The sequence below is a fragment of the Humulus lupulus genome, chromosome 5 (assembly GCF_963169125.1).
Source record: "Humulus lupulus chromosome 5, drHumLupu1.1, whole genome shotgun sequence".
NCBI lineage: Eukaryota > Viridiplantae > Streptophyta > Magnoliopsida > Rosales > Cannabaceae > Humulus > Humulus lupulus.
The window spans coordinates 98,800,664-98,872,752 of NC_084797.1; the positions used below are offsets into that span (position 1 = coordinate 98,800,664).

General features: G+C 40.6%; 3 protein-coding genes and 1 non-coding gene across 4 annotated transcripts; 2 read left to right on the forward strand and 2 right to left on the reverse strand.

Moving 5' to 3' along the window:
- Window positions 1-37,397: 37,397 nt before the first annotated feature.
- On the forward strand, window positions 37,398-38,888 carry LOC133779324 (uncharacterized). The gene has a single exon (XM_062219298.1). It carries the CDS (start codon window positions 37,398-37,400, stop codon window positions 38,886-38,888), a length of 1,491 nt encoding a protein of 496 aa, XP_062075282.1.
- A 976-nt stretch (window positions 38,889-39,864) lies between these two features.
- Window positions 39,865-39,973, reverse strand: LOC133780777 (small nucleolar RNA R71). The gene has a single exon (XR_009869596.1). It is a non-coding gene; the product is annotated as a small nucleolar RNA R71 (small nucleolar RNA).
- Window positions 39,974-46,663: 6,690 nt separating this feature from the next.
- Window positions 46,664-47,128, forward strand: LOC133779325 (uncharacterized). The gene is made up of 2 exons (XM_062219299.1): window positions 46,664-46,861; window positions 46,961-47,128. The coding sequence occupies exons 1-2, from the start codon at window positions 46,664-46,666 to the stop codon at window positions 47,126-47,128; spliced, it is 366 nt and encodes a 121-aa protein (XP_062075283.1).
- Window positions 47,129-56,575: 9,447 nt separating this feature from the next.
- LOC133777545 (uncharacterized) lies at window positions 56,576-61,006 on the reverse strand. Its single transcript, XM_062217205.1, has 4 exons — window positions 60,838-61,006; window positions 60,663-60,735; window positions 57,446-57,798; window positions 56,576-57,367 (listed from the first exon to the last, which is right to left on the reverse strand). Exons 3-4 carry the CDS (start codon window positions 57,482-57,484, stop codon window positions 56,939-56,941), a joined length of 468 nt encoding a protein of 155 aa, XP_062073189.1. The 5' UTR covers window positions 57,485-57,798; window positions 60,663-60,735; window positions 60,838-61,006; the 3' UTR covers window positions 56,576-56,938.
- Between the last annotated feature and the right edge of the window lie 11,083 nt (window positions 61,007-72,089).

The window sequence follows — 72,089 nt, forward strand, 5'->3', positions numbered from 1 at the left end:
AGGATCTAAATCTCTGTCCTCACTTTGGGCAACACCCTATTTGGTGACACAATCACTTGATTGGGCTTGTACTTCACTAGCCGTGTGCACCTCTTTCCCGGTGGCTTCCCTCGATCCACCTTTCTTCGCCTTAGATATCGAGGCATTGTAGCACTCCCTCGCTTCCCGCTGGTTTCCTAACATGCATCCTACCCCTGTGTCAATTGGGAATTTCATGGCAAGGTGCCAAACTGAGGTGACGGCTTGCAGGTCGACCAAAATTGGCCTCCCAATTACAGCGTTATACGCTGAAGGACAATCAACTACTATGAAAGTAGTGAGTAATGTCCTATTTGCAGGTGCAGTTCCTGTTGTAACTGAGAGCCTAATCTACCCTATCGAGGCGAGCCCTTCGCCAGAAAAACCATATATGGTTTGGTTTCACGGCTCCAGGTCCTTGACGGACAACTTCATCCTTTCCAGTGAGGACTTATACAAGATGTTGACTGAGCTTCCTGTGTCAACCAACACCCTTTTAACCATCATGTTGGAAATTTGGACGTCAACGACCAGCAGATCAAAGTGTGGGAATCGGATGTGTTGAGCATCATCTTCAGAGAAGGTTATCAACTCCTCCTCTGTTCGAGCATTCTTTGGTGAGTGATCTTCTACACTCATCATCTCGATGTCCTGGTCGTGGCGTGAGGTCCAAGCGTATCGCTCTCTTGCTTTCCCGCTATCCCCTGCAAGGTGTGGACCACCACAGATGTTGAGTAACATACCTACCACAAGAGCTGGTTGTAAAGGTGGCGAGCGTTGGGGTGCAGGCGCCTGCTCATTTCCACCTTGGGCCTCTCGCTGAGACCCTCCTGCGTCTCGTATGTATCTCCTTAGGTGTCCCTGCCTGATCAGGAACTCGATCTCATCCTTCAACTGGTTACACTCATTGGTGTCATGTCCGTAGTCGTTGTGAAAACGACAGAATTTTGTCGTATCTCTCTTGGAGATATCCTTCCTTATAGGCGCTGGTCGCTTATAAGGGACATTGGCATTGGTCGCCTGGTAGATCTTTGCCCTACTTTCGACAAGGGTCGTATAGTTGGTGAATCTTGGCTCATATCTATTGCCTTTAGGGCATTTATTTTTAGATGTGATGGCTCATTGCCCGTCCTTTTTCCACCATTTCTGCCATTTCCATTCCCGTTGCCTTTGTCGTTGCCATTGGGTTTATCTGACCCATTGGCGGCCTTGGCGAGATCTTCCTTTGGTCCCTTATCTTTCGTGGGTGACTTCCCCTCGTTGGCGATCGCATCTTCGAGCTTGATGTATCGATCAGCTCGATCCAAAAATTCCTAGGTACTCCTTACCCCATTCTTTCTCAGGCTGTTCCATAGGGGAGAATGACGTCTAACCCCAACAGTTAGGGCCATCATTTTTCCCTCGTCGCCCACTGTTTTGGCTCCAGCCACTGCTCGCATAAAGTGCTGGACATAGTCCTTTAAGGTCTCTCCCTCCTTTTTCTGTATCTCGACCAGCTGGTTGGCCTCTGTGGGGTGTATGCAACCCACGTAGAATTTTTCGTAAAATTCCTTTACGAACATTTCCCACGATACTATACTAGCAGGAGGGAACTTAAAGAACCACTCTTGGGCAGTGTCAGACAGAGTGGCAGGGAAGATCCGCAGCGAGCATCGTCCGACACCTTCTGAATATCCATTTCTACCTTAAACTTGTTCACATGAGATACCGGGTTCCCGTACCCATCAAAGTTCAGCAGTACTAACATTTTTCACTTGCTGGGGGTTTCTGCCACAACAATCCTCTGCACAAACATAGTGTCTCTCCTCTAGTCGTACTCTATGTTGGATGTCTGGCTCCCGACCAGCTGTTGTACTGCCTGGTTCAGAGCATCAATTTGAGCCTGAACTGCGTCTGGGATCGCTGGGGCGACTGGGCCGGAGGAGCGTACTCATCATGCCTCTCGCGTCTGTCATTGAGTATGTCCCTCAAGTCATCATCCCTACACCTTTGTTCGCTAACGCCCAGGCGATCAAAGATGTTATGTTGTCGGGGTTGCCCCCCAGCGTTATGGCTCACATGCCTATTTTATCTTGGTAGGGGATTTCTATCTCAACCTCTTTCCTTATGCCTTTGACCAGCATTCCCCCTGCTGGAATCGACCTCATTGTAGTCATGGCCATCCCTAAACTGTGGCCGACTATGGTGCAACCGGCTGGTCATGCAGTTTCCTCCTCTGGCTGGTATCTCCCAAGCGTCAAAGCGAGGCCTGCGCTGGTCGGTGGGTCCCCGTGCATTATTATGTCATGGGGGGGCCCTGACCGCAAAGCCTGACTCGTTATGCCTTTTGTTGGTAGAAGGACGTTGCCCCTTGCTCGATGGAATTGGCTCATCATCCCCTGGGCGTCTAGGGATGTGGGGAGACTTCCCGGCCCTATTCTGCCTCTGGCGCTGGGGATTGTTGTGACCAGCTTGAGAGGGTGGTTATTTCTCAGGATCCTAAATCGGGACATCATCCTGCGCAACAGGTGGCTGATTCGGCCTTTGAGGGCTTGCCGGCTGAAGCGGAGGACTTGGATTAGGGGCCCCTTGTGGTGGTGCACTTGGTGGCTAATCCGGTTGAGAGGTCGGCGTAGCATGTCCTTTGGCCAACTAAATGGCTGCTTCAAGAGCGGTCGTGGCATCTCTCTGTCGACGATCCATTTCTGCCTGCCGCTCATTCAGCTCTTGGCACGGACGCTCAATCTCCCTTTATTGTAGCGCCAAGGTCTCTATTGCATTCTCCTTATTGACCCTCAGATTGGCAAACTCATCCTGCAACACGCCCAGTGTTGCCCTCAGCATCTCAGAATCCATTTACTCCTCTTCAAAATCCAAGTGTGGTTCATTTTCAGCCACATTTGGAGGAGGTTGAGATGATGCAGTGCCAGCAGCCTGTCCAGCTCTCTTGGATGTCTTCGCCACTTGATTCTCTTCAAGCTTCTTGAGTTCAACTCTCAATGAAATCACCAAAATGTTGACCCTCGATTTGGCCAACGACACGGAGTCAAAATAATGACAAAGAATAAAAAGGAAATTAAGAAGTGAATCAAATGGGAGGAAAGTGACACAAGCGATTTATAGTGGTTCGGCCCCAACTGTGTGGTAATAACCTACATCCACTTAGTTTTCTTATTGATGTTGAATCCCAATGCTGTGATCAAAGAACTAGGGTTCTTGAGTTTCACAAGCCTTCGGAGAATTTCAACTTTCTTTGGATAATCACACTATGCTCTCTCTTTGAGTATTCAAGCTCCAGGTTCAAAATTCCCTTCCTTGAGCCCTCTCATTCATATTTATAGGCTCAAGGGGGTTATATGGGCCTACAGGCCCTAATTATCCTTAATATCATCGTATCAAGGCAATAAAGAGAAAATATAATAAATGTAGTCATTACAAGATTGCGTATCTTAAAGGAAATAAATTGAAGCATGCGACCAGACTGGTCGCATCTAAACACGAGATTTGATGAAGCAATAGGCATATGGTCGATAGGCGAACAACATCCTTTCACTTTAACGTTGCCACGTGTTAACCACATATAATAAATTCTTGCCACGTCATCAAGAGCCATTTTTGGGTAAACAAACGTTATACAAATAAACAGAAGTGTCGATTGCACTTAACTAACTGTATTGATTGTTGAGATTGGATTATGTGTTTGATTGAGCAGATTATTATTGCTAAGCTTATTGCTTATATCTTGTTGCTAATTGAATTTATCGATTTAATTTTACTATTTATATATTGTTGCTCAGGGGTGCTATGTGGTGCAGGTAAGGGAAAGGGAAAGCTGGACCAGCCATGAGTTAGAGAGCTACAGGGGCAGTGTGTACATATGCAGCCTACTCGACCGCCATGGCCAGGATAGTCTGGGAGGAACTAGGGTTGAACCTTGTTTTGCCACTTAGGACGACTAATTTGTATTCTATTTGTCTTTTATTAGTATGTAACCACTTTTTGGGATCCCGTGTATAAACTTAATATTTTAATTAAAAATAATGACTTTGTTGATCAAAAATTTTAATACCTAACCTTGATTTAGTCTTTAATTATACATTTAAGTCCAAATGACTAGCTTAGCGAGTTAAGCACTATTTTAAATACACAGTGTAACAGTCTTGGCAAACTAGGGCATTATAGCACTTTCGGGGATTCGGCTTCATTCCAAACCTGCGAAGCACCGAAAAAACCTCCGTGAGGTTCTTCACATGGTCGGGAGCTATTCTAGACTTTGCCAGCATGTCTTCTACATACACCTCCATATTCCGTCCCAATTGTTCTTTGAGCATATGGTTCACGAGCCTTTGGTAGGTGGCCCTAACATTCTTCGGTATGAAGGGAATCACCTTAAAATAGTAAATTCCTTTATCTGTTCAGAAGCTAGTATGCTTTTGATCGGTGACATGCATGCTCGTTATACCCCGAGTATGGGTCCATGAAGGACAAGAGCTCGTACTCAGTGGTGGCATCGACCATCTGATCGATCTTCAACAGTGAGAAATAGTCCCTAGGGTAGGCTTTGTTAAGGTTGGAGTATTCTATGCAGGTCCTCCAGGTACCATTTGGTTTAGGCATGAGGACCGGAATGGATACCCACTTGGGGTAATGGGCATTCCAACTGAATTCATTTGTAAGTAGCTTTTCCACCTCCACCTTTAGGGCCTCTGCTCTAGTCTGATCAAACTTCCTTTGCTTCTGCTGAATCGAAGTGATGTTGGGATCGACATTCAAGGCATGGAAAATGATGTCCGGGTCAATGTCGGTCATGTCGGAAGTGAGACCAGGCAAAGACATCCTGATTTTTCTAGAGAAAGGCCAGGAGCAAGTCTCAGACCTTCGCCTCTAGATTGTTCCCATTTTTTGTCCTTCTGTTAGGGATGGAAGCATCTAGAGCCACCTCCTCGACTCCCTCCATGGGCTGACCGCCATCTCTTCCTGAACCCGTGGGTCCAACTCATTGGCTTCCTCAACCAGCACTGCCTGCACTTCCGCATCCTTAGGATGAGATTGTGCGAGCCATCACCTCGACTACCATTATTGGTTGCCTGAGGAACACATTGTAGCATTGCCTCGCCTATTTTTGGTCTCCTCAGACTGTACCGATTTCCAACTCCCTAGGAAATTTAATGCATAGATGCCGAATGGAGGTGACAGTGCCGAAATCCACTAAGGTTAGACGTCCCAAAATGGCGTTATACACGGAGATTCAAACAACCACCACGAAAGTGCAATATTTGAAGGCCCGGTGAGGCTCTTCCCCCAGTGTCACGAGCAACATGATTTGGCACATTGGTATGAGACCTTCCCTAAAGAACCTATATAGAGTTGAGGTGCATGGGGACAAGTTGCTTGTGGTCAGCCCGATCTTCTCATAAGCTGACTTGAATAGGAGGTTCACTGAACTCCCGTTGTCTACAAGGATCTGAGCCACCATCTTATTGGACACCTAGCTCTCGATCACTAAAGGATCGTGGTGTAGAAAGTGAAATCTCCGAGCACCATGCTCAGAGAATGTGATGACTTTGTCCATCATCCGCGACATCTGGGCTGGCAATTGATCTAATGCCAATAGCTCATCATCATGGTTTAAGGCTCGCACGTACCTATTTTTTTAGCCTCTAGAGGTGCCCCCCAAGTGGGGTCCTCTCGAGATAGTCTCTACTCGGTCGTTCACTAGAGGAGGCCTGTTTGCTATCGACTATGGAGGAGTTGTGGGCACCAGGCTCGGAGATTGGGGAGCCCCACCCCGAGCATATTGGTGGAGGTGTCCCAATTTGATGAGGTTCTCAATGTCATCTTTGAGCTGGCGACACTCATTGGTGTGATGCCCTACATCGTTATGAAAGCAACAAAACTTGCTGGGAACTCGCCTCTCCCTGTCCCTCCAGATGGGTCGCGACTTTCGATAATGGACATGCTTCTTCGCAGCCACAAAGATGTTCTCCCGAGAGTCCACTAAGCCAGTGTACTCGGAGTACTGCGAGACATACTTCTTGCCAGGGGCAGTTCCCTGTCCAGTCTGCGTTGTTCCATCGCCTTTGGGCTTTCTGCCCTTGCCCTTGCCTCCATGTCTACTGCTACTGGGGTTTGAGTGGGTGCGGTGGACTAGGATGGAGCAACAACTGCAGCACTGGATGCAGGTTGATAAGCATTGTACCTAGTGGGCACTGCTCCATATCCCATCAGAGCCGCACTGAATCCAACGGTTGGCATGGCACTAAATTCAGCTGGCAGGACACTTGGACTGGACTGGGCTCCCAGTATACTAGGTTGGACAGGAGTGTAGGGTGGATATTGGGTCCCCAAAGCCATGGGGCCAGACCCCGTTGGAGCAGGAAAGGCGAATGGCCCTCCGAATGCTCCAATTTGGGCGTCTTCCTTGCTGGTATATTCTTGTGCTCAGTGGATGAAGTTGTCGAGTCGTCAGCACCCTCTCCGCTAGAGGTTATACCACAATTGGCACCCTACACGAATTTCGACCTGTAAGGCCATTAGCTATTGGCTATCATCGACCCTCTTGGTCCTCGCAGCTTCCTCCTTGAAGCGTTTGATGTAAGCTTTGAGGGTTTCGAAGGGTCTTTGCTTTATGTTGGCCAAAGCATTGACCTCAAAGCTCACCTTCTGAGCTGCTATGAATTGTCTCTGGAATGAAGATGATAGTTGGTGCCACTAATGAATGGATCCCGACCTGTGTTTCTTGAACCATTCATTTGTTGGTCCTATCAAGGTTATCGAGAACACATGACACTTGGAGTCTTCGGAGACGCGAGGCACTGACATCAACCTATTGAACTTTGAGAGATGGTTGGTGGGATCAGTGCTGCCATCAAAAGATGTGATGGTAGGCATCTTGAAGCCCTGTGGCAAGGAGGCTTCCACAATGTTGGGAGCACACGGCTCCCCATCCTCATCCTCCTAGTCGGAGTCATGGCCCTTTCGTCGGGCCATTCTCAACATGATCCTCTACAAGCTCTCTAACTCCGCGAAGAGCGGGTCATGGTCTTAGTTAGCACTTTGGGTCGAGTTATTTCTCTTTCTAGGAGTTAAGGTTGTCCCTAAGGTCTGATTGACCTTTCTTCGTAGGTCCACGCCCGTGGGCCATGCTACACCGACGAGCATTCAGGTCATTCCGTAGGTCAGTCTGACCTCGGAAGGCACCACCGTCCTCAGGGTATGCTACTTTTGTTTCCCCATCAGACTCAATATTCTCATTGTTAACCGAGATGGTAATGTCGCGCCCTCGATTAACGAAGGTGTTTCATTTGCTGGTTCCTTGGCCATGGCTCCTATGGTGATGGTGAGGTGCTGGAGGAACACCACCTCAAGGCCTCGCGCGATCCACATTGGGGCACTTGGGTGGAACACCTTGGGCTCCAAGGTCGCTGTTGGCCTGGCGGTTTCCTTTATCCCCACTAGCCGGCCTCGGGGTCTAATTGTCTTCGGGGGTCCAACAAGCCTTCTTTGGCTTGGGAGCAGGGTTATTGTCGACCTTACCTTTTCCACTATCTTGTGGCACATGTGAGGTTCCAACTCCAGCTAGGTGCACAGGGGCACGCCAGCTAGCGGATCTCACGCCACCTCAGCTGGGTGCTCGGGTGACACACCGGCTAGGTTGACAGGTGGCATTCTAGCTGGGTTCATAGGCAGCACACCAACTGGCAGCCTAGATGGTACTTTGCCATGGAGGTCCAGTCGCAGCCCTTGGGCTGCCAGAGTAGCCCTCATGGCGTTAACCATCTCTTGCAGGGCGGCGATGTTACACTATTGGGTGTCGATCTTCTGTTGCTGAGTGGCCACCATGTACTGAAGCGCCACCACTTATCGTGTCCCCTCCACATCCATAGGATGAGGATATTCCTCCTCATAATACTCATCATCACCTTCGTCATCCATGTTGTCGTATTCCATCGTCTCAGGGAGGTCTTGCAGTGGTAAATGATTGGTTTCTTCTCTGTCAACTATGTCGTGAGAGTGCATTTCTTCGAGTGGTCACCATGACTATGTGTTGGGAAAACTTATACAGAATCTTGTTTATTTTCATGTAAATCTTATATTAAACAATCTAATATAAGACAACCTAGAACATGTTTCTATAATTGAATTTAAACAGAGATAATGATAAGAACACTTACATTATACGCAGTGGAATGTATTAGGCATTCCTTCAATTTCTCTAACCTTTGAATCCTTTCTGTCGCAGGGTATCACCAAGAAACTGAATTGATCTTCAAATTTCTTCACAGCCAGCCAAAGTATCCTTAGAATCACCTAACTAGAGTGGGCAATTCTCAACACATGAGATAGATACAAAGAGAATTTAGAGGCTTAGAAAAGGACTTTTTGTTGTAGAGAGAATCTAAAACCTAGAGCATCAAGAATAGAACTTCATAAATCTTCTTTTCATCTATTTTTTCAACTATAACTTACCATTTCTTTTATAGGCTCAATTAGGTCATTTATTTAATGAAAATAAATAAAATAATAGGTAATATCAGTCATTAGGTTAAAATTATCACGGGCTTTAGGCCCGTGAAATTTCTCATCTAATTATAAGATCGTTGGACTTAAAATCAAGGCCCATATCATTTTCTATTGATTACTTAATTACATTTTTATTTAAATCCTTTATCAAATTAATTATTTATAGTTTGAACCTTGATTTAAACTTATTTATTAATTTAGACACTAATTTATCTTAATTAATAAATCTACCCTAAAATCTCTTTTCTTCTCTAAATTGCATAATTCTGTGAAACTATCCAAAATTGACCTGGTCAACTTTGATAATTCTAATTGATATTAAATCAATTAATTGAGACTATCTAAATGATTTTATCCAAGGTATAGTGGGGACCATGGGCCTATGAAATCAAGCTCCAATAAGTTATCATAAATTTAACAAATAAATTTACTAACTTATTAATTTCTCATGACTCCACTAAAAACTCAAAATTGCACTATTGAATTAATAGAACGCTCTAGAACCAATATAGATACGTTATTAATTATCCATTGTTACAACTATAATTGTCACTCAATCCTCTATAGACGGTCTACAGTGAGATGGGACTAAAAATATCATTTTACCCCTCATTGTATTTTATCCTTAAAATACTTAGTTCCTTGTAAATGATATTTCAATAAACTAATATTAATTACTGAAATGAGATCTCTATCATTTAGCACCTTGAACCAAACTAAAAGGAAACCATTGTTTTACTTCTTCATCAAAAGCTATAGATGTTCATATCTATGATTAACAGTCCCACTAAATTATACTACCAAGTTCCCAAGATGTAAGTATGGGCTAGTCCGTAGGGTAAGCTGGTGACGAACAAGTCAAAGAACTTAAATAATACAACCAGTTAGAATACTAACCACTTAAAATTGAGATTGAATTGACCTATAGTCAACTATATGATACGACTAGAATAGATAATAACGGTATGTTTACTTATCCTATCTACTATCAATATCAGTCTAGTTTGATGTAAAAAATACATTTGATCTAATCTACTTTGCTAATGTTCTGGAAAGAACATAACGCTACAATGTGTAAGTAGATTATATCATGTGTTGACTGTGATTTTATCCAACGACGTAAGAACGTCAACTACGACAAGCCTTCAAGAGAATTATAAACGACAACAGACAGTTTTTATCAATGAAAGTAAATAACACGAGATTTTATAATGGTTCAGCCCCGATGATCGGTAATAGCCTAATCCACTTAGAGATTTTATTACTGTATTCACACTCAAGATTAGATGAATAGCGTCAACTGAGTTTCTTCAGTGCAAAATATTCCAGAATACAAAAAGGGGTTCTCTCAGGGAAAAACACTTTCTCTCTCTAGAACACAGGTTAACTCTTAATTTTTCCAAAAGTCCTTTTCCGATCCTCCCAACTCTCTATTTATAGACCTGGGATTCTCAACTGATATCCCCTTTTGATTGGGATATTTCATTATTCACCTTATATTTATATTGCAAAATAAATGTTTAAAATACAACTGATCCCTAAATTCGAGTGAGGAGTGAGAGATTCCCGGATGCTTAGACCAATTCTCACTGAAGTAGTTTTGGGCAGTTTGACGTAGTCTCTCATGCATGTTGATTACTCTTCAAGCTTCTCGTGGGTCAAAGATGGCATGTGCATGGCTCTCCTCGGACCAAAGATCATGTAAGTTTAGCTCTCCTCGGACCAAGGTGGTCCGAGGCCACTTCCTTTGCTCCTTACCTCGAGCAAGTCCGAGGTATACTCCTTCATTGTGTCCGATCGGACACAATGGTTCTCTCCTTGGCTTAAGGTGGTTTGAACCACCCTCTTTGGCATCTCAACTCGGTCAAGCCCGAGCCCATTACCTTCAATCAAGGTCCGATCGGACCTTGAACTCTCTTCCTCAGACCAAGGTGGTCCGAGGTACCTCTTCACGCCATCTCCTCGAACCAAAACGGTCCAAAGGCTCCTCTCCCATGGGCATGTCCGATCGGACATGTTGCCCTTCTCCTCGGACCAAAATGGTTTGAGCCTCTCTATTTCAACCAAGGTCTGATCGGACCTTGCAATCTTCTCCTCGGACCATGGAGGTCCGAGCTTACCTTCCTCTTCTTTCTAACCTTGTTCAAACCCGAGCCTACCTCTTCCATAGCATACCCGATCGGCCATTATGTGGCTTTCCCCTTGACAAAAACTTGAGCCTTGGTCATTCTCTTTGGACATGTTCGAGCCAAACTTAACAAGAGGTCCCCTAAGCTTAGGTCCGATCGGACCTATTGCTTTTATCCCTTGAACCAAAATCCAAACCTCCCCTTCAACTTCTTGGACTTGGCTTCAAATCAATTATTAGGGTCCTCAAACTGGGGTTTGAGCCAAGCATCCCTTAGACCAAATATTCTCTTCGGTCGGGTGTATTTGGCTTGACTATCTGTCCAATTTCTTAACTGATGTATTGGGCCATTGCTAAGCCAGATCACCCCACTAACTCATGCCATGTGCCAATTTTACTGCCACGTCATTCTTTTCAAATTTTTGGGATAACATTTGCCCCCAAGTTTATTATATGATTCATTCACATAATAAACTTTTTCTCCAGCTGACGTCATTATAAAAAATAATAACTGTTCATCTTCATGCAGCAGACCCGATCACTGCAAAAATCCACCCATGATCGTGGAGAGAAAAATAGTCCCAGAATGCCAAAGGTCCAAAAGTAAATAAAAAACCCACTTTTTTCCCCTTAAATATCCCCACTTTACACTCTCTTCTTTACACATACAAAAATTACTCTCAAAATCCTCTCATCTTCTCTTTTGGCCGAAATCCCCAAGAACCTCTTCTTCTTGCCGACTTCACAAGCTTCAAGGGGGAGCTCTTCATCTTCAAGCAACCTTCAAGCAAACCCAAAGTTCTCCAACCTTGGGTAAGTCTTCTTTTCCATGCCTCTTAGATTGTTATATTTTTTTTTCAGAAATTCTCTAAAAAAAATTGCCATGGCCGAACCCCATTGCTTTGAATGTTCTTGTGAATGTTTTGTACAATGTGTTTGCTTGTTGTCTTGATGAGGTTTGTGGCATGGGTAACCCGAATTTACCCCTAATTTCATAGGAATTTCAAGACAATTTGGCTATTTTGACATGAATATGAACATGGGTTTTGAGGGTTTTGATAGTGTAATGGGTTTCTAAGAACATGAAGGAAAACCTTTCATTTTTATGCTTTGATCTTGTTTTTTATATATGTGAATGATGGAATGTGTTTAAACTAGGGATTTTTAGGGCTTTGCCCATTTGATTTGGATTTGGGGTAGGCAAAGTATGCAATTAGGGACTATTTTTTATATGGTTTTTGCCCAGAAATTCTGGGCATACGTGTGGTCCGATCGGACCACACTTTGTCCTCCTCGTGAGCCCACGTTCGATCAGAGATGATGAGCTATGGCTGAAGCTTGAGGCGTGCATCTCTTCTGAACGAGGTGAGAGGATTACTTCCGATCGGGCATTTAAAATTTTTAGGCAAGTGTGTGGTCCGATCGGACCACACTTGCCTTCCTTTGCATTGAAGTGCCCAGTCCTCTCGACAGCAAACTTTGAACCCCCCTAGACACCCTTGCTCGATCGGACATGAATGGTTGCTGCTTGTTAGGAGTTTTGGAGGCACAAGGCATACCAGGCGGACACTCAGACTGTGGGTGCGTATCTTCTCCTCGGGCGTGCTACGTCCGATCGGACGTCCTGGGGACTTCACGTGGGGCTCGCGCGGTGGCGAGGCAGGACGTCTTCTGGCCAGATTGTGTCCGATCGGACCAATATTATTTTTCTCTAGGCTCGCATGGATGCATGGTTCCTTGACTCCATTAGCTCTGAACACCCCTTTGGTCATGAGTATCCAACTCATCTTGGCATTCGATCGAATGCAATATGCTAAGTCACCCCCTAGAGTAAGCATACGGTCTGATCGGACCGTCTTCAAATTCCCTTGGCTTGTACGCCTTTTTGGTCATGCTCACTTAGTGGGTCTAGGCATCCGATCGGAGGCATAAGACCATTCCCTTGAGCCTAAAATGTGGTCCGATCGGACCACACCTAATTTCTTAGGCCTTGGCCTTCTTTCCTTCCAAATGCATAACCAACCTCTTAGCAAGTTAACTTACCTCAAAAGTCCCCCTTTCTATAAACTTTAATAAGTTCAACACCCCAAGTACTTTTTTAGGCATTCTTGAGCATTAAAATTATTTTTTCCATGTGTTATATTTTTATAACTTAGACAAAATTTTCCAAGTATAAAAATAACTCTTATTTTTGATGAATTTTTTCTGTATGGTTACTCACCTCCCCATTTTTTATTCATTTTTGTAGATGAATCGCTCTGACTATAGGGGAGGTGACAATCATACGGACTCCGAAACATCCGCCCCACAAACAATCGAGACTCCCTTAAATAACGATTCCTCACCAAACTCGTCTACTGGTTGCACTCCAGAGGACCGTCTTTGCCGTTTCAAGCAGATCCTCCCTCGCTCAGCCTTGTATCTTCTCCACGAGGAACAGTTCCTTCGACAAGCTTCTCAGTCGACGATGAGGGTGAAGCAATCTAACAGGCTCCCTCAGGAACATGATCCGCAGGTTGCCCGCAGAGCGGTGCAGAAGGTGGTAAAGCGCAATCAAACCCGCACTACCACAACTTCAAGAAAACCTTCTCAGGAATTTGTTACGGCGATCCAGGATTTGGCTGTCGAAAAGCCACGTAATGAGGGGGAAGAAGAACCCTCCTGGTTCATCGCTGATGCTTCAAAACTTAACCCTGTGCTATTTCAAAAACACATTGAAGCTTTAGGCTTGAGCGGGGCAAACGTGATATGCCCGGGCTCGCATCAAAGAGCTAATAGGCCCGGTGGGAGATACTGCGCCTGGTCCAGGCATCATGTGCATGCTGGAGCAACACTCCCGCTACACATCTATTTCCGGTCTGTAGCAGATTACTTCAACGTCTCCCCATTCCAGATTGCACCGAATGGGATCCAGGCACTCTCGGCGTTGTACATCCTTTACTTCCTGAATGGTTGGGACTAGCCCACCCCTCACGAGGTGCATTACCTGTTTGATCTTAGGACCAATCCTTCCCACAACAACTCAGGCTGCTTCCATTTTTATCATAGGCAGAGGGGGATTACATATCTCAACGGTATTTCTCATAAATCGAACCCCGGGAAGTATCATAAAGAATACTTCCTTACACTGGACATTGAGGCCAACAATTTGGCCTTTACACGCTTGGGTCCATTCGAGCGACCTTTGCCTACTAAAGGGATATTCAAGCGGGCCCAGAAGTTGGCTAACATGAGTCTTAAAGAGAAGGATGTGAAAAGATTGGTCACCTTGGACCTCCTTCAGATTGTGGGCCTGGTGCCGTGCGACCAAGATTTGGCGGTGGAAAGTACCACCGGGGAGGACGACACTACCGATCAGTCCAACGCGGGGACGGAGCTAGTGACTGATCAGCTTTCTCCTGGACCTTCTCCGCTTTCTCATAGACCTGGCGACTTAGTCATTAGAGAACCCGATCCTCAGCGCAGATCTACTATTCTCGCTCAGCCTGGGAAAGGAAAAGCTATCCAGGTTGATGGGGAACTTAGCTCATCCTCGGACGACGAGGATGAGTTCCTTGATCAGATCCTCAACGCAGGTAACACATGTCTAGTGAAAATAGGAATATTTTTTATAACTCGGTAATTAGAGAGTAACAAAATTGTAGCATACACTTGTACACGTTTCATTATGTTTATATCTCTAACAACCTTATGTTTTCACCCTTTGCAGATTCAGACATGTTCAGAGAGTGCGTTGCTTCAAAGAGGAAAACTGGTGATGGAAGTGGCTCTATGCCTCCACAGAATATTCAGAAGGTAGCACCGCCCAGTCAAGGGAGGCAAACTGAGGGGGACCGACTACACTTCCACCATTGACTACCTCTTCCCTTCCTCCTTCTGCGAGCCTAACTCCTACTCACCAGGGTAGTTCGAGTGAGCTCTTTCGTGCTGTTAGCGACCTGGGCAAGGGACTTCTTGAGGATATTGGCCATGATGCATCAACGCTTCAAAGCCTAGACTCCTACCCTCGACTTAGTGTTGAATTCGTCTTGAAGAGAGGACTTGCTCAACTGATGAAGGTAAGTATTTTTCTCTTAGGACAATTTATTATTAGTATTTCTGCATGTAATAACCTTTTGTCTTCCATGTAGTCACTTGTTACCATTGGTCACGCTTAGCTCCGAGCCGTAGACTACAAGGAGTTGATCAAGGTGCTGAACGATCAACTGGTGGAGGCCAAATCCAAGCTAGAGCAAGCAGAGAGGACCGTAGCTGAACGAGACGAGTCTCTCAAGAAGCTTTCTGACGAGAACCAGAAGCAGGCTCAAAACAATGCTTCCTTGACAACTCAATTGGAGAAGTAGTCTCTCGAGAACAAAGAGTTAGCTTGAGACAATGAGAGGTTAATTAGCGAGAACGAAGAGCTGAAACAAGAGAAAGAGCTTGACTTGATTCGCTTTGAGGAGGCCAGTTTCGACTGCTTTTATAAGGTCTGGAAGCTGAACAAACCTCTTAATCTTGATTGTTTCTCCAAGGAGGCTCAGGCAGAGGAGCTTTCCAGATGTGAAGCAAGGGCCGCTGAAGAAGCTGCCAATCCTCCTGCACTCACCCCCGCCTCCTCTGCTTTATCATTCCGAGCGAGAGGGGCAGCTGATGCCGAGGAGGGAGTCGATCAACCCACTAGAGGAGCCTGCCAGTGACTCCCTCTCATAGTTCATCATAGTTTACTTTACTTTGTATTTTGTTGCTCGAACTAGTGAGCTATTTTGACACTTAGCACTTTACTCTTTCTTTGTCGACAACTTTAAACTTTTAAGTTTTTATTGTACATAGCAAAGTTCTTAGATGCCTTTAGTTTCACATGAGTATTTATTTTTTTAACTTAGAAATTTTTTACCATTCCATAAGTCCATACTACATATACTTCCTCATGCTCTTATTGCTCTAACTTTTTATGAGCATAAATTTTTTATTACACGAATATCCGTTTCTAACTTAAAATTTGAAAAATTCTAAGTTACTTAAGCTTTGTAAAACAAGTTAGCTTAATGGCTTTTTTTTTAGACTTCCAAACTTACAAGTCAGCCCAAAAACAAATATATTTGCTCGTGCTCTTATTGCCTGTGTTGAAATACAGACTAGTATACCCTATGTGCCCCCCAAGTGATTGAGGGTTGATAAATCCTTGATCACTTGCTACTTGATCGAATTTGTTCGAGTAGTTACTACTCGTGAAACACATAAAATATACGAACATATCTCAATAGTTGACCACTACAAAAATATTATTTAAACATTGGTCCTTCATATCATGATACCGACCAGTTGAACACTGTCCGGTATATATTTACACTTAGTTTTTAGAAGACCTGTTTTGTTTAAATTATTATGACAGTTGAACACTGCCAAGCAAAAATAATCAACACATATGCAAAATTTGTAGCAAGATGCAACCACGCTGTGCGTGGTCTCTTTTATTACTCGTAATAATAAATGACAAAACGTGTCTAACAACGAGTTCCAAACAAAATAACATTGTTCAAAATAGTGTGACTGGGTAGCAAATAACCAGTTCACAAACAAAAACTTAAATAACAAGTTAAGCACTTGATACAAAGTTACTACTCTGCAAGCAGTATTTATTGATAATATTTTCTCAAGTGCTCGCCATTCCAGTAGTTCCTGATCAGCTCCCCATTCAACCGAGCAAGCTTGTAGGTGCCGGGCGGTAAGACTTGCTCAATTTGATACGGTCCTTCCTAGTTTGGTCCTAGCACACCATCTGCTGGGTCTCTAACAAACACCTTCCTTAGGACCAAATCTCCGACCTGGAACTTTCGATCTCGTACTCTGGAATTGAAGTAGCGTGCCACTTTTTGGTGATGAGCTGCTACTCTGAGGCTTGCCTCCTCTCTTCTCTCTTCGAGGAAGTCCAATGATTCTGCCAACAACTGATGGTTCTCCTCTTGGTTGTAGACGGTCCTTCTATGAGAGGGTGGATCTATCTCCACAGGTAACATGGCTTCATACCCATATGCTAAAGAGAATGGGGTATGACCAGTTGCCGTCCCAGCGGTAGTCCTATATGACCAAAGGACCTCTGGTAACTCTTCTGCCCAAGCACCCTTAGCTTGCTCCAGGCGCTTCTTTAAAGTGTCCTTCAACGTTTTGTTCACTACTTCAACCTGCCCATTGGCTTGAGGATGGGCAACCGAGGAGAAACTTTTGGTGATGCCATGCCGAGTGCAAAAATCGGTAAATATGTCGCTGTCAAACTGGGTGTCATTGTCGGACACTATCTTCTTAGGTAGACCATAGCGACATATTATGTTTTTAACCACAAAGTCTAATACTTTCTTCGATGTGATCGTGGCTAATGGTTCGGCCTCAGTCCACTTAGTAAAATAATCTACCGCGACCATCGCAAACTACACTCCTCCTTTTCCTTTGGGTAACTTCCCGATCAGATCAATGCCCCACACTGCAAAAGGCCACGGACTTTGCATTTGCTTCAAAAGATTTGGGGGCGCTCTGGGCACTTTAGAAAATCTTTGGCATTTGTCACACCTTTTCACATATTCCATAGAGTCCTCGTTCATAGTAGGCCAGAAAAATCCTTGCCTCAAGATCTTTTTAGATAGACTCTGCCCCCCAGCATGATCTCCACAAAACCCCTCATGCACCTCAGCTAATAAGTTCTTTGACTGGTCGGGAGTTATGCACCTGAGTAGAGGTAAGGAGTATCCTCTCCTATATAACACTCCATCCACTATGGTGTATCTAGCAGCTTGCCTCATAACTTTCCTTGCTTCATTATGACCATCTGGGAGGGTCCCTTGCTCAAGGTAAGCAATGATGGGAGTCATCCAGGTGTCGGCTATCGTAATCAGCATGGCCTCTTGTCTATCAATGCTTGGCTCCGCCAAGTACTCTACCGGAACTATATTCAGAGTTTCGGCATCTTTCGCACTTGCAAGCTTTGCTAGAGCATCAGCATTGGAATTCTGCTCCCTTGGTACTAACTTGATGGTATACTCCTCGAATTGGGCTAGCAAATCTTTGGTTTTGTTTAAGTATGCCACCATGCTTAGGCCCCTTGCTTGGTACTCCCCCAATACTTGATAAACCACCAATTGGGAATCACTATTTATCTCCACTGACCGGGCACGTACGTCTCTGGCCAGTCGCAAGCCTGCTAAAAGGGCCTCATACTCCGCTTCGTTGTTTGAAGCATTAAATCCGAATCTCAATGCACAATGAATTCGGTGCTTCTCTGGTGTGACTAGTATAATCTCAGCTCCTGAATGGTGCTCATTCGACGATCCATCGACGAAAAGTTGCCAAGCAGGAATCTCTTCTTTTAGCCCAGTAACACTCTCCTGCTGATCGGGGACCTCAATGATTCTGGTACATTCAGCGATGAAATCTACCAAAGCTTGACCTTTAATAGCAGTCCTTGGTTGATACTTGATTTCAAACTGGCCTAGCTCGACCGCCCATTTAAGTAGCAGACCAGACGACTCCGGCTTCTGTAAAACTTGGCGAAGGGGTTGGTCAGTAAGGACCTTGATGAGGTGTGCCTGAAAGTACGGCCGCAATTTTCATGACGCAAGTACCAAGCAGTAAGCTAACTTCTCTATCATGGGGTATCGGGACTTCGCTCCTATCAAACGCTTGCTTACATAATATACCGGGTGCTGCACCTTATCCTCCTCACGTACTAAGGCAGCACTAACAGCGTGTTCCGTGACTGCTAGGTACATAAATAGGTCCTCCCCATCAACTAGCTTAGAAAGAACAGGAGGTTGAGCCAAATGCTCCTTTATCGCCTGGAAAACTTGCTCACACTCTGCGGTCCACTCAAACTTCTTGCCTCCTTTAAGCAGGTTAAAAAACGGGACACACTTGTCCGTTGATTTCGAAACGAACCTGCTTAGAGCTGCAATCCGCCCAGTCAAGCTTTGCACATCCTTTATTCTTGTCGGAGACTTCATCTCTATGAGAGCCTTGATCTTCTCTGGGTTTGCCTCTATTCCTCAGGAGTTAACAATAAACCCAAGGAATTTCCCAGAACCCACTCCAAATGAACACTTAAGGGGGTTTAACTTCATGTTATACCTCCTTAATATTGCAAAGCACTCCTCTAAGTCTCCCACGTGCCCCCCAGCTTCCTTTGACTTCACCAGCATATCATCTACGTATACTTCCATGCTCTTGCCGATTAAGTCACGAAACATACCATTCACCAAGCGCTGGTAGGTAGCTCCTGCATTCTTCAATCCGAAGGGCATCACTCTATAGCAATACAGCCCTATATCTATTCGGAAGCTGGTATGCTCTTCATCAGGAGGATGCATGCTGATCTGATTGTACCCCGAATATGCGTCCATGAAGGACAAAGTCTCGTGACCAGAGGTTGCATCTACCAACTGGTCTATTCTTGGTAAAGGAAAGCAATCCTTCGGGCACGCTTTGTTTAGATCAGTAAAATCTACACAAGTCCTCCACTTTCCATTGGGTTTGGGCACTAAGACTGGGTTCGAAACCCAAGCCGGGTAGTATGCCTCTCTAATAAATCCGTTCTCCTTCAATCGCTCTACCTCCTCCTTAAGAGCCTTTGCTCGATCCTTGTCAAGAAACCTCCTCTTCTGCTGTACCGCTGGATATCTTTCATCCATGTTGAGCACTTGGCTGATCACAGTTGGTGAGATACCCACCATATCCTTGTGAGACCAGGCAAAGATATCTTGATTTCTTCGCAAGAATTCTATCAGCTGTACTCTCACCTCAGCTTTCAACTTCTTCCCAATCTTGACCCCTCTTGTCGGGTCATTCTCATCTATAGGGACCTCCTCTAACTCCTCGGACGGTCCCACATCACTCTCATAATCCCCAAAGCGAGGATCAATATCTCTTCCCTCGCTTTGGGAAACGCCCTATTTGGTGACTTCATCACCTGATGGGGTCTTCTGCTCTTTTAAACTAGGAGTGCTCTCCTGGCCACACTCCTCCAACACTTCTTCATCGTTCACTACTACAAGATTATGGTCTACATCCATCTCATCCACCTCCTCTCTTTCAACACACACAATCATGTTGTTCTCCTTGGCACCTTTCTTCGCCTTAGCTATCGAGGCATTATAGCACTCTCTAGCTTCCCTTTGGTCTCCTTGGACGCAGCCTATGCCAGCGCTGGTCGGGAACTTCATAGATAGGTGCCAAATTGAAACTACTGCATGCAAGTTGGTGAGTAGTGGTCGACCAATAACCACATTGTAGGCAGACGGGCAGTCAACAATCAAAAATTCAGTCATCACGGTTTCATGCTTGGGGGCTTCCCCCGTGGTGACTGGTAACTTTATTGTCCCAGCTGGTGATAGTCCCTCTCCAGTAAACCCGTAAATGACGTGAGAGCATGGCTTCAAGTCATTGATGGATAGCTTCATTTTTTCAAAAGAAGACTTATAAATAATGTTTACGGAGCTTCCCGTATCAACCAGACATCTTTTCACCTTCATATTAGCTATTTGGACTGTCACAACAAGGGGGTCATTGTGAGGATACCTCATGTGTTTAGCATCTTATTCGGTGAAAGTGAGGGACTCACTTTCATACCTTGGGTTCTTGGATGGTCGATCCTCCACTGTCATGACCTCGGAAGTGGATGCCGCACCCAACTCATGACGAAGGGTGCGAGCATACCTCTCTCTTGCCTTGTTGCTATCCCCAGCAAGATGTGGTCCTCCACATATTGTATCTAGTGTGAAGTCCACAGGTTCAGGTTGCAAAGGTGGGGACCGTTGCCGCTTGAACCCAAGATTATTGCTGCTTCCCTCTCCCTGGGTCTTCTCTGCCTTATACTTTTTTAGTTTCCCCGACCGGAGGAGAAACTCTATCTCATCCTTAAGGTGATTACACTCATTTGTGTCATGACCATAGTCTCCATGGAAACGACAGAACTTGTTCTTATCCCTCTTACTCATTTCCTTCTTGATTGGTGGGGGTTTCCGGTAAGGGACCTCCTGATGGCTGGCTAGATAGATCTCCGCTCGGGTCGCCGAAAGAGTGGTGTAGTTGGTGAATCGAGGTTCATACTTCGTTGGCTTGTCATTCGATCCTGACTTAGCTTTTTTCTCATTGCGGTGGTCAAACCCGTTATTCCCATGTTTCTTACTACCGCCATGATCATTTCCGCTATCTTTCGGAGTTTCATCTGATCCACTTGGGTTGTTTAACCTGTTCTCTCCTTTCTCAATGGCATCATCCAACTTCATGTACTTATCTGCCCGGTCTAAGAACTGTTGTAAAGTTGAAATTGGATGGCGGTGGATGCTGTCCCACAAAGGACTTCGATAAATAATACCGGAGGAGATTGCAACCATTTTCCCTTCATCTCCAACCGCGGTAGCCCGATTGGCTTCTCTCATAAACCTTTGAATGTAGTTTTTGAGAGACTCATCTTTCCCCTGTCTAATGTCCACCAAGTGGTTGGCATAAACAGGAGGGGTTCGGGCAGTACTGAACTGCCTGCAGAACTCCTTCCTAAAGCTCTCCCAAGAGGTGATGGAGTCGGGTTTGAACTTCCAGTACCACTCCTGGGCAGTGTCTGACAAGGTGGTGGGGAAGACTCTGCAGCGGTAGTCATCACTCACCCCAAGCAGCTCCATCTGATCTTCGAACTTCCCAACATGTCTCACCGGGTCTACCTTTTCTGTATAAACTGGCAATACCGGTGCCTTGTATTTCCTTGGTGGTTGGGCTGCTCTTATTCTGGCACAAAAAGGGCTACCACTTCTGTGGTCTACCGGATCTATAACTGGTTGTTTTGACAAACTTTCTACTGCCGCCGTCAAAGCATCAAGCTGGGCTTGGATGCCCGGGGCTACTGCTGGGGACACACCCTCGGGACCGTTTGGTCGGGCACTCCAATCCGGCGTATCAACATCGAGTATTTCTACTCGACTGGTAGGATGGATTGGCTCCTGCCCTTCGACTGGAACGGTCCTCCTTCTGTCATCAATGACATCCCTTAGGTCCTTCTGAGCAGTGTTCTTTCCCAACCGGTCGAACACCGTACTCCGAGTCTTCTCAGAAGGTCTACTAGGTGGAGCGTGCTCTTTGCCATTACGCTGGTTGGGATGCCGTGGTGGCTTCCCCGTTTGAGCCGGTTGATCCTCTCCTCCTCGTCGATTATTATTCTTCTCCTTCGACTGGTTGGTGTGGTGACTGTCAGCTTCATCACGCCCATGTCCATCTTTGAAGTGGGAAGTCTCCTTGCCACGAGGAGCTTTGTTGTGTCCCTGCTCAGAAGGTGTTTTCTTACTGCCAGACTTATGACTCCCTGACCTGGAAGTCTCTGATCTGTGGCTCCTTGAGGGGGTCTTAGAATTCCCCCTTTGGGTAGAGGCAGTGCGCGATCGTACTCCCTCCTCCTCATGACCAGGTGGGTTACCACCACCCCTGCCTGGTCTATCAGTTTTCTTATGACCAGCTTCTGTGGTCCTTGCCTCTGGGGTGGGTGTCACCCCAGGCGCAGTTTGAGCATTGGCTCAAGTCAATTGCATAGCTGCCTCCAGAGCAAGTGCAGCTTCGCGATGTCGCCTGTCGGCCTCCTCCTGCTGTCGACGGATCTCCTCGCTCCTAGCGTCCATCTCTCGTCTCTGCTTGGCCATTTCCTCAGCAAAGGCCTCCTGCCTAGCATTGAACTGAGCTAGCTCCTCCTGGAATGCGCTCATAGTCTCCTGGATCTCCTCAACTTCTGGAACTACATCCTCGAGCACGACTCTAGGCTCATTCTCACGATCTTGAACGCTGGGGCCCTCTGATCTAGCATGCTCCCTAGAGGTGCTTGCCCTCTTGGAGGCCGCGGTGGAGTTCTTAGGCGCCATATTGCTTTAGGGACTGTCTGTCTTCTCTTCAGGCTCTCAATGAAAGCACCAAAAATGTTGACTGTGATTTTAGCCAACGACGTAAGAACGTCAACTACGACAAGCCTTCAAGAGAATTATAAACGACAACAGACAGTTTTTATCAATGAAAGTAAATAACACGAGATTTTATAGTGGTTCAGCCCCGATGATCGGTAATAGCCTAATCCACTTAGAGATTTTATTACTGTATTCACACTCAAGATCAGATGAACAGCGTCAACTGAGTTTCTTCAGTGCAAAATATTCCAGAATACAAAAAGGGGTTCTCTCAGGGAAAAACACTTTCTCTCTCTAGAACACAGGTTAACTCTTAATTTTGCCAAAAGTCCTTTTCCGATCCTCCCAACTCTCTATTTATAGACCTGAGATTCTCAACTGATATCCCCTTTTGATAGGGATATTTCATTATTCACCCTATATTTATATTGCAAAATAAATATTTAAAATACAACTGATCCCTAAATTCGAGTGAGGAGTGAGAGATTCCTGGATGCTTAGACCAATTCTCACTGAAGTAGTTTCGGGCAGTTTCACGTAGTCTCTCATGCATGTTGATTACTCTTGAAGCTTTTCGTGGCTCAAAGATGGCATGTGCATGGCTCTCCTCGGACCAAAGATCATGTAAGTTTAGCTCTCCTCGGACCAAGGTGGTCCGAGGCCACTTCCTTTGCTCCTTACCTCGAGCAAGTCCGAGGTATACTCCTTCATTGTGTCCGATCGGACACAATGGTTCTCTCCTTGGCTTAAGGTGGTTTGAACCACCCTCTTTGGCATCTCAACTCGGTCAAGCCCGAGCCCATTACCTTCAATCAAGGTCCGATCGGACCTTGAACTCTCTTCCTCGGACCAAGGTGGTCCGAGGTACCTCTTCACGCCATCTCCTCGAACCAAAACGGTCCAAAGGCTCCTCTCCCATGGGCATGTCCGATCGGACATGTTGCCCTTCTCCTCGGACCAAAATGGTCTGAGCCTCTCTATTTCAACCAAGGTCCGATCGGACCTTGCAATCTTCTCCTCGGACCATGGAGGTCCGAGCCTACCTTCCTCTTCTTTCTAACCTTGTTCAAACCTGAGCCTACCTCTTCCATAGCATACCCGATCGGCCATTATGTGGCTTTCCCCTTGACTAAAACTTGAGCCTTGGTCATTCTCTTTGGACACGTTCGAGCCAAACTTAACAAGAGGTCCCCTAAGCTTAGGATCGGTCGGACCTATTGCTTTTATCCCTTGAACCAAAATCCAAACCTCCCCTTTAACTTCTTGGACTTGGCTTCAAATCAATTATTAGGGTCCTCAAACTGGGGTCTGAGCCAAGCAACCCTTAGACCAAATATTCTCTTCGGTCGGGTGTATTTGGCTTGATTATCTGTCCAATTTCTTTACTGATGTATTGGGCCATTGCTAAGCCAGATCACCCCACTAACTCATGCCATGTGCCAATTTTACTGCCACGTCATTCTTTTCAAATTTTCGGGATAACATCATGGATTGGTGATTCATTGTAAATCATGTGCACTGACTAATCTTAGGACTAACTTATGTTTTAACATATAATCATATTTATATTCCATTGTGATTGCGTCACTATAATTATAATTAGATATATGCTCAAGATTTAATAGAAGTTTATATTAAATAAATAATCATGAAAATAAAGCATGTGAGCAAAGTGATTGACCAAGTAAAAAATGATTTATATTGTTTTATCGATAATAAAATGAGATTATAAAGAAATTGGGTTTCGATTAGGGCATAAAACCCCAACAATCTCCCACTTGCACTAATTGAAATTAATGCCTTAATTATACTAATCTCATTTCCTTGATATGCTTATCAAATGTAGCTTCTGGTAGTGTCTTTGTAAACGGATCTGCAAGATTGTCTTCAGATGCAATCTTCATAACCTTCACATCTCCCCTGGCCACATATTCTCGAATTATGTGATACTTCCTTTCTATATGCTTACTCCTCTTGTGACTTCGAGGTTCTCTCAAGTTGGCTATCGCTCCTGTGTTGTCACAAAACAAGACAAGCAATTTATCCATTTCTGGAATAACACCAAGATCTTAATAGAACTTATTTAGCCAGACTATTTTCTTAGTTGCTTCAAATGCAGCTATGTACTCAACCTCCATGGTGGAATCTAAGATCGCAAACTGCTTTACGCTTATTCATATCACAACTCCACCCCCAAGAGTAAAAACCATTCTAGAAGTAGACTTTCTGTCATCGATACCAATCTGAAAATATGAATTGGTGTAGCCTACAGGGTTCAGAACACCACCCTTGTAGACTAACATATAATCCTTAGCCTGTCTTAAATGCTTCAGAATATGATTAATTGCTATCCATTGTTCTGGTCCTGGGTTTGACTGATACCTGCTCATTACTACCACTGCATAGCAAATATCTTGTCTAGTATAGAACATAGCATACATCAAACTTCCAACCGCAGATGCATAAGGAATTTTTCTCATTACATCTTCCTCTTCAGGAGTCTGGGGAGACTTCTTCTTTGAAAGATCAATTCCATGTCGGGATGATAGACGTCCTTTCTTGGAATTTTTCATTGAGAAATGTTCAAGCATTTTATCAATGTAAGCTGCTTAAGATAGAGCTAAGAGTCTGTTCTTTCTATCCCTAATGATCCGGATACCTAGAACATAACTTTCTTCACCCAAATCCTTCATCTGGAATTGAGTGCTCAGCCAATTCTTCACATCTGACAATTTCTTAACATTGTTTCCAATGAGTAATATATCATCTACATAAAGAACCAGGAATACCACTATTTTATTTGCCTTCAGTTGGTAAACACAAGGTTCATCAATATTTTGTTCAAAGCCATAGGTTTTGATTATTTCATCAAATCTAAGGTTCCAGGAACGAGAAGCTTGCTTAAGTCCATAAATGGACATATTAAACTTGCAAACTTTTCCTTATTGTCCAACTACTTTAAATCCTTCTGTTTGATCCATATAAATATCTTCGTCAAGCTTGTCATTAAGAAAAGTTGTTTTGACGTCCATTTGCCAGATCTCATAGTCAAGAGCGGCTGCTACGGATAGGAGGATGCGAATGGACTTGAGCATGGCTACCGAACTAAAAGTTCCCTCATAGTCCACACCTTCTCTTTGGGTATAACCCTTTGCCACTAATCGAGATTTATAAGTTTCGATATTTCCATCAACACCTCATTTCTTCTTGTAGATCCACTTGCACCCAATGGCCCTAAGGTCACTAGGTGCTTCCACAAGATCCCAGACGGAATTTGAGTACATGGACTCCATTTCCTGTTTCACGGCTTTGAGCCATAGTTCCTTTTCAAGGCTAGCTATTGCCTACTTGAAAGACAGTGGATCATCATCACTAGTGTTACCAACAACCACATTGGTTTCACCATACAAACTATAGCGAACTGGGTTCCTAGAAACCCTCCCACTACAATGAGGCTCTGTGATTGTTTGCTCAGGAGCAGTGGTACTTTCTTCATTTAAATCGACTTGCGTCGGTTGGACATGAAGAGTGGGAATTTCATCATCAACTTGCATTGATGACGATGGAACATTGGTTGGAGTTAATTCTTCAACCATCTCCTCTAAAACTACTTTGTTGCGTGGTTTGAAGTTTTGGACATAGTCATTTTCCAAAAAAGTAGCATTCGTAGAAGTAAACACTTTCTTTACTGAGTGACTATAGAAAATTCCATCCTAAGTGCCTTTAGGATAGCCAACAAACATGCAATCTTCGGTCCACGATTCTAGCTTTACTTCCTTTTTCCTCAGGACGTTGGCGAGACACTTCTAGATTTTAAAATGTTGTAAACTAGGTTCACGACCATTCCAGCATTCTAAAGGTGTTTTGGAGATTGATTTGGATAGTACGACATTTATAATGCTGTTTGCATATTCAATTGCATGTCCCCAAAATGAAGTTGGCAGAGTTGAGTAACTAAGCATGCATCTAACCATTTCCAATAAAGTTTTGTTCCAGCATTCTGCTGCACCATTTTGTTGCGGAGTACCTGGGGTAGTAAGTTGTGATAAAATCCCAAGTTCAGTTAAATGATCTTGGAACTACATATCCAAATATTCTTCACCCCTATCAGATCACAAGATCTTTAACGTTTTACTTAATTGGTTCTGAGCCATAGCTTGGAATTCCTTAAACTTTGAAACTGTTTCTAGTTTCCTATACATTAGGTAAAGACATGAGTGTCTAGAGTAATCATCAATGAAAGTGACAAAATACTAAAAACAACCCCTGGCTTGTACATTCAAAGGTCAAAAAATATCTGAATGAACAAGTCCAAGTGGTTCTTTGGCCCTATCACCCTTTGCAGAGAATGGATGCTTGGTTAGTTTGCCTTCTAGACAAGATTCACAAATAGGTAATTCGCCTAAGGTGAGTTCCCTCAAAGGCCCGTCCTTTGTAAGTCTTTGAATTCTATCATAGCCAATGTAACCTAGTCTCAAATGCAATAAATACGTCATGTTATCGTTATCGGTCTTTTGACATTTATTGGTCCTAGGTTTAACTACATTGAATAAATCATTGTTAAGAGCAAGGGTGTAACGACCCAAAATTACTAATAAGGTTAAGGACCTGGATTAGTGTGTCGGGAGGGCATAACTGGATTATGTGTGATTTAAATGATTAAATGCATGATTATGTGATAAGCATGCTTATATGATTATTTGGATATATGAGATGCATGATTATGAGTATTAGTATGCATGTAGGCCCTGTTTAGATTATAAGGACATATTTGTAATTTTGGCCCGTTGAGGGCTTAAACATGATTATCTGTGATAAATTCTTGAGACCACATTATTATGTGGATATATTTGCAGCTTGTGACTCGGGTGATCCTTATGAGCGGTTTAGCGAGAAAGTCATGGTGGGGATTTATACCCGGCTCGGGGGAGCCTGGGAGTATTTCTGGGAATTTGGGAAATATATTGGGGACTATTTGACATTGAGGAAAATAATTGGTGATTAGTTACATGACGGGATGTAAGCGGTAATTATTAGGGACACGCGAGGAATTAGCGGGAATTGGGAGCAATGACCAAAATGTCCTTAGAGTGATTAATGGTTGGGTTATATTTGGGAGGGAAATATGGTCTTTTGGTGTTTTAAAAGGGATAGGTATTAATCTGCCTTTTTAGAGTTAGTGGAAGTTGTAGAATGAATTAGAAGTTGAAGGAAAGAAGCAAAAGGAAAGAAAGAAGAAAAAAGCAGAACATCTAACTCGCCCATTTCTTCCCCTCTCTGTTTGCTCTATTCCTCACCATTTCTTGTGAATTTTGGAGCTGGAATATCAGGGAAGGTCTAGGAAAAGTCTTGAGACTTTGACCCTTGAAGTGGCTAGAGGTTCAGCTGTAGATAATACTCAATTAAGGTAAAGTTTAAAGGTTGTTCTTGAGTTTCTGAGTTTTGTTGGAATTGATTTCTAAACTTGAACTTTTGATGGAAATTAAGGGAATTGAGGAGCTAAAGGCTGGAAGGGCACTAAGGGCAACCTAGGGTCGAATCCCCCATCAAAGGTAAGGAATTCTGAGCTTGATCATCTGAGTTGCTGGGTTATCTCTGGATTTTTCTGATGAGTTCTTGAGTTTTGAGTTCAATTCTTGTTTTCTTTGTTTGATGGTGCATGTGGCTAAGTTGTATGTTGTTGGACTATGTGGGATGAGATGTAGAGGATGGTAGGCTCAATTTGGAGTGTGGTTGAGGTTTGGAGGGGTTTTATCGAGGTTTGGCTCGGGGAAATTCGAAGGAGAAACTCAGAGTGCTGAAGGTGCTGTAAGTAGCGTTGTAGCGCTAGCTTTAGGGCGCTACAGCACTAGGCTTGGGTTTTCTGGGGGATTTTGCTACTATTTGTAGCGCTGTAGCACCCACCTTGTGGTGTTGTAGCACTACCCTGCCTTCAGAAATGGGTTTTTGGGTATTTTCTTAGGGTTTTTGCCTGGGGGCTCGGGGTTTGATTCCACCACCCCGTTTGGTGGAATTAGAGCTTCCCAAGGGCTCGGGATTGGTCCATAGGTTAGGTTACGGAATTGAAGTTTAGTGATGGTTCTAATTTATGGCTGTGACTAGGTGTACGCTAAGGCTCAGACTGGATCGTGCTTGAAGGTCAATTTCACAAATCAAAGCTATCGGAATCTAAGGTAAGAAACTGCACCCAGTTATGTGATTATGTTGGGACTAAGAGCTCCCTATATTTGTATGAAATTCAATGAGATGGTATTATGCCATGGGGACATATGATAAATGGCCTAAGAGTGCCAGAATCAATATATGTGCACAGGGCACGGCTCGGCCACTTGTAGCTGAGGTTAAATACATAATCACTGAGCTCAGCCTAAGCAAACCGGAGTCAGTGGGATAATTAGAGGGTGCGGCCTAAGGGCGCTGACCCTAGATTTTGGCGTGATATGTTTAATGTTGTTTAAATTGATGATTGTGATGAGTTTGTTATCTGAGTAACTGATTATTGGCTTGTAGTTTGTTATCACTGTTTATGTGAGTTGTATGACTTGTTGTTTATCTGATTGATGATTCGTAAATGATCTGCCTGTTGATTGTCGCTTGTGTTATGCATTATAGTTTTCTTGCTGGGCCTTGGCTCACGGGTGCTACGAGGTGCAGGTAAAGGCAAGGGCAAGGTTGACCAGTTATGAGTTGGAGAGCTTTGAAAGTGAATGTACATAGTCAACTGATTGGCCAGAGGAGTGATACAAGATAGGAGAAGCCTAAATGTTTGTTTTGCCTTAGAGTGGACAATACTTGTTTGCAACTTGGAATTTCTGTAAATTGTCTTTTAAACTCTATTACTTTTGGGATCCCATGTACGAAATGTTTATTTAAATAAAATGTATCTTTTAACCCTAGTTCAATTATGGCTTTAGTAACACGTTTCTAACTAAATGACTTGATTAGCAAGTCTTCCACCTTTATAAACACACAATGTAACTGTCTTGGCTATCCAGGGCATTACAGAGGGGTTCATTAGGTCGCAGAATATAAAGCATGTTTTCCAAACATGCAATAAACAATTGTGATCCATTGAAAGAAATAGATATATTAGAACTTGTAAAAGTCATAACAAATTCTTCTAATTGCAACATGGAAGCTGAAATTAAAGTTCTACTAAAATTCGGAATAAAAAGTACATCTTTTAAAATTAAATATTTATTTCTGAACTTCAGGCGAGCTCTTCGTCTAGCTTGGACTGCAACGAATGCTCCATTCCCAACTCTAAGCTTTAAGCCCCCTTTGTCCACTTCCTCCCACGATTCAAGAAGCTTTGTTTTTTTATGCTAGAAACTTGGGGCAATCCTGTTTCCATTGCCCCTTCTCATTGTAGTGAAAGAACTTACCTTTACGTTTCTTGTTTTTCTTTTTCTTCCCCTTAGGCGTCTGTGCACTTGTTTGTGCACTTGTCTTTGCAGCCTTTGTAGGTCTGGGGTTGGTGTTTTGTCCATCTTTCCTCTTATTTCTAGCTTTCAAAGATGAAGCTAGGTTAGCTTCAGCCTTAGCTGGATCAGCAGCAGCAGCAGTAGTCTTCTTTTCTCCTCCCTTACTAGGTCTACCCATGACAGACTCGAAAGTCTGAAGCTCGTTTATGAGCTGCGCCAGACCATAGTTGAGTTTATTTATCACATAGTTGGTGGTGAACGACAGGAAAGCTGGAAAGAGACTATTGAGGATTAAGCCGACTTGAGTCTCCTCATCTATTATGGCTCCATGCAGTTTAGCTTCACTAAAGTAGTTGGTCATCTTGATCAGGTGATCAACAACATACTGAGACGGTGACATCCAAGCATTGACATATTTCTTGGTGGCCACAAAACGAGTCTGCACAGACTTTGCACCAAACATGTCTTGGAGCTAATCCATGATTTCGTAGGCCGTCTTGACATTCTCCATCTTTGTCTTGAGAGTGTTGACCATACTAGTCAACATGTAGTACCGTGCCTTATTATTGGCCACCTGTCAACACTCATATTTGTCTCTTACAGACTTGGTGTAACACTCCAAATTCCCTAATATGGCTTAGTGCCAAGATTAGGGGGGCGGGAGACAATAATTGTTCTAATTATGTGTTAATATAGTATGATCATGTCATTATATGAATTATATTATAATATAACTATGCTTGCATGCTTAGGAATATTAAATATGTGTGTGGGCCCATTTCTTATAAGAAGGGCATTTTAGTAATTTGACCCACTGGGGTTATAATTGTGAATATGTGTGTTATGATTGAGACCACATTATTATGTGGATATATTTGGATTATTTGGCGTGAGGCGATCCTAGAGAGCAAGTTAGCGGTTTAGTCATAACGGGGTCAAATACCTGGCTTGGGGTAAGCCTAGGGGTATTTCGATAATTTAGTACATTACTGGGATTTATCAGGTAATGAGAAATTATTTAGTGACTATTTGAGAATATTGGAGATAACAGGAATTTATGAGGCATTAATTATGATTAACAGGGAAAAGTGGCAAATGACAGGTTTGTTGGAAAAGCTTATACAGGATCTTTATTTATTTTCATGTATATCTAATATTAAACAAATTAATACGAGATAGCCTAAAACATGTTTCTAAAATTGAATTCAAAGAGAAACAAATAATATAATACTTACAGTATACGCAGCAGAATTAAGAGTCCTTCCTTCAGTTTCTCTAACTCTTGTATCCTTTCTGTCGCAGAGTATTATTAAGAAACTGAACCGATCTTCTATTTTCTTCAAGATCTTCCAATGTATCCTTAGAACCACCTAGACTAGTGTGGGAAATTCTCAACACATGAGATAGATATAGAGAGAAGAAAAGAAAATAACAAAGAGGTTTAGAAAAGGACTTGTGTTTAGAGAGAATATAAAACTATCAGAAAATCTGACTTGTGACTTATCTGCGTCTCTAAAATCTTCTCTCTAAGCACTCCTTTTATAGACTCAATTAGGCCATTTAATTTAATTAAAAAATCAATAAAATAACAGTCATTTTGAAGCCCTAGGTCGAAATTATCATGGGCTATTGGCTCGTGAAATTTCCCATTTGATTATAAGCCCATTGGACTTAAAATCAAGGCATGTATTATTTTCTATTGATTTAATTAATTAAATAATTAATTAAATCCTTTATCAAATTAATTATTTATAATTTGAACCTTGATTTAAATTTATTTATTAATTTAGATACCAATTTATCTTAATTAATAAATCTGCCATAATTTCTCTTTTCTTCTCAAAATTACACAACTTTGTGAAACTATCCAAAATTGACCTGGTCAACTTTGATAATTCTAATTGATAATTAAATCAATTAATTGAGACTATCTAGATGATTTTATCCAAGGTACAATGGGGACCATGGGCCTATGAAATCAAGCTCCAATAAGTTATCATAAATCTAACAAATAAATTTACTAACTTATTAATTCCTCGTGACTCCACTATAGACTTGGAATTGCACTCTTGAATTCATAGAACGCTCTATAACAAATATAGATACGCTATTAAATATCCATTGTTACAACCATAATTGTCACTCAATCCTCTATAGACGGTCTACAATGAGATAGGACTAAAATACCGTTTTACCCCCCTCATTGTATTTTATCCTTAAAACACTTAGTTCCTTGTAAATGATATTTCAGTAAACTAATTTAATTACTGAAATGAGATCTCTATCATTTATCACCTTGAACCAAACTAAAAGGAAACCATCGTTTCACTTCTTCATCAGAAGCTATAGATGTTCATATCTATGATTAACACTCCCACTCAATTATACTACCGAGTTCCCAAGATGTAAGTATGGGCTAGTCCGTAGGGTAAGCTGGTAACGAACAAGTCAAAGAACTCAAATAATACAATCAGTTAGAATACTAACCACTCAGAATTGAGATTGAATTGACCTATGGTCAACTATATGATATGACTAGAATAGATAATAACGGTATGTTTACTTATCTTATCAACTGTCAATATCGGTCATATCCGATGTAACAAATACATCTGATCTTATCTACTTTGCTAATGTTCTGGAAAGAACATAACACTATAATGTGTAAGTAGATCATATCGTAGATTGGCAAGTCAGTGTAAATCCGGTGCACTGACTAATCTTAGGACTAACTTATTTTTGAACATATAATCATATTTATATTCCACTGTGATTACGTCACTATAAATAAGATTATCTATATGCTCGGGATTTAATAGAAGTTTATATTAAACAAATAATCATGAAAATAAAACATGTGAGCAAAGTGATTTACCAAGTCAAAAAATGATTTCTATTCTTTTATTGATAATAAAATGAGATTACAAAGAATTTGGGTTTTAATTAGGGCATAAAACCCCAACAAGGTTCACCCTTGTGAGCATTAGAGATTAGCTAATGGGCTAAGGAGTAATTTGGTCATTTCTAGCCTAAGGAGGGGATTCACTTAGAGAGTTCTGAAGCTAGTGGAATGTTTAGAACACTCTCAACATCTCATTTTCTCTCCTTCTTGTTACTCTCTCTCCCTCACATCCCTTAGATGAAGTCTTGAATTCTTGAAGAGAGTTAGCTTGGAAATTTGAGGCTTGAAGTTGGGGTTTTTGGTTAGGAGCACCTTAAAGCTTGAATTAAACAACTGAGGTAAGAATTTCACTCTGTTTTCTTGGTAAATCCATGCTATGGTTTAAGTTTCAGCAAAATTGTAAGCTATGGTTGGGTTTTAATTTGGGTTAGAGTTTGGGCTTGGTTTTTGAGGTGTTAGCACTGTTTATTATGTGTTATTTATGATTTTAACTCATTTGGGAGTTTTAGACAAGTTTGGGGTAGGATTTGAGGGCTTTGGCTCGGGGAAAACGGTGGAAAAACCCAGTGTTTTTGGGTTCGCGAAGGAGCACCATGGCCTTGTTCTTCCGTGCCGCTGCGCTGGGATGAACCAGGGCAAGGGGCCTTGGCTGTGCGCCACGGTGCTTGTGTGCCTGTGCTGTGGCACTAGGGCAATTTTAGGGCCCTTGAATTATTATTTTTTTAGGGCATGTGCCCAGGGGCTGGGGGGGACGTTTTAGCTACCACATTTGGGGAAAATGGAGGTCCTGAGGGCACGGGATTGGTCCCGGGGCTCTATCATGGAATCGAATAATAATGAGAGTGTTATTTGTGGGTTGTGAATAGGTTACCGCTAGGTCTCGGGAAAGGATCGTTCTCAGGAGTCATGCTTGCTAGTTATTTTCTTGTGCCTAAAGGAAAGAAAACTGCACTCAAAATATGATATAAATGATTAGGGCTCGACCCAAATGCTGAATATAATCTAGATTTGGGCGTTGGGTTTGTGAATGCGCATGATTATGATTATGCCTATGTATGTCTATTTAAATGTATTATAATACATTGTATCTGTATATATGTATGATAAATGGAATATGTGATTGTCTGCTATGACTAGGGAGCTGGGTTTATAAACCATGGAATTGTTGTGATATCTAGTTAGAGATCGACTTATTAGTCGAGGGCATATTTTATTTGAGGGGCTTGGCTTATAAGTCGAGGGCCTCCGAAGCTTGGCTTATAAGTCGAGGATTTTAAAGCTTCGACTTATAAGTCGGGGGCATTTGAGGCTTGACTTATAAGTCAAGGACCTGTAGGACTCGACTTATGAGCTGAGATTGGCATTACGCAGGTGGAGTGCAGGCCACTATGGTTGGGCCACCTTGGGGGTGCACCAAGCACCTGACTGGCTCAGATGCCAAAAAAATTGAAAGAGAGTGTGAGACGCACTTGTGCAACTCTATGGTTGCTTATTTGTATAATGTGTATGCTAGATTCAGTTATTACTGTTAGTCAAATACATTACGGGTGATAGCTTACGCAAATAAAGGTAAAGAAAAGATTGGCCAGCCATGAATCGGAGGGCGATAGTAGTGACATGTACATATGTAGTCCGCTCAACAGCCACGGCTGAGTTACTCGAGGAAGCTAGGGTTGAACCCAACTTTTGCCGCTTAGGTCAGCTTGTTATGTAACCTTGGTGATGTAGCCAACTTTTAAGCTTGTGTTTTTTTGGGATCCCGTGTAAGAACAAAGTTTTTTATCAATGGAAATGTTTATGACTTGACAAAAAATTTTAATACCTAAACCATTAGTGGCTTAATCACGTGTTTAGTCCAAATGACTTGTTTAGCAAGTCCAGCACTAATTTTAAACACACTTGGTAACGGACCCTAATTAGCAGGGCGTTACACTTGGTAGCTCCTTCAGCTGAAACTTCTGGGGATTCCTCAGTCATGACGAACTTGGAGTTGTCACCAATCAACACTATGTTGATGTTCTGCTTCCACCTAAGGAAGTTTTCTCCAGTGAGTTTCTCCATCGAAAGTTGAGAAAGGATGGGAGTAGACACAGCCATAATAATACTACATATTATCAATAAAATATAAATCAATCACATTTGCTCAATAAAACTTCTATTTACTATAATTTCAAGAAATAACATAACATATACCAAAAATATGTAAGATATGGAAAAAAATACAAAAATAATCTCTTTTTCTTTAGGTTTTTCACTAATCTATGATATTGTTTTCTTGGTTGGCGAGAGTAAAAAAATATCATTAGTTAAATAGAGTTGTAAACTCATTTAATAATGGACACCATTATTAACAACCTACTATTCGATCAAAATAAGAAAACAAAATCTCTTATTTTATGAGCTAGACCCACAATTTCGATAATCATAGATTTAGTCCTAGTAGTCACCGTAGGGGTGAGTCTAGTAGAATTTAACCTATAATTATCTATCTTTCGAAATCTAACATTGTAAAAATAACTAATGAACACCTTCCGTAGGGGGATGAATCAAAGCGTCTCGAGGCCTCATTAAGCTATTGACCTTGTTAAACTAACGGTGGAGATCAAATATAAATTTTTAAAATAAGCTCATTATTAAAATAGTATTTTTATTATTAATTTTTAAAAATTAATGACTATGGTTCTCCAAAAAATTATAAAAATAAATTTTTAAAACCAAAGTCCTATAATCTTATATTAATTCTAAAGTGTCACATTGAAACAAATTCAATCAAATTAGAACTAATTTGTTGCTAATCAATATTTAGGTTTAACTATTATAATGAACCTATACAATTAAGCTAAACTCAGACAAATGGGCCTAAACAATTGGGCTTGTATGGAGGAGGGCTGGGTCCAGTATATCGTTTCCACTACTGAGGCCCCCATACTTCCATACAAGGTCCAACAGACAAGAATTTAAACCATCATTTTATTAATTGGTTAGGCTCACTATAGTCATGCAATGCAAATGGGCCTTCAGAAGTGGAACCACCCACAAGAGAGGAATTTAAACTTTATAATTTCTAATGGCCCAAATAAACCTATCATTTTATGAATGTTTTATTTAGCAAAATCTATATATACAACAATTGAAAGGCGTGAGGTTTCTCTCTGGTTTCTCCATGGCGAGACGCAAGAAGATTAACCAAAAGCCTGCTATTAGTGATACTGTGATTGAAACACCATCGGTCCAAGGTACGTGTGAAGCGAAGCTGACTAATGTCGACGAAGAGCCGCCGGCTGAGATGGTTGAATTTCTTGAGATTGGAGGGCAGATTTCTTTGGATATGAGTGCGGGAAAGTCTGGGGTGAAGGAGACTGGTGTGAGATGGAGTGATCAAGGAGAGCCTGGAAATGATTTTCAAAATCTGGCCAAAGATAAATGGTCTAATTTTCGGGCAATGTTACCGAATCAAGGAGGAGCTCGACTTAAATTTGAGGAACCATTAATTCGTGATGGTCAACGGATTGCTCAGGTTGATTTGGAGGAGATTGAAGTTGAAGCATCATTCTGGAATTCAGCAGTGGTGTGTATGGTCCTTGGTGCCAATCCCCCGTTTGCAGTGTTTGAGGGCTTCATTAAGAGAATGTGAGGTAAACTAGGTATTGAGAGGATTGAGAGACTAAATGCTAGGTATACTCTTGTTAAATTCATAGATGAAGTTACTCGAGATGTGGAGTTGGAAGCTAGTGTTATCCATTTTGATAGAAAACCAGTTATAGTGAGCTCGTGGACAACTGATTTAGCTGATATGAGGTTAGTAAAATCTGTTCCTGTTTGGGTGAGGTTGCCTGGTCTGGGGCTACAATACTGGGGTACTAAATGTTTGAGTGCTTTGATGAGTACCATTGGTAAGCCAATACTAGTAGATAAAGTAACAAAAGATCGATCCATGGTGCAATTTGCTAGGGTGTTAATGGAGATTGAAATACCAGATGAGGTTCCTAAGTCCATTCAATTTTTGAATGAAAGAGGTCAATTAATGGAACAATTATTGGAATTTGAATGGTTGCCGACTCAGTGTAAGCAATGCAGAGTTTATGGTCATATCGAGGCTTTGTGTAACAGAAAACAGGGTGAGGTTTGGAGGCAGAAAGAAAGGAATACTGAAGGAGAAACTAAGCAAAAGTCCGCTGATCCGACAACTTTATTAGTTACTACTGGTTTAGCTGATGAGGTAGTCTCAAAAGACAACCAGAAAGAGGTTTCTAAGGAGAGAGATGACTCCCATTTGAGATTAGTTCCTCCTGATGCAGACATTGGTAAAGTCTCCAAAAACTCTCAGGAAGTTGTGGGTAAGGCGAGATGTGACACTAGTGAGGCTCAGGAGGCAGATTGAATCACTCCTAAAAGAATGGGTGGTGTAAAGCACTTAGCTCCTAATTCTCAGAATAAGTTGAAGAACTCATATAGTGTTTTGCAAGATAAGAGACTGGAGGTTACAAATTTGGGATTCACTACAACAAATACTTTAAATGGAGGAGTACAACATTCTTAGCTGGAATGTTCGAGGCCTAAATAAAAGGGAAAAACAGAGGTCCCTTCATGCATTTTGTAGTTTGAATAAAATTGGTATAGGTGCTTTTCTAGAGACCAAGTTACGTGGTAATAAATTGGAGGAAAAGATGGCTAGTCAATTTGTTGGCTGGAAGTTTTATAAAGGGACTGCTAATGAAGGTAGAATTTTACTGGTTTGGCAGCTCAATATTATGTCAGTGGAAGTTTTACAAGACAGTGATCAATTTATACATGCTTATGTTAAAGAGTTATGTTCGGGTAGAGAATTCTATTTAACGTTTGTGTATGGTAAAACCACTATTCAGGAGCGGATTCAGTTATGGCAGGATTTATCATGTCTTTCTTTTCCAGTTACACCTTGGCTTGTGGCTGGAGACTTTAATTCTATGTTTGAGTTTGATGATCGGCTAGGAGGGCGTGCAGTTTCTGCTGCAGAAATGGCTGATGCTCATAGATGGAAATCTATGGGGTTGGTGGATGAACTTCGATCTATTGGTTCTCATTACACTTGGACCAATAATCAAGCTGCTGGGGCTAGAATATTCTCTAAACTGGATCGTATTTTTAAGAATGAAGCTTGGATGGATTTGTTTCCTGATTCTATAGCATATATAAAGTGGGATATAATTTCTGACCACTGTTTTTGTATTATTAAAGCTATTTCAGCTTTGAACTCAGGTTTTAAACCTTTCCGTTTCTTCAATATGTGGACTGAACATGAAGGTTTCAAAGATTCTGTTATGCAAAGCTGGAACAAGTCGATAAAAGCTCATGGTTTAGAGGGAATTATGAGGAAATTGGTGAGGCTAAAACAAGTCCTTCGCCAGTTCAATAGAAGGGAGATTGGTGATGTTGAGCACAAGTTTAATCTTGCCAAAGAGGCTTACCATTCTGCCCAATGTCAACTCCAACAGGACCCTCATTCAGCTGATTTTCAAAGGGAGGAACGGTCTACTTGTGAGACTTTTGTTAAGCAAGCCAAATACTATGATAGTTATCTAAGGCAGAGGAGCAAAGTCAACTGGCTTCGGTTTGGGGATGATAACACAGCCTATTTTCATGCTTGTTTGAAACAAAGGAAGGCTTCTAATCGAATTACTTCGTTTATCAATGATGTTGGGCAGATAAATGAGAAGTTTGAGGATGTAGTGGCTCATTTCTTAAATCATTTTCGTAGTATCATGGGTAGTCACAGTAAGGCTTCTGTGCCAATTCAAAGAGAGTGTTTTATTCATGGAGGCATCTTGTCCTTAGATCAGCAGCTGAATTTGATAAAACCTTTCACCAAGAAGGATGTTACAGATGCTATGTTCAGTATTAACTCGATTAAGAGCTCGGGTCCCGATGGATATGGTTCTGGCTTTTTCAAAGTAATGTGGAAAGAGATAGGAGATGAAATATCAGATGCTATTTTGGGTATTTTTTTATCATGGATTGCTGCCCAATGAATTTAATAATGCAACTCTTTCGTTGATTCCGAAGATTGAGAATCCTACTAAGGCAGTTGAGTATAGACCCATAGCTTGTTGTAATACTCTATACAAATGTATTTCAAAAATGCTATGTGGTAGATTGAATAAGGTTCTTCCTCTATTAATTAACCAAAATCAAGGAGCATTTGTTAAAGATAGATTGTTGGCTCATAACATTCTTATCTTTCAGGATAACATTAAAGGTTACAAGAGGAAACATATCTCCCCTAGATGTGTGATGAAAGTTGACCTTAGCAAGGCCTATGATACGATAGATTGGTAATTTTTCGAGGATATTCTTTCAGCCTACTGTTTTCCTGGTCAGCTTATTAAATGGGTTATGGTTTGTTTAAAGGGCACATCTTACTCAATCTTGATGAATGGTAGAATACAAGGAAGCTTTATTGGTAGGAAGGGTCTTAGACAAGGGGACCCTATTTCTCCCTTACTATTTGTTCTTGTTATGGAGTACTTTACTCGGCTACTTATTCAAGCTTCACAAAGAAAGGAATTCAGATATCACCCTTATTGTAAGAAGCTGAATTTGTTTAGCCTTTGTTTTGCTAATGATTTGGTGCTATTTTTTAAGGGAGCTGCTAACTCTGTTCAGATTATCAAAGATTGTTTCAATTCATTTAGTCTTGCTTCTGGTTTAATAGCTAATTTAGCTAAGTCACAGGTGTATTTTGGGGATTTGGCAGAGGAGGAGTCTAAGAATATTCTGGAGAGACTTCAATTTACTAAAGGTTTTTTCCCTCTAAAGTATCTTGTAATTCCTCTCAGGCCTACTAAATGGAAGGCAGGTGACTGTGCTGCAATTATCAAAAAGATCCACTTGAAACTTCATCATTGGTCCAGTCGGCATCTGTCATTTGCTGGGAGAGCACAGCTTATTCACTCTGTATAATTAGGGATAAGATCGTTTTGGATGAGTATATTCCTCCTCCCAAAGAGTGTAATTAATGAGATTGATCAGTTATGTAGAAAATTTTTATGGGGGATTTATATGATGCATGGGAATGATTTAAGGAATTGCAAAGGAGATGCCCACATCATGGAATAGAGAAGTGACTGTTAGTTCATACTTTTTACAATGGTTTGGGGGGAAATACAAAAGCAATTATATATAAGCGTCAGGAGGAGCGTTTATGAGAAAAAGTGCTAGTGAAGCGTATGAGCTATTGGAAGAGATGGCTATGAATAATTATAATTGGCCTACTGAGCATGAGAACAAGAAATTAGCGGGAGTATTAGAAGTTGATCCAATTGCGCTATTGATCGCTCAAGTAGCATCTCTAACCAAAGAACTGCAGCAAACTAATCTCGTCACGCAAGCAATGCAAGTACAGAATGTCATGAGTTGTGAGATTTGTGGAGGACCTCATTCTTATGAACAATGCCCAAGCACAGCTAGTTTCTCAACAGATGTAAACAATATGCCTTTGGCACATGCACAGGTTATAGGTAATTTTTCACGACCTGCACCCAACACTTACTCAAACTCCTATACACCTGCTTGGAAAAATCATCCCAATCTGTCTTGGAAAAAAAATCAAGGGTTACAACCACAATATCCACAGTACCCACCTCAACAACCCCCTCATCAACCAACTTATGGATTATATGCTAGACCATATTATGATCCAAACCCACGCCCATCTCATCCACCACCTCCTCAAATGAACCCACCAACAATTCAGCCAGACCAATTAAATCAATTTATGACAGAGACAAGGTCTTCCATCAGAATTTTGGAGACACAAATAGGATAATTGGCTCAAATGTTCTCTAGTAGACAGCAATGAAATTTGTCGAGTAGACAGCAAGGAAATTTTCCTAGTTCCACAGAGGTAAATCCTAAAGAACAATGTCAAGCTGTCACTTTGAGGAGTGGGACTAAGTATGATGGACCTACAGTGGAAGAGAAAGGGAAGAATATAGAGAAACAACAAGTTACTAGTCCAATTTAGGAGGAGGTTACTAAAGACCTTCCAAAAACAGAAAAACCAAAATACTCTGAGCCTACACCAAAAATTCCATATCCTCAACGGTTTCGAAAGGCTAATCTTGACAAACAATTCTCCAAATTCCTTGAAGTATTTAAGAAAATTTATATTAGCATCCCATTTGTAGAGGCTCTAGAACAAATGCCTAGTTATGTGAAGTTTATGAAGGAGATATTGTCTAATAAGAGAAAAATGGAGGATTATGAAACCGTTGCATTAACTGAAGAGTGTAGTGAAATTATTCAAAAGAAGCTTCCTCAAAAGTTAAGAGATCCAAGCAGTTTTACTATACCTTACACTATTGGAAACTTTCATTGTGAGAGAGCTTTATGTGATTTAGGTGCAAGCATAAATTTAATGTTGTTGTCTGTGTTTAAAAGACTTGGTTTGGGGGAAGCTAGACCGACTACTGTTACTCTTCAATTAGTTGATCGATCTTTAACACATCCCAGAGGTATTATAGAGGACGTTCTAGTAAAGGTAGATAAATTCGCTTTCCCAGCGGACTTTATTGTATTAGATATAGAGGAAGATGAGGATGTGCCTATTATATTAGGAAGACCATTTTTAGCCACGGGGCAAGCGCTAATAAACATTCAGAAAGGAGAATTAAGGCTTAGAGTATAAGGAGATGAAGTCTTTTTTAATGTTTTCAAAGCTTTGAAATATCCTTCAGCTAGTGACAGTTGCTTTTTGTGTTGGTCTATTGGAGGAACCAAGTAAAGGGGTTGAGTCTATTAAAGATACATTGGAGTTGAGTCTGATAGAAAGTCCTGAAGAGTGTGCTGGTACAGAAGTCGGTGAGTGTTTTAACTGGTTGAATTCATCAGGGCAAATATATAAAAAGATATGAGGAATTAGGGCAAGTGCCTGAGAGACCTCTTCCATCCATTGAGAAACCACCAGCCCTTGAATTAAAAATGTTACTTGAACATCTTAAATATGCTTATTTGGGTAAGAACAATGCTCTTCCAACTATTATTTCATCTTCTTTATCTGAGATTGAAGAAGAGAAGCTTCTAAGGGTGTTAAGGGCTCACAAATTAGAAATTGGATGGACTTTGGAATATATAAAGGGTATTAGTCCTTCAACAATAATGCGCCATATATTAATGGAGGAGGATAGTAAGTGTAACGACCCAAATTCGTTAATAAGGCTTAAGGGCCTTGATTAGTGTGCCTGGAGGGCATAATGGGAATTATGTGTGACTTTAATGAGTAAAATGCATGATTATGATTTAAAGCATATTATATGACTATTTGAATATTTGAGATGCATGACTATGTGTATTAGTATGCATGTAGGCCCTGATTAGGTTAGAAGGGCATAATCGTGATTTTGGCCATTATGGGCATAACTGTGTTGATATATGTGATAATTGTTGAGGCCACATTATTATGTGGATATATCTGTGATCTGTGACTCGAGACGATCCTAGTGAGCAGAATAGCGAAAAAGTCATGGCGGGGACTTATACCCGGCTCGGGGTGAGCCTAGGGGTATAAATGGGAATTTAGTGAGTATATTGGGGTCTATTTTGACATCGAGGAATATTACTGGTGGATAATTAGGTATCGGGAATTAAGCAGTAAATATTAGAGACACTTGAGGAGTTAGCGGGAATTGGGGTGAAATGACTAAAATGCCCTTAAGTGGACTAAAGGACTTGATATTAAAGGGGAGGGTATTGTGGTCATTTGGCAGATAGAGATAAGTAAAACTGAGGCTTTATGTTAGTGGAAGTTGTAGAAAAATATAGAAGTCTGAAAGAAAGGAAAGAAGGAAAAGAAAGAAAAGAGAAAAGGAAGGGAAAACAGAGTTGTATTCTCTAGGGTCGGTTTGTGGTTCTCTCACCACTTTTCTTGGGTTTTCTTGGAGCAAAGCTCAGAGGAGAGCTGGGTTAGGCTGAGCATCAAGGATCCTAAGCTAGGTTTGAAGAATTGACAGGGGTTTAGCAAGAACACACCATCACCTGAGGAAGACCTTGTAGCTTCTTCAGTTTCTGGTTTTAGTTTTTAACCTATGGTGCATAAGCTGGATTTGATGGGAACTTTAGGGAATTTAGGCCAAAGGGTGAGGAAGAGCAAGCTAAGGAGGTGTATAGGTTGTCTTGAAATCGAAATCCCATTAAAGGTATGAATTCTAAGCTTCTAACTTTGATGTTTAACTGGTTTCTGCTGAGTTTTGATGTCTGGAAGTGGCTATAGTGAATTTTGAGATTAGGGATGCATGTGCTTGAGTTATGGGTATTTGGGGTGCTTGGGATGAGTGGAGTATGTTCAGAAGGTTGTTTTTTAGTTTGGTGAAGGTTTAGAGAAGTTTTGGTTGAGTTTGGCTCGAGGAAATCGCAGGAAGGGAAATCTGGAAGTTGCCTGTCTGTGACTAGCGCTACAGCGCTAGCCTTTGGGCGCTGTAGCGCTAGGCCAAGCTTCCTGGGGGATTTTGCTTCTGCTTGTAGCGCTGTAGCGCCCTCCTAAGAGCGTTGTAGTGCTGCACTGTTTTCAGAAAGGGATTTTAGGGTTATTTTCAAGGGTTTTTGACCAAGGGTTTGATTCAACCACCTTGTTTGGTGGAACTAGGACTTCCCGGGGGGCTCGGGATTGGTCCCGAGGCTAGGTTTTGGACTTGAGGTTTGATGATGACTTTGGCCTATGGTTGTGTTTAGGTGAGCGCTAAGGCTCGAGAGGGATCGTGCTCAAGGAGTCGAGCGATCAACGCTAGCGAATCGAAAGGTAAGAAAACTGCACCTAGTTATATATTTGTGATGGGACTAAGTGCTCCCAATATTTGTATTGTGTCAATGATGGTATTATGCCATGGGACATGTGATAACGGCCTAAGGGTGCCATACACAATATTTGCGCACAGGGCGCGACTTGGCCACTGGTATCCGAGGATAGCTTAATATTCACTGAGCTCGGTTTAAGCGGGCCAGAGTCAGAGGGATAACGGAGGGAGCGGCCTGAGGGTGCTAGCCCTAGTTATCATTTGTGAACTGTTATATGATATGAGTTGATATGTTTAGTATGTGGAATACTTGATTATACTGAATGCTTATATGGTTGAGAATATGTAATGCGATAGGAGATATTGAATTGTCTGTTGAATGCTTATGCTCTGTTGTTGTGTTTTCTTGCTGGGCCTTGGCTCACGGGTGCTACGTGGTGCAGGTAAAGGCAAAGGCAAGTTGGACCAATCCTGAGATGGAGGGCTGCGGGGTTGAATGTACATAGCCAGCTGTTCGATCGCCATGGTGGAGGAGTGGAGCAGGACAGGGATTGCCTAACTGTCTGTTTTGCCTTAATATGGCTTAATATTGTATTTAAACCTTATGACTTTTGTAAACGGTCTTTAAACTCAATATTTTTTGTGAGATCCCGTGTAAACAGGAAACAACTCTCTATGAAAATGTGACTTTTGAGACCAAAACATTTTAACCCTAGTTCCTTTATAGTTTCAATAGCACGTTTTTAATTAAATGACTTGATTAGCAAGTCTAGCACTTTATAAACACACAGTGTAACGGTCTTGGCTATCCAGGGCGTTACAGTAAGCCTATTATTGATGCTCAAAGGAGGATAAATCCTTCAATGAAAGAAGTGGTAAGGAAAGAAATTCCTAAATGGTTGGATGCTGGAGTAATTTACCCAATATCTGACAGTGATTGGGTTAGTCATGTCCATGTAGTTCCAAAGAAAGGTGGCATGACGGTGATTAAAAACAATAATAATGAACTTATTCCAACTCGTACGGTGACGGGGTGGAGAATTTTATTGATTATACCGTAAACTAAATTAAGCCACTAGGAAAGACCATTTTCCTTTACCTTTTGTTGATCAAATGTTAGATAGATTGGCTGGCCATCCTTATTACTGTTTATTGGATGGATATTCCAAATATCATCAAATTCCTATAACACCGGAGGATCAAGAAAAGACTACCTTCACATTCCCTTATGGAACATTTTCTTTTAGAAGGATTCCATTCAGGTTATGTAATGCTCCCGCCATCTTTCAAAGATGTATGATGTCAATTTTTTCGGACATGGTGGAAAAAGGTATTAAAATTTTTATGGATGACTTTTCAGTCTTTGGACCCTATTTTGATGGATGTTTACATAATTTGGAAAGGGTTTTGAAAAGATGTGAGGAGTCAAATTTAATTTTAAACTGGGAGAAATAGTCTTGGGCCACAAAATTTCACGACATGGAATTGAAGTAGATAGGGCCAAGATATCAACAATAGAAAATTTACCTCCTCTAGTGTCTGTTAAAGGGGTTCGAAGCTTCTTGGGCAATGCTGAATTTTATAGGAGGTTTATAAAGGATTTAAAAAAAAAATTCAAAGTGCTTATCTACATTATGAATGGTGTGGTATTCGATTTTGATTCTGAGTGTTTAAAATCATTTAATACATTGAAGAAAAAATTAGTCTCCGCTCCAATTGTTGTATCACCAAATTGGGAAATTCCTTTCGAATTAATGTTTGATGCTAGTGATTATGCAGTAGGAGCGGCTCTTGGACAGCGAGTTGACAAGGTATTTCGAACAATTTATTATGCTAGTCGACCCTTGAATGATGCTCAATTAAATTATGCAACTACTGAGAAGGAATTACTTGCAATAGTCTTTGAATTTGACAAGTTTAGGCCATATTTAATTGGTAATAAGGTGATAGTTCACACAGATCATTCAACTATTAAGTATCTTATGACTAAAAAGGATGCTAAATCTCGTCTGATTCGATGGATTTTACTATTGCAAGAGTTTGATATGGAAATTCGTGATAAGAAGGGGACATAAAATCTAGTTGTTGATCATCTATCTAGATTGGAAAAAGAAGAAGAAAATAGTGCAAAAGAAGAGTCAATAGATGAAAATTTTCTAGATGAACAATTATTTTCAATTGAATGTGAAGAGAGGATACCATGGTTTGCATATTATGTTAACTATTTGGTAGCTAAAGTTGTGCCTCCTGACATGTCAAGGCAGCAACTAAAAAAGTTATATTTGGAAGTGAAGCATTATTATTGGGATGAGCTCATTCTTTTTCGTCATTGTGCTGATCAAGTGATTAGAAGATGTGTCCCAGAAGAATAAATGACTTCCATACTTACTCATTGTCATACTTTTCATTGTGGTGGTCACTTTGGAGGAACAAGGACAGCAACCAAAGTTTTGCAATGTGGGTTTTGTTGGCCTACGTTATTTAAATATGCTAATGCCTTTGTTAAGAGTTGTGATCGTTGCCAAAGGACCTGTAATATATCCAGGAGAGATCAAATGCCAATGACTGGATTTCTGGAGGTTGAGCTGTTTGATGTGTGGGGCATAGATTTTATGGGACCTTTCCCATCATCTTATAATAATAAGTACATTTTGCTAGCAGTAGATTATGTTTCTAAATGGGTAGATGCTACAGCCACTCCTACTTGTGATGGTAAGGAGGTACTTAAATTTCTTCATAAGAATATTTTTACTCGGTTTGGTACTCGAAGAGCTATTATTAGTGATAGAGGCAATCAATTCTGTAACAAATCATTTACATCTTTATGTGCTTGTTATGGAGTTCATCACAGAAAGGCTATGTTTTATCATCCATTAGCTAATGGTCAAGCTGAGGTGTCAAACCAAGAAATTAAAAGTATTTTAGAGAAAACCGTAAACACATCAAGGAAAGATTGGTCGAAAAAACGTGATGATTCACTGTGGGCGTATCGCACAGCTTTTAAAACTCCGATTGGTATGTCGCCATATCGATTGGTGTTTGGGAAGGTCTATCGTTTACCAGTTGAACTTGATCATCGAGCTTATTGGGCGGTGAAAAAGTTAAATGTGGGCTCATTTATGGCTGGGCAGAATAAGCTTCTAGAGTTGAATGAGCTTGATGAATTTAGAAACGAAGCTTATGAAAATGCAAAGATTTATAAAGAAAAGTCTAAGGTTTTTCATGATAAACGAATAATCAGAAAGGATTTCCAACTGGGAGATAAAGTTCTATTATTTAATTCTAGATTGAAACTATTTCCATGAAAACTAAAGTCTAGATGGTTGGGACTGTTTGCAGTTGTGGTCTCATTACCTTATGGAGCAGTACAAATTCATAGTGAGAAAATAGGACATTTTAAAGTAAATGGTCAGAAGTTAAAGCATTATTTGGAAGGACCAGTGGAAAAGCGTCAATCAGTGATGATTTTGGAACCCTTCTAAATGGGGTGTTCAGCGTCCGGCTAAATGACGTTAATGACAGTGCTATAGGAGGCATTCCTATATTTAATTTTAGTTTTTGTTTTTAATTTTAATTAGTGGACAATTTTATTTTGGATTTGTAAAGTTTTGTTATTTTCCTTTTATCTATTTTTCAGTTTAAAGTTTGTAAAAATCGTGAAATTGTGAAAAATTGTATTTTTCAATTAGTCATTGGGCCAAGTCATGACTTGAACTAGCAAGTCACGACATTATCAAAGTTAGAGTGCTATTCCAAATATAAAGAAGGGGTGGGTCGTGACTTGGGCTTATGAGTCGCGACCTTAGGCTGAAACAGAGAGCAAGGAGTTCTGGTATATAGGGGGCGGGCCGCGACTTGATGATCTGAGTCGCGGGGCTTTGAAGCGAGTCTGCTGGAAAAATTTAGTGCGAGCTGCGACTTGAATAGGTTCGGTCGCGGTTTGCCTGTGTCAGACAGGAGGAAAAAAGGCTTAAAACTCGTTTTTTTTTCTCAAATCCTCTCTCATTTTTCTTCAAATTTTCTCATTCCAAATCAAATTCTTTAAGAAAAAGCTCTATAAATTTTCCCTCTTTTCTTCTATTTCAAATTCTCTTCATCTATTTTTCTAATTTCTACTTCATATTTCTTATTGATTTCTTCCATTTTTTTTCCTAACCCTAATTAGTGTTCTATTGGTGCTCATTGAGGAATTGAAAAAGGATTAAAGGGTGGCAGATTTTTTCTACTTTCAAGGCTTGTAAGTTTTTCTTTTTGAAGTTTTCCTTGAGTTGCATTTATATTAAGAGATTGCCTTGGATTTTTGGATTGTTTGTTGGTATATTGGGTGTTATTGGGTGAAAAATTTTGGGATTTTTTGGTAAGGAAATTTCAAAGTTTTTGGGGAAGTGTTGCAGAAATTTTTCTGTTCCATTTTTGAAAAAAATGTGAAGGTATGGGACCAAGGAAATAACCCACTAGGGTAGCATCTTCAAAGAATACTAGTCGCCCTTCCTCTTCCCGTTCCCAACCACCCCAAGCGTAGCCAAACCCGCCAGCACCTCAGGCAATTTTAGAATATTATCCTGCGCGTTTCACTAACAAGGATGCCCATGATCTTTATCAAAGGCTGTCCCAGCGGCCAGTTATTCAAGAGCGTGGGATGGACATTAAAGAAGAACTATACCCTAATGACACTAATCATATTATTAGGAATGGAACTTTACATCAAGGTTGGCAATTGTTTGTGGACGATAAGATGCCAAAAGCCAATTTCTCCTTGGTTTATGAGTTTTATGCCAATTTTCCTGGGGCTGTAAATAGAAAGGTGTTTGTTAGGGGCATTTCAGTTGAATGCACCATTGATAGTATTGATGCCTTATTTAATGTACCTAAGTTATCTCCAGAAGAGGATGAGTATTATTAATTGCCATATCATAGTGAGGTAAATTGGACTGAGGTGGCTGAGACCTTAGGAATTCCTGGTGCTTCCTTTGTTATACAGAATTGGGAGTCAAAATATTTAAGAAGATACCAAATGAACGTCGTAGCTAAAGCTTGGATTCTTTTTGTGAGTGCATGGCTTATGCCAAACACCCACTTGTCTGAAGCAGGGATTGATAGGTGTCTTTTGGTATATGTCATTATGACAGGGCTCTCCACTGATATCAGGCGAGTTATTCGCCAGAGAATGAGGTATTTATGTAGGTTAACCACTACTGTTGGGTTAGGGCATGGTTCCATGATTACTGATCTGTGTGAGGTTTGGGAGGTGCCAAAATATCCTAGTGATATTTTTAGGAAGGAGATGGGGGTTATTTCTCTGGCTACAGTGAATAAATTCAATGCCCCATCCTTAGAGCCACCAGTATCGATACCCAAAAATCTAAGAGTTGGTAGGGAAGGAGAAGTAGCCGAGGAGCCCATACCAGCCAATGATCAAACAGAGGGAGTACGGGCATCTGAGGAAGAGAGAAGAGAAGAATGCCCTCAATATTTGGCACTGGAGGCTCCACTGGATCCGCACTTGGCCAGACTAGATTACATCATTCGACGAAACCAGCATACGCATAATTATTTGGGCGAGCTTCATGATTTTCATAGAGCTCAAGTTAATAGATAGAACGAGCTGATTTACCGATGGCCAAACCAAGAGGCGGACCGCTAGTACTTCCCTTATCCACTGCCTTGGCATCCATTTCCAAACCCCCAACCATTCTGAAGTGATTCGCACCAAGTTTTCTTTTCTTTACTTATTTTTAAAAATTAGGGACAATGTTTAGGTTAAGTTTGGGGGAGGTAGCATAATTGATTTCAAATCATTTATTTAATGATCATGATTTGATAATCCAAAATGTTAGTAGACTAAGGTGTGTTGATGGAGTGTTTTGATCAAAATTCTAGATTAAATAAACTGTTGAGTATTTTTATGAGAAATTATATGATTAATATTCATTATTTTAAGGCATAATTGTTGTTGTTGGTATAACTCATATTGTTAGAATTTAGGATTTTTTTAAGTCCTTTGTTCGAGGCTTAAAAAAGAGTAAGTTTGGGGGAGTTTGATAACATCATTTTAGGGTCATTTTAGAAGGTGTTTATGTTGTAATCTTGAGTTTTTATGTGTGTTTTGTGCGAGATTATGCTTTTGTTTGTCTTTGTTCTAGGTTGGTACGATGAATCACGAGAAAATGCAAAAAGAAGCAAAAATGGTGGAAAAATGAGGCTCTTGGGAGTTTTTGGATTAAAAATGATACTAAGGATGCTTAAAGGACGATTTTTGATGAAGAGATGAGCTAAAAGATCTAATCTGAGAAAAAGTTGAATTAAAGTCATGACTTGAACTTATGAGTCTTGACTCAAGGTGAAGTCAGAGGTGCATATGCTTGCTGGAAGGAATTAATATCGCGACTTGGGCTTACAAGTCGCGACTCAAGAGGGAAACAGAGGCTCAGCTAAGGGGAAATTCAGACACGGGCCGCGACTTGAGATTCTTGAGTTGCGGCACCTGAAGACTTTACACGAGAAGGAAAGGCCCCAAAACAGACACGAGCCGTGACCCAGAGAACGCCAAGTCGCGGCCCGCACACAGAAAAACATAGATTCTTTTCATTTTTACTATAAATTCGTACTTAGGGTTTAATTAAGTCATTAGATCAGTTTTGAATTACATTTTTAGCAACTAATTTTGTTTTCTTAGGCTAGTAATTCTGCAGTTTTATATTTTTCTTTCTTCGTTAAGTTTATGAATCTTATGTTCTTTAATTATTATTTTATTGATTTATTCATGCCTAATATGAACTAAACAATTTTTATCTAGGGTTTAATGTAGTCACTTGGATTTCTATCTAATCGAATTATGATGTTCTATTGATTTTTCTTCTCTATTCTAATCTATATAATGTGTGTTTAATGCTAGTAAAACTTTATCACTATTTGCTTGATTTAATGATTTTGATTCAAAATTTGAAATATTAGAATTGAATATACTATCATTATATAGACATAGGTTGCATATTGGACAAAAGTACCTGTATGACTTGTGTAGTAATTAGTTTTCCATGCTTAATGTCTTCTATATGTTTAAGTTTATCACAGAGATGTAGAAAACCTGCATATAGGCTGAGATTCTATATCTTGAAAAAGAATAGGAATCGATTTATGTTAACCTGCTGTTAGAATATAAAGAAAGAAAACTAGAATTGGTTATTACAATTAGTAGAATGAAAAGTTGACGAAATTAACACCCTATGTCTTTTCATAGTGATTTAAATCTTTTATTTAGTTCTTTTTTGTTTAAAGTTATTTTCAAATTTAAAATTAAATTTAAAAATCATATTCTTAGTTGCCAAATAGAAATTTAAAAAACAATTAGTGGTACTTGGAAGATAGTCTTCGAGAGAACGATACTTTACTTATCATATATTACTTGAATTGATTGCGTGCACTTGCGTATATATATATATTCACAATCACATTCCTCAACCTCTGTTCGTACAAGGAAAGTTATTTCACCTCTGTTCGCATAAAGCAAACCATTACACGCTAACAGAAGGATCATATTCGTTCAACACACAACATCCATGCTAACAGAGTTAGCAAAGGAGTACAGAGTTGTCATTTATCAAAATATAACTGTATTTCTGTTGTAATGTATTATTTGCAGGCCAAGCTCAATAACTTAAGCCCATGATCTAATTGTAACCCTAAACTCCGCACTATAAATAAGAGGAGATAGGATAGAAATAAAGGAGAGGTGGTTTAGAATGTCGAATGACCATTCTTGTATAAACAATCCTTATGTAATGTAAAGAGAATGAGGACTATAGAACAACTGTCGACGCAGGTTCGTCAGAAACTATGGTTCTTCGAGCTTAAATATTAATAAAAGTGACTAAGTGGACGCAGATCATCTTTTTGGGGCCGAACTACTATAAAACATGGTGTTATTTATTTGATTATATCTCTATTCTTGAATCCATGCTCTTATGCTCTCAAGTTGACATAAAATGACATCAACAGTTTGGTGCTTTCGTTGAGAGATCAAATTCAAGATAAAGAGGTTCAATCTAACGAAGTGTGTGAATAAAGATTTTGATGAAATCATCTCCAAAAGACTCAACATGTCATCAAGGGCCAGATCAATCACCTGTTCATTTTTATCCAGGCCATCTGCAGAGCTATTGCAAGTTGTAAGAAAACACCATATTCGTCGAGACAAATCACAAATCTATGTGAACATTAATTTCACTTAATTGCATCCAAATTGGGGTATAAGGCTAGAATAAAAAAAATCCAGCGATTCTGAGTTACAAGATGGAGCAATCACGGCGGCTCAAGGAAAGATCCACCTATGACGGTAGCTTGTTCAAGTTGTTAACAGTGATAAAACCATTGCTTGGTACCCTATGTGCATTTATGCATTTATCGAATCGAAGGATAACACAATGAAGCTTGAAAACCTAGAAAAGATCTCCTATTCGTTCACTTGCATACAACACATGAGAACAGAAGGTGCAACCTGATCGCCTATGAGTATAAACCACAAATCCTCAAAAAATAGTTGTGCACTCGTGCATACACTCCATAGGTGAACAAGGAGTAGGATATCCCAGCTATCCAAAAAAGAAAAAATGTTCTCCCATAATGGTCCATACTAGGCGAACAAGAAGTTAGGAGGGCTCAGAAACCTTGGAAGGCTATTGTGTAGAATTTTACTTGCTTCTATGTCTTTATTAGGGGCAAGAGCAACAAAAAGAAGGAGTGGAATAACATGCCAAAACCATGTAAAGAACCTGTTCGTTTCTATGTTTCCACACGGAAAGAGAACCTGTTCGCCCATTGTAGCCTATACTAGGCGAACAGGAATGTAAATATATGTTTAAAATTCTTCCAAGTTGTTAAGGGAATTTTGTTCTCACGCCTAAGAGAGTACTATTTTTGCACCTGAGAGAGCTCTGTTCTCGTGCCTATTTGAATCCTGTTCTCGCGCCTAAAAAAGCCATGCTCTCACACCTAAGAGAGCTCTGTTCTCGCGCCTAAGAGAATCCTATTCTTGTGCCTCAGAGAATCCTATTCTCGCACGTAAGAGAGCCTTGTTCTCACGCTTAATAGAATCCTAGTCTCGTGCCTAAAAGAGCCTTGCTCTCACGCCTAAGAGAGCTCTGTTCTTGTGCCTAAGCGAATCCTGTTCTCGTGCCTAAGAGAATCCTATTATCGCACCTAAAAGAGCCTTGTTCTCAAGATTAAGAGAATCCTAGTCTCGTGCCTAAGAGAATCCTGTTCTAGTGCCTAAGAGAATCCTGTTCTAGCGCCTAAGAGAATCATGTTCTCGCACCTAAGAGAGCCTTGTTCTCATGCTTAAGAGAATCATGTTCTCATGCCTAAGAGAATAATGTTCTCACACCTATGTATAAGAATCATGTTCACCCTATATCACAGGCAATTCTAAGATGACGTATACGAGCTATCAAGGACATTAACTCGTAAGCTTCATAACACCCGAGATCAAATTCGAGCTTTCATGGCAAAGAGGGTCTATCAATTAATTTATAAGCCTTTAAAACTATTAGGATGAATAGAGCTTCAAAAACAAAGGGATCTCATTGAAATAATAGCTTGAAATCATTAGTGCAAATTCTGAGGTCGGAGACATTCGAGCTATAGACAGAATTTATCTTTAAAGTTGACCTATACATACCATTCGAGCCAACTCATATAAGTCGCCCGAGCTAATCACCTCTTTGCACAAGTTATTTCAGTGGTATCCGGTACTCACACTCGAGTTGGTCATCACTCCACAAAAGTCATTCGAGCCATAAATAGAGTTCGTCTCCAAACTAAGCCACTGTTTGCAACCAAGTTGGGGATGAAGTTCATCTCCGAGATAGTAATCACCCGAGCTGAAACTACAACATAAATTTCTATTATCAATCGTACTTGTTTTTGAGATTGATCAGACTAGAAATTTCATGGTTTCGAGATGACAGGAACGCCTATTCGAGATGACTTGGATTTCGAGGTCCTATCCGCTCATTAAAAGCTCATGCTACGCGAACAAAAATAAGGAGTGAACAAGGATAAGGAAATTGAGCTCGAAGTATAAGGCTCGAGAACATTTCAAGGTCACCACAAAATCCTGTTCGCACACACAAGGGATAGCTTGACTTAACCCTTCAATGAAGCCTATTCGAATCCTTCATAACCCTTTAATGAAACTTGTTTGCCCGTGCATTCTTACAAGGGGTGAACATGAATAAGGGAGCACATCTCGAAAGATTATGCTCGAACCATTTCGAGGTCACCTTTGGATGGTTAGACCGAAAGCTTACGCACATAACTCGGAAGATTATGCTCAAACCATTTCCAGGTTAAAAAAGAGTTGGAGACATCTAAAAGTTTTTCTTGTTCGTTTGATCCTTGAATGAAACATGTTTGCCCAAGCATCCACACACTGGGCGAATAGGATATATCGAAGGCATTCCGAGGAAAAGCATGTGATATTTGCTTGTGAGTTTTCGAGCTTATCGATACGCATTATCAAGATAACTTTCGAGTTGACTTGAACAAGTTATCTTTGAATAACTTGTACATGATTCTAACACGTGGAATGAACAGGACGAGCTTGACTATGTAACGAGTCTGGATTAACCAACACAAATAAATTGATATAAGGATAAAGTTGGAATTCTAGATTAACCAACAATATTCATAAATCGATATAGTTTTAATTTTTTGCAAAATAGTTTCAACCTCACAACCTTGAGATCATACTCGAGGATGAAAAAAAAGTTACTATCACTAAGCAAGAAATAACTAGATTAGCAAGACTACACGAACAAAGCACTAACTGTTCACACACAAGTAGGTTGGTGCACGTTTTCACCTATTTACAAACCTACATAAAGAAAGCAAGAAGAAAGAATTCCAGGGATCACCTTGGAGTTATGACCACACCAACCCAAAGATGAGCCTATTCGCCTAACTATGTATATTCCATTTGTGTCTGTTCATGATATACATAGAAAATGAATTGGAATAAAGAATATTCATGCTCCCTTAGGGTATGGAGACATATTATGTTCGACAGCCACAAACAGATTATGTTTGCTCGTGTGCCTTGAGAAGGAACCAATTGATAGTCCAGCTCTGTTTGTTTACCTTTGCAAACATGTACTAATAGACTAATGGAGTAAGGGCAATAAGGAACTTGTTCGCCTGAGATTACTTCCAGGATACGAACAGGGATAAAAAATGGCAAAGCATGTAAACTCGTTTTAGAAACTCTATTGGCGTCATCTCAATATCGTTTCATCTCCAAACCAACACTTTTCTCCAGCTCGGGGTTTACCAAGATAATTTCCTATTAAGGATACAAGAGAAGAGTCGACCCAAAGATGTTAGGAGAATGAATAGAGATGCTCCTCAGAGATCAACTCGCAAACATAACCCTGAAGACAGCCCTTAAGGGGGTATTCTGGTTGCCTACCTGGTGTAACCAAACTTGCTAGGGGTATGAACAAAGATCCCTTCTCAGAGGGATCACTGTTAAAGATTTCTTTATAAAGTGATCGTGATCAGGAAAGAAGATAACCTCAAATCCCGGTTATAATCATGAAAAAGGATAACTTCGAATTCTAATCGTTATCAGAAAAGAAGATAACCTCGAATCCCGATTATAATCATGAGAGAGGACAACTTCAAATTCTGATCGTTATCATAAAGGAAGATAACCTCAAATATTGATTATTGAGAGAGGATAACTTTGAATTTCACACTATAAAACCAGCTCGAACCCAAGGAGAAAATAATCCAAGACTTATAACTTGGTTACTTGGGGGGCATACAAGTGTTGGATATAACCATACCACGAGCTCGGAAAAAAATCTATACATCTTTTAAATAAAAAAGTTGTCTCAAACTTTTAGAAAAAAGTTAAAGTATGGAGGTAACCGAGCATAAAAGGAGAAATATTACAATTTTTTTGTGCAACAAAATTTTGAGTAATATTCTAACTTATCATGGTTCTATGAATAAAGAAGTATGAGTTTCAAGTAGTTATAAGCTCATCATACTTATATGTTTAAATAAGTATGCACAGTGATTGTGATAATAAACGAAACAAGTAGACGTACTTGAAAGTTTAAATAACGCAATCAAGCTTTTGAAAAATTCAAGTTAGTATAAAAGTGAAATTTGGAAATAAAAGCCAAGCTAGAACAATAACTCGGATTGTCAAAGATGATTCCAAATAAATCTTAATAAACTAACATGAAAAATCAAAGTTATAAAATCCTGGTCCTAACCAGGAATAAGGCCTGAATACTAACAGGTAGCTATTAAGCAAACATTTAAACCTGGCTGAACCAGGTTCAAAACAAGTGATACACAAACTCGGAAGCATTTTTCAGAAAAGTTGATAACCTTGAACTTTGATCAAGGATAACTTCAAATTCTGCTAGTTTGAAAGATAACCTCAGAACCTAATCATTGTTAGGAAAAAGGACAACTTTTAAACCATGATTGATCACCATTAAAAAACAACCTCCAATTTTGGTCGCCTACCAGTTTGACGAATAAACTTTAGTGACCTGTTCGCATAGCATATCTTGTTCGACTATGTTTACATACGTGAAATGAACAGAATGATTATGTTAGTCTATGTTGATGAAAAATGAATTATGGTATCAAGTGATCAAGGATTGAGACTCCTCAATCACTTGGGGGGCATATGGGATTAAGAACACACAAGATAAGATAAAACTTTTTACAAATTTTCCAAAAAAGTATTTTGTTTGTTCTACCCAAAAAGGCAAAAATGTGCATGCTCGTGTCCTGTTCACTCTACCTACAAAGGAGAAATTGTATCTACTCACCTAAGCCTAAAGGTGAGACAAACACAAGCCATAAATAGAAAGAAAGTAGATATAAAAACACACAAGTTGCTCATACCATTCACAAAAGGCAAACTAGCATGTTCACTGGTACATATAAAAATCCTCTGTTCGCATCATGCACAAAAGGCAAACTAGTTTGTTCGCTAGTACATGTAAAAATCCTCTGTTCGTATCATGCACTAAAGGCAACTAGTTTGTTCGCACTAAGAACAAAAGGAAAAATGGTTTGGCATACAAGTACAGACTACAAAAGAAAACAGAGTCAAGAGTATGCAAGTACAAAATACTCCAACATAAGGCGCACTAGAGACTAAGCTATCAGGACTCTGGCTCAAGGGTCAGGTCACCTGAGGCAGCTAAGGGGTCAGCAGAAGTGCTGGAAGCAAGATCTTCAGTCCTTGAAACATCATCATCCCCCGGCTATACTAAGGAGGTACGAACAGAAGAGTTTTCTTCATCAGTAAGTCTCTGTTCGCAAGCCTCTAGTAGGCACTTCTCTTCGCCATTCAGAAATGTTAAATCAATACTGTGGTTGTGTTTCCAGACTTGAAAAAACATGTTATTTAAGATCTCTCCTTCTTCTTCAAGGGTTTGAAGGCGATCAGCTTCTGCATCAGCTTTAAGTTGCTCAACCTCAACAGCATGAGACTTTTGAAGACGGTCAATCTCAGCCTTTAGTTGATTGATCTTGGTACAAGAAGAACTTCTGAGTTGCTCAAGCTCAGTCTTACAAATGTTCCTCTCACGACGAATAGTGTCTATCTCAGACATGAAGGCACGACATGTATCTTCCTTATCCTTCTTCAACTGCTCGATAGATTCAGATAGGTTGGTCAAGGTGAGCATTGTCTATGAAGGATAAAAATAGATTAATACATAAAATCAAGCAGAAAGATAACAAGTATGATAATAAGAGAAGAACCATACCTGAACAGGGTTTGGCAATAGAATGGCGAACGATCTCATTGGGGACACACACTCCGGAGAAAGACCATGCTTCCCATATCTTGTCACTCTGGATGACCTCTTCAAATCTAGGTATCACCATTTGAACATGAGAAGGTAATATAGGAGATAAGGGCCTGGTCGTGGGAACCACACTAGCAATCACTGTAGGGGTTGGCGATGAAACCTCAGCTAGAGGCCGACTCTGGCCTGAACAAACAGAAGAAGACTCTGGAATGGTCCCCTTATCCTTGTTTGCTAACTGCTTCCTCCTCTTGTTAGCTCTTGCACCTACAACCTCAGGGCACCGAACAAAGCTCGAGCATTCATGTCTCCTGCCAAAAGAGACATGGTCAAATAAGATGCAAATAATATACAACTTTCATAATGTGGTTAAGAAAAAATAGTATACCAGAAGGACTATTAGTAAAAGTTTCCTCTGGAAAGCATTCATTTAACCAATGAGGGAGGGATAGTTCCTCATTTCTAAGGGATAGACCAAGACCTCCCACATCACTAAAAGGTTCAGAAGGGAGAGGCACTTGCGATAATTCAAACTCTGAACAGTTGGGCAACCTAGAACAAAGACTATTGGGGGAAGAACAAGCAGATGAAACCTCAAAATGAACTGACTCGGGCTCTTCACAAACAACAATAACCTCCTCTGATCGCCTTTAATGTATAGACTCTCAAACCTCAGAAAATGGAATGTAGTCAAACTCCAAAGGTGGTGATAGATGATCTAATGACTGGTGTGATTTGAGTAGACTGACCAATCGTAAATTGTCATCATTGATAAGGAAGGATGCATTCCTATACTTTCCATCCAATCGACGTAACTAAGAAAGACGCTCTTACTTCTCAGAGGTTGGGATCGATTGCCTATAACGACCTAAAACATCAAAGTATGCGAATAGAGTGAGCATGCGGTGAAGGATGCGAACGAACAACCTTATCAAAGGAAAACGACTAGACACTTACCAATATCACGAAATGACCTATGTTCGGGCTTGATGGCATTGGTAAAAAAGTATTGACCAAAGTAGCGACCAAGGTTGGAAACACCACTCCTAAGAACTTCTCCACCAGAATAGCCACACAAGTGGTAGAATCCTTCATAACCTGGTACACGGTTGGACTTGATGTTGAACAAGTAGTTAACCTCCAAAGCATCATGGGGAGGCCAATCTAACACTCTATACAGAATATGCAGTATTACCAATAATCTGTAACTATTCGGCGTCAGTTAGAATGGAGCTATTCCAAAATAGTCACATATTTCCATAAAGTACGGATGAAGTGGAAGGAACGCACCTTCTTGGAAATGCATGAGACTCCAAGTACTATACCCATCTGGTGGGGAGCCTGCTTGCTCATCATTAACAGGGACTCTAAGTCCAAGTTCGCCAATAAGTCCATACTGATCTATTAAATGGGACAAGTCACTTGTAGAAAAGATGGATCTCAGTGTTACAAAACCATCCGTGCTAAAGATTTCTCCAAGCTCTTTTTCGATATAGTCGACCTTTTCCCTCTTCCTTAAGGCTCTAGATTTCTTGGGAGGCATGGACTTGGTCCTAGATCAGAAGAAAATAGGGATGAACAGACCCCTATAAACTTCAAAGAGCGAGGCCTAACCGGATTGTAAAAGAAATTGGAGTCCTAGAAGACCACGCAAACCAAGTACTTGAACAGGAAAGGAAAGAGTAAGATTTTGTTCGCACATACACATATGAGGCCTGTTCGCCCATAAAGTGTACAGCTAGGGCGAACAGAACAAAAAAGAAGGAAAGCAATGAAAATAGTAGTTGTGTAATCTTCATAGAAAAGTTTCAATGTTGGCCTATCAACAAGTCATGTTAAAATTGGCTTAAATGAAGCAAACGAGGTGCAATATGTGAGTAAATTGGTCTGTTTGTTTCCCACGGTAAATATGAGCCTCAAAAAACCACTTGTCCTATAATTAACGAGGATGAAGTTGGAGACATCATAAATTAACGAGGTCAAGGTGGGAGATGGCATACAAACCCATTGGGATTCCTGTTCGTTGGTTATGTATACAAAAGGCATCTGTTCGTTTTCATTCACAAAAGCCACCAGTACATGTTCGCTACAGCTACATTATCTTTAGAGACATGTTGTTCGTGAGTCATTTAAAGGTTTTGAGTATATATATCCTATCACCTACACTTATCTAATGAGAACAGAGAGTAATTGTTCACTTAGGAGTCTATTTGCATATATGATCGTGTTCTTCTACTCACGAATCTGTTCATTTTCTGTATATAAAGGAAAATCACTCTTACGTGCCTTTGGAGGAAATGAATAGAACAAAAACTATTTGCATGCATCAGAACCAAAAAGGACTCATAATAAGCAAGGCAAGAAGTAGAAGTGATATAACATGAGAAACCTACAAATGAAAATTTCTTACTTGTTCGTAATACTCTATATTAGGTGAACAAGAAATCCAGTTTGCACTTGGGGTCATTCATTGGAACACATAAATTTGAGGAAGTTTTATAAAGCTACTACATATGAACAGAATACCCAAAAAGTGATTAGAGTTCGTAAGGATAGCCTGTTTGTTTGTATGCCTTTACGACGCAAAAAATGATGCTGGTTGTTCGTATAGCTTGTATCAAGATAAAATTCCATTCGCATATGTAGAGAACAAAACAAGGTCACTTGGTATGTACCAGTTCATGAGTTATTGGTATACAAGTAATGTCCTTGAAAAGCGTACAGAGAACAACACACATTCATATCAATCACAAGAATCATGTTCGCTTGTATCAGAAACTAATGGACTACAATCATATGGGTGTAAATGAACTAAAACTAATTGTTCGTTTATGGGCCTATATCAATGGACATGGGTCTTACTTGTTCTAATAGGTGTAATGGTTAAGTCAAAGACAGGTTTATGTTCGTCTATGGGCTTTTTATTGAAAGTAATTCGTTCAAGGCTAATGGCAAAGAACCAAAGAAGGAATATAGACTCTTGTTCGTCTTTACCTCACAAGACTTCAATACGCAAGAAGCGACCAGAAGTGAAGGATCTGTTTGTTTGCTTTACATATAAAGAAAAAATCTCTATTCGTTTTAGAGAAAGTATAAAGAAATCTTCATTCGTGCATATACATTTATAAAGAACAACTCAAAATTGCTACTAGTCAGAAGGAGATTAGGGACTTACCGTCTATGACTACTAATGGAAACGAGGCGACAAGGTAAGCCTGAGACCTCCAAAGAACTCGAATGTGTGGCTCCTAAAAAGAAAAGTATTGGAGGCTTAGGCATAATATTTTTAAATTTTGAAGAGGATAAGAGCCCCGAAATTACAATCAGGTGCATGAAGTAGGAGTACATACCTGACAAAGCAAATAAGATAGATCACGCTGCTCCTCGACGACGCTTCTTCTTCTCCGGTGATGTCGGCAATGAGCAGTAAGTCGACCCTTCTCCTCTCACAGTGTCGATCTTCTCAGCACATAAGGGGTCGACAGGTGTTTGCTCTTGCTTTCCTAGAAATTCTCTAAGAGAACCGCAAGACCCAAACCAATGGGCTTAGGGTTTTCAAAGCAATGGGCCTAAGGGTCTTATAACCTAATGGGCCTATAATTCATTTGAGGAGTGCAACAAAATACAAGCCCAAGAAGTTGTTGTCAAATAAAATGTCTTTGGAACAATAAGAGAAGTGATCGTGAAAATGATATTTTATTTAAATGTCATATAAGTGTATAACCAAAAAAGAATAGGGAAATTATTCACATAACTAAGTCAGAATTGTGCAAAGCACGAAAACTGACTTGGGGGGCAAATGTTATACCAATTTTTTTGGGCATTTGTGACATTTATAAAAAATTGCAATTATAAAGGGATGATGAACAAGACACTTTGCCTTCTTGTTTTCGCAAAGAGAAAAGTAGTTCATGTTCTCACAAAGTACAAAGTACAAAGTACTTCCTGTCTCACGATGTGCAAAGTAGTTCCTGTTCTCACAAAGTGTAAAGTAGTTCCTGTTCTCACAAAGTACAAAGTACTTCCTATTCTCACGAAGCACAGAGTACTTCCTGTTCTCACAGAGTACAAAGTACTTCTTGTTCTCACAGAGTACAAAGCAGACTACCAAGCGCAAACAAAAGGGATTTGGTCGCGTAGCTGCATTCCTCAACCTCTATTCGTACAAGGCAAGTTATTTCACCTCTGTTTGCACAAGACAAATCATTACATGCTAACAGGAGGATCCTGTTCATTCAACACACAACATCCACACTAACAGAGTTAGCAAAGGAGTACAGAGTTGTCATTTATCAAAATATAAATGTATTTCTGTTGTGATGTATTATTTGCGGGCCAAGCCCAATAACTTAAGCCCATGATCTAATTGTAACCCTAAACTCCACACTATAAATAAGAGGAGATAAAGGAGAGGCAATTCAGAACGTCGAATGACCATTCTTGTGTAAATAGTCCTTATGTAATGTAAAACGAAGGAGGACTATAGAACAACCAGGGACGCAGGTTTGCCGGAAACTATGGTTCTTCAAGCTTAAATATAAATAAAAGTGACAAAGTTGATGTATGTCATCTTTTTGGGGCCGAACCACTATAAAATATTGTGTTATTTATTTGATTATATCTCTATTCTTGAATCCATGCTCTTATGTTCTCAAGTTGATGAAAAACGACGTCAACACATCTGAGCCCGATTGCAAAAATACCACATATATTGCAAACAGACATGTTATAATTGGATGGGCCTAATCATGTTACTTTATGAGCAAGTCTATGAATTTATTCAAAAATACCACAATTTATTTCATTTGCAAAAATACCACAATTAATTTTCTAGAATTTATCCAAAATTCAAATTAATTAAATTTTTTCAAAAATAAATAAGTCAATTTAAATGAAATTTATCAACAATTAACAAAAGTTAATTTAAATTTTATTTTTTAATAATTAACTTAGTTTGGTTTGCAAAACGTGATATTTATAAAAAATTTAACCAATTATAAATTTTTAAAACAAATATTCTTAGCTGTTTTTTTTAAATATCTTAAACTCTTAAAAAAATTCAAATATCCATAAAAATATCTAGTCAACAAATTTCCAAATTTTAAAATATTTAAATATAAAAATGCATAGAATGCTCAGATATTATTATTTTCAAATAAAAGATTTCAAAAAATATCAAGTATTTAAAAAATATCTTTAATATGTGATAACTTGATTGTAATATTTTAATATATTAAAATATTTAAAATTAATTAGTTAACCTATTTTTAAATTTGAATTTCAATCTTTGTTGAAAATTTCTATTTTTTAAAGATCAAAAAACAAAAATATTGTATTTCAAAAGAGATATTTTTTAAATAATAGAAAAAATATGATATTCTTGTATTAACCCATTCAAAATTCGAATTTTAAGAAAATATTTATCACAGGGCGCAACCAATGAAAGTTGGTGGCCGCGATCATGAGACTTTTTTGGGCAAAAATCGTGATCTGGCCGTGACTAGAGGTTAATGGTGGCCGCGGCCACTAGTCTCGGACTCCCAGGCAGCTGCCAATGAAAACTAGTGGGCGCGGCCACAACCTGAAAAAAAAAAATCAAAAAAATTTTGTGTAATTTTTCAACCCAAAAACGCTTTCTAAATAATTTTTACTATGTTTTACATCAAATAAAGCATTTATAAAAATTAATTGTATAGAAAACATAACAAAATAACCCAAATTTGCTAATAATCACATCAAAATCAATGTGCTTCATAAAAAACATGAAATCCATCAAATTACTCAACACATCAAATAATTCAATTTTTACTATGTTCATGCATGAAAATAAAGATTACCAAAGGCTCTGAGGCCAGTTGTTAGGAAAACTTATACAAGATCTTGTTTATTTTCATGTAAATCTTATATTAAACAAATTAATATAAGACAATCTAGAACATGTTTCTATAATTGAATTTAAATAGAGATGATGACAAGAACACTTACATTATACGCAGCTGAATGTATTAGTCCTTCCTTCAGTTTGTCTAACCCTCGAATCCTTTCTGTCCCATGGTATCACTAAGAAACTGAACCGATCTTCAAATTTCTTCATAGCCTTCCAAAGTATCCTTAGAATCACCTAGACTAGATGTGAGAAATTCTTAACACATGAGATAGATACAAAGAGAAGAAGAGAATAGAATTTAGAGGCTTAGAAAAAGACTTTTTGCTGTAGAGAGAATCTAAAACCTAGAGCATCAAGAACAGATCTTTTGATATTCTTTTTATATGTTTTTTTCAACTATCATTTAGCATTCCTTTTATAGGCTCAATTAGGTAATTTATTTAATTAAAAAATCAATAAAATAATAGGTAACATCAGCCATTAGGTCGAAATTATCATGAGCTTTAGGCCTGTGAAATTTCCCATTTAATTATAAGCCCGTTAGACTTAAAATCAAGGCCCGTATTATTTTCTATTGATTAATTAATTAAATAATTATTTAAATCTTTTATCAAATTAATTATTTATAATTTGAACATTGATTTAAATTTATTTATTAATTTAGACACCAAATTGTCTTAATTAAAAAATCTGCCCTAAAATCTATTTTCTTCTCTAAATTGCATAACTCTGTGAAACTATCCAAAATTGACCTGGTCAACTTTGATAATTCTAATTGATAATCAAATCAATTAATTGAGACTATCTAAATGATTTTATTCAAGGTACAGTGGGGACCATGGGCCTATGAAATCAAGCTCCAATAAGTTATCATAAATTTAACAAATAAATCTATTAACTTATTAATTCCTCGTGACTCCACTAATGACTTAGAATTGCACTCTTGAATTCATAGAACGCTCTATAACCAATATAGATACGTTATTAATTTTCTATTGTTACAACCATAATTGTCACTCAATCCTCTATAGACGGTCTACAATGAGATAGGACTAAAAATACCATTTTACCCCTCATTGTATTTTATCCTTGAAACACTTATGGAATGTTTGGTTGAAAGGAATACATTGGAATGGAAAGGGAAAGTTTTCCAATGTTTGGTTCACTTTTTCACAATGGAATCACTTTTTCCATTGCAATTGGTTTTCACCCATCCATAAGAATTGAGATTCCATTAAAAAAAAATGGATGGAATTGTCATTCAAATGTAAAAATTTGTTTTGTCTTTTTCGGTCCATCAATTTTTTTAAAAACAAATTCAATGCTTCATGTTTTGTTGTTACTTTGTTTTTAAAAAAAATAATATTGTTACTTTTTTTAAATATTTTATTGTACTTCTGTAACATTGTACTTCTGTAACGCCCTGGGTAACCAAGACCGTTACACCGTGTATTTTGAAATAGTGCAAGACTTGCTAATCAAGTCGTTTGAACATAAATGTGATTATAAAGTCAACTAACAGGTTAGGGTTATAAGATTTTGATCGTAAATGGTTAATTTTTATTAAAATTAATGTTTGGTACATGGGATCCCAAAAATAGAGTATAAGTGGTAAATACAACTCCCAAAAGTTGATACAACACAAGCTAGTCTCACCTGGCCCCACCGGCATAACTCTTGTTGTATACACCACACTAGCTAGAAAACTTATACAACCCCCTTGAAATAGGTCCCTAGCCCTCAATGCTGATATCATGGGTATGCAGGACCCATGCACAGCACCCACGAAAATAAAGGGATCCTCACCCTCAAGCTCAAAGGTCACCATCTTCTTCCTTCAATCTATAGTAGCCCCATATCTGACTAGCCAATCCATCCCCAAAATCATATCAAAATCATCCATACCCAACTCAATTAAATCTACTGATAGTTCCCTACTATCTACCATCACTGGCAGTGCTCTAATCCATCTCCTAGAAGCTACCAGTTCCCCTGTAGGCAATATAGTCCAAAATCCCGCAGTATAATACTCACTAGGTCTACACAATCTATCAATTACCTTATTAGAAACAAACAAATGTGTAGCACCAGAGCCAATCAATACAGTATATGAAGAGCTAGCACTAAAAATCTGACATGTCACTACCGAGGGACTAGCCTCAGCCTCTGTTTGCATCAGGGTGAACACTCGAACTAGAGTCAAGCTGTCCACCTTTCCCGGTTCCTCCTTTTTCAGTGTCGGACAATCTTTCTTGAGGTGTCCAACCACCCCACAGAAGTAACAAGCCTTGGCCCGGCATTCGCCCAGATGGTGCTTCCTGCACCTTGTGCACTCTAGATAACTCCTCCATGCCTCACCACCTCCCTGTAGGCCACCCTGGGCACCCCGGCCCCTCCTATCAGGACGAGCAGTGGTTAAGGTGTCAGGGGTCTTCCTCTTCTGATCAATGGGGCCTCCACCCCTACCAGACCCTGTAAATTGAGGTACTGCTCTGCGAACATCCTGTCTCACAGCATTCTCCCTCCAAATCTTATTTTTCGCCGCCTAAGAAATAAGGGCCTTCTCAACCGGCTGGGTATAAGTCGTCCCCCAGGTACTGATGTGATTCTCACATCTCGAGCTATCACAACATTAAGCTCTCAAACAAACATGTCCTATCTAGCCGCATCTGTAGGCACTAAATCTGGTGCGAACTTCACTAGCCTGTCAAACTTCAGGGCGTACTCAGTAACTGTCATGCTGCCCTGCACCAACCCAATAAACTCATTCACCTTCGCTTCCCTGATGACAACGTTATAATATTTCTGGCTGAACAGGTCTCTAAACCCATCCCAGTTCATAGCAGAAATGTCATGAGTCTGTGATGCCACCTCCCACCAAATACGGGCATCCTCTCTAAGCATATAGGTGGCACAGGCCACTCTGTCATTGCCTTCCACTCTCATAAAATCCAAAATAGAGGTGATCATGCTCATCCACTGTACAGCCTTTAGTGGATCTGGTCCTCCCTCAAAGATTGGAGGATGCTACCTCCTGAATCGTTCATAGAGTGGCTCCCACCTGCTCCCAACCTCAAGTGTTTGTATAGCTGTTGCTACAACAGGTGGCACATTAGGTGCAGCACTCCCTGACAGAGCCTGCTGCCTCAAAAGGCGAATCTGTTCTTCCTGACTCTAAAGTCTAGCTTGCATATCAGAAAATATCTGCTGCTAGTTCTGAAGGACTGGCAGAGGTTTCTGGCCTTACTCATCATCTCTAGCTTCGACCCCTGTGCTGGCTAGTCGTATTGATCGCCTTGGACGCATAACTATCCAAGTCTATCTACAATCAACAACTCGGCAGTCAGGCAATGATGATAGGTTAACATTCTTTCCATGGTCCAATATCGAAACTCGACCAACAATATGCAATCAAGATGCAAACAAGCATTTAAACATTTATTCACATACAGTAACAATGCTAATAAGCATGCCTCATCATATTCACATAGTAGTCAAGGGCAAGGCCCTATCAGTATCTCATGCTCCCTATTAATCATGAAATAAAGCATTTATATTTCATTTAAACATTTAAGCATGTAATCACATATATATAGTAACCAAAACCTGAGTCGAGCTTGTCTTTAGCGGCGAGTGTATATGCCCAGCCAGTCTTCAAGAACCCTTAAACCTAGACCGCTCTGATACCAAGTTGTAACGCCTTGGGTAACCAAGACTGTTACACTGTGTATTTTGAAACAGTGCAAGACTTGCTAATCAAGTCGTTTGAACATAAATGTGATTCTAAAGTCAACTAATAGGTTAAGGTTAAAAGATTTTGATCGTAAACTATTAATTTTTGTTAAAACAAATGTTTGGTACATGGGATCCCAAAAACAGGGTATAAGTGATAAATACAACTCCCAAAAGCTGATACAACATGTTTACCCAAAAATGGCTCCTAATGACGTGGCAGGAATTTCTTACATATGACTAGCACGTGGTTGTTTTGAGTGAAGGGATCCTGTTCGATCATCGACCAGATAATTATTGATTCGTCAAGTCTCGCGAGTGGGTGCGACCAGTCTGGTCGCATACTTTCGTTTATTTCCTTTGAGAGACGCAATCTTGTAATAATGACATTTATTATGTTTCTTTTTATTACCTTGATATGCTGATCTTAAGTGTAATTAAGGCCCATCAGCCCATGTAACCCTCTTGATCCTATAAATAAGAAGAAGAGGGCTCAAGGAATGGACTTTTTGAATTTTTGATCTTTGTATTTAGAGAGAAAAGCATAGTGTGATTATCCACCAGAATTGTAATCCTCCCAAGGCTTGTGAAACTCAAGAACCCTAGTTCTTTGATCACATTATTGGGATTCAATATCAATAAGAACACTAAGTGGACGTAGGTCATTACCATCTTATTGGGGCCGAACCACTATAAATCGCTTGTGTCATTTGTTTTCCATTTGATTCTCTTCTTGATTTCTTTTTGTTCTTTGTCATTTATTTGACTCCGTGTCATTGGCCAAATCAAGGGTCAACATTTTGGTGATTTCATTGAGAGATTAATCAAGAACTTCAAGAAGATCAAATGGCAAAGACATCCAAGAGAGCTGGACAAACTTCTAGCGCTGCATCCACTTAGCCTCCTCCTCCAAATGTGGCTGAAACTGAACCACATTTGGATTTTGAGGAGGAAGAAATGGACTCTGAAATGTTGAGGACAACACTAAGTGTGCTGCAGAACAAGTTGGCCAATTTGAGGGCCAATCAAGAGAATGCGGCGGAGACCTTGACGCAACAACAGAGGGAAATCGAGTGTCAGCGTCAAGAGCTAAATGAGCAGCAGGCAGATATGGACCGCCAACAGAGAGATGCCATAGTTGCTTTAGAAGAAGCCATTTAATTGGCTCGGGGACAAGCTGCACTAGCTTCTCAACCGGGTCAACCACCAAATGCACCATCGCAACGCGCCACAAATTCAAGTCCTCCGCTTCAGCCAGCAAGCCCTCAGAGGCCGGAGCAACCACCTGTTGCTCAACAGGATATCCCAATTCAGGATCTTGAGCAGCAGCCTCCTTCTCAAGCTGGTCGAGGCAACCCCTAGTGCTAGAGGCAGAATAGGGTCGGGAAACCTCCCTGAAGCCCTATCAGCTAGAGGAGGAAACAGCGTGACCAACCAATCGCGCTATAGTCGATTACAGTTTAGGGACAACCATGATTATAATGAGGCTCACTCCGGCAGGAGAAATGATGGTCGGGGGCATTAAGGAAGAGGTGGAGATAGGAACCCCCTACAAAGAGAGAATAGGCCAACGAGCCAAAATGCTGGGGGGCAACCTAGACAGCATAACGTCTTTGATAGTCTAGGCGCTAGCAATCAAAGGCGCAGAGATGATGACCTGAGCGACGTGCTCAACAATAGGTGCGAGAGGCATGATGAGTATGCTCCTCCGGCACCAGTGGCCTCAGTGATCCCCGACGTTGTACAAGCCCAAATTGATGCTCTGAATCAGGCGGTACAACAACGGGTGGGGAGCCAAACATCCCACATTGAGTACGATCAGAGGAGAGGCACTCTGTTTGTACAAAGGATTGCTGTGGCAGAAACTCCCAGCAAGTTCAAGATGCCGGTGTTGCCAAACTTCGATGTGTATGGGGACCCAATATCTCATGTAAACTAGTTTGAGATACAAATGGATATTCAGAAGGTGTCGGAAGATGCCCAATGCAGGATCTTCCCTGCCACCCTATCTGACACCACCCAAGAGTGGTTCTTTAAATTCCCTCCTGCTAGTATAGTATCATGGGAAATGTTCGTGAAGGAATTTTACGAACAATTCTACGCTGGTTATGTACACCCCACTGAGGCCAACCAGCTGGTCAAGATACGACAGAAGGAGGGAGAGCCCTTGAAGGAATACGTCCAGCGTTTTATGCGAGCGGCTTCTAGAGCTAAAACAGTGGGCGACGAGGGAAAACTGATGGCCCTAACTGCTGGGGTAAGGCGCCATTCTCACCTCTAGAACAACCTAAGAAAGAATAGGGTAAAGAGTACCCAGGAGTTTCTTGATCGAGCTGACCGATACATCAAGCTCGAGGACGTGATTGCCAATGAGGGGAAATCGCCTGCAAAGGACAAGGGACCAAAGGAAGATCCCTCCAAAGCCGCCAACGGGTCGGATAAACCCAATGGAAATGGCAAAGGCAACGGGAATGGGAATGGTAAAAATGGTGGAAAAAGGGCGAACAATGAGCCATCAACATTCGAAAATAAACGCCCCAAAGGCAATACATACGAGCCGAGATTCACCAACTATACGACCCTTGTCGAAAGCAAGGCAGAGGTCTACCAGGCGACCAACTCCACTATCCCTTATAAGCGACTATCACTTATAAGGAAGGATATCTCCAAGAGAGATACAACAAAATTATGTCGTTTTCACAACGACTACGGTCATGATACCAGTGAGTGTAACCAGTTGAAGGATGAGATTGAGTTCCTCATTAGACAGGGACACCTAAGGAGGTACGTGAGCCACAAGAGGATCTCAACGAGAGGCTCAAGGAGGCAACGAGTAGGTGCCTGCACACCAACGCTCGCCACCTTTACAGCCAGCTCCTATGGCAGGTATGTTACTCACCATCTGTGGCGGCCCACACCTTGCAGGAGATAATGGGAAGGCAAGGGAGCAGTACGCTCGGACCTTACGCCACGACCAGGACATCGAGATGATGAGTGTGGAAGATAGAGCACCTAAAAAAGCTCGAACAGAGGAGGAATTGATAACCTTCTTCGAAGACGACACTCAACACATACGATTCCCACATTCAGATCCGCTGGTCGTTGACATCCAGATTGCCAACATGATGGTTAAGAGGGTGTTGGTGGACACAGGGAGCTCAGTCAACATCTTGTATAAGTCTTCACTGGAGAGGATGAAGTTTTCCATCAAGGACCTGGAGCCGTGCAACCAAACCATATATGGTTTTTCTGGCGAAGGACTCACACCAACAGGGTCGATTAGGCTCCCAGTTACAGCAGGAACTGCACCCGCGAACAGGACATTACTCACTACTTTTATAGTAGTTGATTATCCTTCCGCGTACAATGTTGTAATTGGAAGGCCTATTCTGGTCAACCTGCGAGTTGTTACCTCGGTTTAGCACCTTGCTATGAAATTCCCAACTGACGTAGTGGTAGGATGCGTATTGGGAAACCAACGAGAAGCGAGGGAGTGCTACAACTCCTTGATATCTAAGGCAAAGAAAGGTGGATCAAGGGAAACCGCTGGAAAAGAGTTGCAGACGGCCAAAGAAGTACAAGCCCAATCAGGTGATTGTATCACCAAATAGGGTGTTTCCCAAAGTGAGGATAGGGACTTGGATCCTCGCTTTGGGGATTTTGATGAAGAAGTAGGACCCATCGAGGACCTTGAAGAGCTCCAACTCGATGAAGCAGACCCGACCAGGGTTGTGAAGGTCGATAAAAACTTAGAGACAACAACAAAACAAAAACTGGTGGAATTTTTGAAGAAGAACCAGGGAGTCTTTGTCTGGTCGCATAAAGACATGGTTGGAATAGACCCGACAGTTATCAGCCATGTCCTAAATATTGATAAAAGCTTTCCACCAATGCAACAAAAAAGACGGCTGCTCGACAAAGACGGATCAAAAGCTCTGAAGGAAGAAGTCGAGAAGCTAAAGGAGAACGGATTCATCAAGGTAGCGTTTTATCCATCGTGGGTCTCTAATCCCGTACTAGTACCCAAGCCGAATGGCAAGTGGAGAACATGTGTGGATTTCACAGACCTTAATAAAGCCTGCCCTAAAGATTGTTTCCCACTCCCTAGAATCGATCAGCTGGTCGATGCCACTACAGGACACGAGATCCTGTCATTCATGGATGCATACTATGGGTACATTCAGATCAATATGCATCCACCTGATGAGGATCACACTAGCTTTCGGACCGATACAGGACTTTACTGTTACAAAGCAATGCCCTTTTGTTTGAAAAACGCTGGTGCGACTTACCAGCGACTAATCAATCACATGGTCAAAGAGATGATTGGCACAAACATGGAAGTATATGTTGATGACATGTTGGTTAAGTCGAAAAAAGCAGAGGAACACATAGGGGACTTGCAAGAGTGCTTCGGCGTCTTGAACAAATATCAGATGAAGCTGAATCTCTTCAAGTGTTCCTTCAGAGTTGGATCAGGGAAATTCCTGGGATTTATAGTAAACTCATGAGGAATTGAAGCTAATCCCAAGAAGATCAAGGCCTTGGTCAATATGAAATCGCCAACAAAAATCCAAGATGTTCAAAGTTTAACCGGAAGGATTGCTCCTCTAAGTAGATTTATCTCCAAATCGACGGACAAGTGTGTCCCATTTTTTAATCTACTTAGAGGCAACAAGAAATTTGAATGGACAGAGGAGTGCGAACAGGATTTTTAAGCTTTAAAGACGCATATGTCGCAGTCGCCGATTCTATCTAAGCCGATCGAAAAGGAAACTTTGTTCATATATTTGGCGGTCACCGAATACGCTGTTAGTGCTGTCTTGGTAAGAGAGGAGGAAAATGTGCAAAAAGCCGTATATTATGTAAGCAAAAGGCTAATAGGAGCAGAGCTACGGTATTCGCCTATTGAAAAATTAGCCTACTGCTTGATTTTAGCCTCCAAAAAGTTGCGGCCATACTTCCAAGCTCACCCCATCACAG

Coding starts and splice junctions, on each gene's coding strand:
- LOC133779324 (XM_062219298.1), top strand. CDS start 37,398: ATGGAGGAGTACAACATTCTTAGCTGGAATGTTCGAGGCCTAAATAAA.
- LOC133779325 (XM_062219299.1), top strand. CDS start 46,664: ATGTCGCCATATCGATTGGTGTTTGGGAAGGTCTATCGTTTACCAGTT. Junction 46,862..46,960: donor TTTATAAAGAAAAGTCTAAG/GTTTTTCATGAT, acceptor TGAAAACTAAAG/TCTAGATGGTTGGGACTGTT.
- LOC133777545 (XM_062217205.1), bottom strand. CDS start 57,484: ATGAGATCGTTCGCCATTCTATTGCCAAACCCTGTTCAG. Junction 57,368..57,445: donor TATTGCCAAACCCTGTTCAG/GTATGGTTCTTC, acceptor TATCCTTCATAG/ACAATGCTCACCTTGACCAA.